The sequence below is a fragment of the Xenopus laevis genome, chromosome 3S, assembly GCF_017654675.1.
Source record: "Xenopus laevis strain J_2021 chromosome 3S, Xenopus_laevis_v10.1, whole genome shotgun sequence".
NCBI classification, from domain to species: Eukaryota; Metazoa; Chordata; class Amphibia; order Anura; family Pipidae; genus Xenopus; species Xenopus laevis.
The window spans coordinates 38,372,960-38,445,048 of NC_054376.1; the positions used below are offsets into that span (position 1 = coordinate 38,372,960).

The 72,089-nt window shown below is 40.7% G+C and overlaps 1 long non-coding RNA gene and 1 pseudogene across 1 annotated transcript; both read right to left on the reverse strand.

Moving 5' to 3' along the window:
• Positions 1 to 8,216: 8,216 nt before the first annotated feature.
• On the reverse strand, positions 8,217 to 29,095 carry LOC108712306 (annotated as a pseudogene).
• A 30,941-nt stretch (positions 29,096 to 60,036) lies between these two features.
• Positions 60,037 to 70,806, reverse strand: LOC121402142. The gene is made up of 8 exons (XR_005966606.1): positions 70,683 to 70,806; positions 68,782 to 68,874; positions 66,881 to 66,973; positions 64,980 to 65,072; positions 63,079 to 63,171; positions 62,497 to 62,589; positions 60,596 to 60,688; positions 60,037 to 60,111 (listed from the first exon to the last, which is right to left on the reverse strand). It is a non-coding gene; the product is annotated as an uncharacterized LOC121402142 (long non-coding RNA).
• Positions 70,807 to 72,089: the final 1,283 nt, after the last annotated feature.

Genomic DNA, 72,089 nt, shown 5'->3' on the forward strand with positions numbered 1-72,089 from the left:
AAGGGATCATGCACTGAGGCTTTGCTCACTTCTTGGCACATTCTGCCTTCCTGCCCCTCACAGTAACACGTTCTAAATTAATGTCGGCTGATAACAGGAGCGGTATTGCAGATTAAATTACAGGTTTGGAAAGGAGAAATCCAGACTGTCCTTGCACAACCTCAGCCACTGTGTCCTCCATGCGGCTCTGACCTCAAATTAAACTGGAAAAAAAAAACTGGCAAATAACAGGAACTTTACAAAAAAAAAAAAAGGCCAGAGTTATTAATGAGACTCATCAGGGCAGTATTTGTGTTGTCATACTGGACACATGTTCATGTAGGAACCCTTGATGCCTATTTAGGGTTAAACTTCATAGCATCAGTCAAAAATATAGCACACTGCTCTGACTATGTAGAAGCGTAACCGCACAATGGCTGCAGTATTCGTGCTAAGAAACAGGAGAGCTGCTCAGAATGCCCACTAGAACTCAGTCCCCAGGAACCTCCCGAACCATAACCAGTTATGAAGGATCCAATATAAATGACAAGAAATGTAGGACTCGGTTTCCAATAGGTCCCAGCCTGTGGTCATGCCTGAACACCTCCACGGGTCATGGGAAAAGCAAGTCTAACATTACACTGTAAACCTTCCAAATCAAAGGAAGAATTTGAAGTGACTTTTCCATTTTCACTTGTACAAATGACTCGGGGCTAAGTTACAACACAGCCTCCATTGCCTTCAAATACAAGAATTTCAAGCCTGTCACATTTCTGGTTCTTGTTGAGCTACAGTTTTTAGCGGAAAATGGATTCTGGGGTAGGAAACGTCAATGGTTTGTTTGGTGTATGCATTTGACTGTACATACGACCTTGCTTGGAGGGGGGGTCATTTACGTCTTCAAGGCCAATCTCGTATGCTAGGAATTTACATGTGCCCTGTAGCTTGCTGTGAACTGGACTGACACTCATCCTCCACTATACAACTGCTGGCCTACACAAGTATCTCCCTGTTAGCTCAGGCCCATCCTAGAACTTCCACCATGGAACTATAAAAACTCCTACACCATTGGGCACTATCTATATCAGTGATCCCCAATCAGTGGCTTGCGAGCAACATGTTGCTCACCAACCCCTTGGATGTTGCTCTCAGTGCCTCAAAGCAGTGCTTAATTTTAAATTCCAGGCTCGAAGGTAAACTTAAGTTGCACAAAAACCAGGTGTACTGCCAAACAGAGTCTCCTGAAGGCTGTCAAGTCCACCTAGGGCTACAAATAGCCAATAACAGGCCATTTTGGCACCAAGGAACATATTTTTAAGCTTATGTTGCTCTCCAACTTCTTTTACATATGAATGTGGTTCACGGGTAAAAAAAACGTTTGGGGCCCCCTATATTTAATTGCTTTCATAGTGGCCCTAGGTGGCAGGCTCTCTGAGGGACCCAACACATCCCAGCCTGATGCTCCTGCAAAAATTCTTCAAAATTATATATCTCAAGGGGAATTGCAAGTTTTAAAATTTAAAGCCAAGATTTTCTTCAGCTTTGTTCATCTTGCCCTCGAAATGCGATGCTTATTTAATTTAGTTCATCTTTTTTTTGTTCTTAGCTTAAAAATGTCTTTGGGCTATAGTTCTTTACAGAAAACAAATTGAATGAATATGGACCCATGTGCATGTGAATGAAACATTCAGCCCATAATAAGTCTCAGGGTAACGAAAGTTGAAATTAAAGAGGAATATTGTTTTCATTGTTCTTTAATATGGAGATGGTTTTCCACAGCTGGAAGCTGAGTAAGTGCCAGGCAAAAGACATTCTAGCCCAGCATTCTATTTGCTTTGGAGAAAAAGGTAGAAGCAGAAGATTTAACCGTGAGCGCCCTCTGGTGAAAAACAAAGCATGATGGTTGTGTCTATGCAGCGAAGAATGGAATTGGTCTTCCACATGCTGCTGAGCAGGTTTATAGAGGCACTTTTAATATCATTTGGAAAATTACAATAGTACTCATCAGAAAGGGGAAAGCCAAAGCACAGCAAAAGGAGCAGCTACAGAATTCTGCCAGCTGATGAAAGCACCGTATATACCAGCACATTTGAAAAATGATGGTTTGTATTTTGTTCCGAACAGTCAGAGATACTGCAGAACTGTAATTTGCTGTTTGGTGCCTTGCACATTATATATATATATATATATATATATATATATATATATATATATATATATATCTCCTGCACATTCTTTCAGCAAAACTCACTTGCAAAGCCTCAGGCCTGCATGATACCATATGATTCTCTTCCCCATACCAATCTCATATTCTGCTGCTTTATATAATGACAATGGTGCTGACCCTGAGAGATCATTTCAGTTACATTTTATTTAGAGCCTTCATCTAAATGTTATTGAGCAGGCAGTCTCCCAGAACTAGACAGTCTAGCACTACTACTAGCATCTGATCATCAGTCACCGCCAATACCATGACATTTAAACTACCATCTCAGAAATTCAAAATTGTCCAGTTTTGTACTTCAAGTTCCTGAAACCTTTTCTGCAGCCTTTCAGCCTATAACAGAACTGTCACTGTACTTATCACTTCTGATCACTCGTCTTCTCCTCTCACCGTAGTGTGTAACTGGCACCCCATACTTCTCATGTCCCCTTCTTCCTCTAGATCAGGGCAGTCCAACTTGCCTCATGGCAGAAACACCCCTGGCTCTGTCACTAGCAACTGTCAAAGTAAGTCCAAATATAAAGTATGAGAATCAAAGGGTGAGAGCAGAATAACTACTAATCAGTGTTTAATGTGCATCCACACGACATGTTTCGGGCGACAAGGGACCTTTTTCAAGTGTGTGGGTGCACATTAAACACTGATTAGCAGTTATTCTGCTCTCAGCCTTTGATTCTCATGCTCTATATTTTGTTTAAAAACAGGGAGTGGTCAACACTGACTTCCATTATCGACCCTCCATTATGTAGACCTGAAAAATTCCAGCTGTGTGTATTACAGAAGTTGGACAGCACTGCTCTAGATCATTCAGAATTCTTCAAGCTCAGACTCACTATTTGTGCCAGCATTTGTTTGGGCCCTTAACTCATGAGCTTGATAAAGGGCCGGGAGCAGTCCAGAAACATTGCAATTGTGACAGATCAATAGCCATATGTTGGAGTAAAGGGCTTTATAAACTTTCTTCCTGAACGGTGCTGTGTCGTTTACTAGAATTCTACAACACAGTTGGTGATTGGACCATGCGTCACATGCACCGGATTAAAAAAAGGATATTGAAGTTGGTGAGTACTGACTGAATAAAATTGTGGCCCTTAGCTCATAATAAGGTTAGAAATGCATATGTTTTTGTCCAGTTACTCTGCTAGATTATTATCACCCTAAATGTTATCCTGATTGACATCAGGCTGTGTCCCCTTTTTCTATGCTTTGGACTAGTTTTGCGTTTTTTTCACCAGTTTTGCGAATTTTGTGGGAAATTTGCGAAATTCATGATGAAGCGAAACGGGACAAATTCGCCCATTGCTACTTAGGACCCACCTGGGGACAATACTTTATGAACATTTTTACTGGTTTTAAACTTTGATGAATGGGCCTGAGCTGAGTATTGTCAGGGAAGTTTCTGGGGTCATTGCCGTCCTGACGCAGCCTTTCTGATGCCGCTCCCCTTTCACCCGGCGCATACCATTTCCAGCACTGGAGCAGGTGTAGGGGGGGCCACATCACTAGTATGGCGGGAAATTGGCATTTTGGCTTCTTTAAGTTACCAGGAGCGCCCCTGTATATTGTTATATACATGTACTACCCCTTTTATACAAAGCAACAACATATGTCGCCCATTGGAGCATAAACGTTGTAATTACACAGTGCTTTACTGTGAAACAGTTGCATTCATCTTTATCTCATGTTTATCTTTTTGCAGCCAAACCTCCACAGATTAGTACCATTTATTCTAAGTTTTTTTTAGGTACTGCTTAAATGCCCAGGGGCCTTAGGCAAGACTTTGCATAGGCTTTATGACATTGTTACTTTAATATAATAAGTAGTATATTAGATAACTGCCTGCAATGGACTAATGTAAATACAAGGAGTTGAATGCATAATAGGTTTTCACTTGCTTTATGCAAGGTGCAGGTGTTCAGCCAGTAGAGAAGCTAGTTCTACACCAGACTTTGGTTAATGTCTTCACTAGATGCCTCCTGTAGTTCATTATAGGGACATTTTAGGCCAGTAATCCCCAACCAGTGGCTCACGAGCAACATGTTGCTGGCCAACCCTTTAAATGTTGCTCCCACTGGCCATGCCAAGATACATTAAGATTTGCCAATAATCCTACTAAGCCTTACTGAGTGATGGTGGAGGTGGTGGTGGGGGGGGGGGTTTACAGGTTGTCTTAACTCAGAATCATCGGGTGAATGACAGTGCTACTAATGGAGCTTGGCTTATGTCACAAGAGACATGGCCCCTAAGTGGCAAGGAATGAAATACTCCAGTGATAAGATGCCATTCTTCACAAAAATAAAGTGGCCCTTTGATCACATGAATAAACCCTAAAGCAAGGCTATATAAAGGGGAACTCCGGCTTTCAAACCAAAAATTTAATAAAGAGGCCCACATAACAGAAACCCCCAAATATACCCATCAAAAAGTATGAATAAATGCCATTTTCTATGCTAAAATCCAGCTGTTTAACAGTTCTTCTCTTTCTGCATCATTTGAAATACTGGCAGGGAAGGAGGGACTAAACACTGATGTTAAAAATTGTAACAACTTCTCCACAGCTTAAAGACAGCATGCAGGAACTACATAATCCAAAATGCATTGCACTGTGATGTTCTGTTCCTTATTGAAATTCCAAGTGCAGGAAATTGTGAGCTTTGGAGGATACAGGCTGAGGACAGATGGCTACAGATGTTACAAAGTAACAGTAGTCAGGCAGCTCAGCAAAATAGTCAGACAGATCAGCAGAAGAGCAGGGGGGCTAGGCTTAAGGAACTGTTACAAACCATTAAAAATCATGAAAAGTCTGCATATGTTTTAATTGATGTATATTGCAAAGTTGCTTTAAATAATGTTTACTTTTCAAAAAGCTTAAGATATGTTTTTGTGGAATTCCACTTTAACATAGGGGCTGTTCACCATTGCATTACTTTTTAGTATGATGTCAAGAGTGATAGTCTGAGTAAACTTGAAGTTGGCTTTAATTTTTTATTAATTGTTGTTTTTTAGCTATTTGCCTTTTTATTCCAGATCCCTACAATTTGCAATTTCATAAATCTGGTTACTAGGGATTAAATTACCCTAGTAACCATGCATGAACTTGAATAAGAGACTGAAACATAAACTGGAGACGCTTGAAAAAATGAAAATAAAGACCGTGTGATCCTGGCTTTTTACTGTATGCATACCCAGTTATTTTCTGTGTATATATATATATATATATATATATATATATATATATATATATATATATATATATATATATATATATATATATATATGTAAGAGACAGTTTCAGTTATAGGGGAAAGTGCAGACAGGATAGACTTTTTGGCCTCGAAATCCCTTTGGAATATTCTCATAACAATTCTCCTTAAAAGAATATATTACCCATTTCCAGGAAAGCATTAAAGAAACACACGTTTTCTAGGAAATGATTCATCGCCTTCAGTCAATTTAATGCAGTGGGAGGGGGGTGCTGGGCAATTAATGAATGAGTGGAGCATTGATGCTGCTGAAGTGGGGTCTCCCTGCAAGCAAAGCCCATTAATATACACTGAGTAAGCTTTGTCAGAGCACAAGAATTGCTTTCAGATTCTCTTCTCATTTAGAGGAACTGCTTCTCACATGCCAACACAGACTGAAATATATAAGAACTTTGCAGGGGCCCTCCTCGAGTCCTGAAAAATAAAACTGATATCCTTACTGGGGAATGGGAGTATGGTGTCATGGAGCCTACATGTATGGAGCCCATTTGTATGGAGCTTATAAATTACCGAAAGGCAAGAAGAGGATCCGAAAGAAGCCTCGGCTGGTGAACATGGTGCCCCTGTGCTCCGCTGCGCTCTTCTGCAGGTGAAACACAACAACTATAGTTTATATAAAAAGTTGCTGTGTAGCCATGGGGGCAGCCATTCAAAGCTGAAAAAAGGCAAAGGATACATAGCAGAAAATAGATACGCACTGCAGTACACAATGGGATTACTCCGAATTTATTTTTTATCTACTGTGTATCCTGTGCTTGAATGGCTGCTCCCATGGCTACACAGCAGCTTGTTTATATAAACTATAATTGTTTTTCTGAAGCAAATACACCAATTTTGCCAGTGCAGGGCACCAGTACATTCTATTGTCATTCCTTAAAAACACTTTCATTTTTTGGTGTTACTGTTCCTTTAGTGGCATGTTAAGAGGTTACATTCAGATGATCTCAGAGAGATCCCAGGTGTCTTTCATTATGAAATAAAATGTATAATAGCTATGTAAGCCTTGAGTTGGGTTATGAGTGTTCCTTGTTTTACATCACCACCAGTTCACTCCGAAAAGAGAAACCATACTATAAAGCAGCGTGCCACTGTTTTATAGTATGCGTCTGTAGTGTTTTCACTGGAAGTGTTCCCAATATGTGACGATTAGGCAGAAATTTGCACACGCACACCTGGCCTCTCCAAACGATTAAGTACGGTGCCTGGGATATAGGAGGACGGCCCCTCCACAGTTAATGAATACAAAGTAACTCCAGCACACGTAACATGCTCAAGGGATTGCTCCCGTGTTTAATGTCAATCCAACAATACAACGTTTCGGGGGCGTGCCCCTTCGTCAGGTGCTCAAAACCACCCACCACCTTCCTTAAATTCGTTAATTGCAGGTAACCACCCCTCCAATTATGTAGATATACAATTAGTAACATAATTAGAACATAAGTCCAAAAAAATGCAAAAAGTTCGTTTTTAAAGTCCAGGCTTAAAATCCGTGTGGTATGAACATTGAATGCTGAAAAAAAATAGTAACTCAAAATGGTCAAATTACAAAGCAGTGATTTATAGTTCAGCAAATACATTAGACTGTCAAAGGCCTTATTTGAAAAAAGGAAGTAAATTTAGCCATACCTTCCCCTGCTACTAGAATCTGTAAAGAATAATGAAACAAGTTAGATACATGGAAATTGGATACTGTTACAAGTAGCTAGTCAAACTGAATTCCTCATTTAACCCTCTTGGGGTCTGTGTTTGTAACAACCATATCCAGTAACTTTCCCGCTGGCTTAATTTTAAATTATAATCAGTAGTTATTACCTTTTCCAGTATCTGCCACCTTAACTGGGAGGTTCTATGGCCTTTATCAAAAAAATGTTTGTATAGAAAGGTTTCTTGTTTATTCTTTTTCTTGTTCAGTGGTTTACCAAAAAGCCAACTAATGAGAGTTAGGAGAATCACTTCTGATGATACCCTATACGCCCAAGAATCAGAAAAAATGGTTAATAAATTTGCAGTAAAGGGTTACGATAAAAACATGCTTTTAAAAATTCGTGACGAGGTGGGAAAGATTCCGCGAGCCAATCTTCTCACAAAAAAGTGAAATAGAAGCTTTAAACTAGAGTGTGGAAACAAATCTGCACTGAATGGTATAACCCATTGGCCTGTGCAATACAGGGGTTCCCTTGGGTGGAAGAAAATACTCCACATTTCACCAACTATTCACTATGGGACCCAAAATTCAGTACAGAAAGGCAACAGTTCTCCACATCCATCCCATTAATTACCAATCTCCAGCACTCCCCCATCCCAAAGCAATGGATGGGTTATACCATTCAGTGCAGATTTGTTTCCACACTCTAGTTTAAATCTTCTATTTTCACCTGCTACCCTTGGGGGAGGGGGCTCAACCCCCATCCACTTGAAACGTTGCACGTCTGCACAAGAAATAAAAGCAAGGGGGAACCCTGCATTTCACTTGCCTCGAGTGCCAGAGTTTTTCTCGTTCTAATGCAGACGTGTAACAGAGCAATATGTTACCACTAATGGTGGCAGATTATAGAACGTGCTCTTCTACCTCAGAGTGAGCATGCAGGAGTGCTCCCCCAATGGTAGCATTAGGAACTGGACTTGCCAGTTAATGATCTTATGAGGGGCCCAGCCCATGTTTCTAGGATTTAATCAGTCTTTCGGAGGAAATGTTTTGGTATCACTAAAGAAGCAGCTTTAAGGAAGGGCTGGGTCCAGACCAGATATTAAAAGTGCATGTGCTGCTGATGCTACCTCCTCTTCTGCATGCAGTTTTTTAGCCTTCTAAGTTCATCAGAGGCATGATAGAAAATGTCAAATTCCTTAGATCCCCAGTTCCTCCAAACAGACAAGCAGCAACCTAGTGTCTCACTCTGCACGCAGCACACAACAGAATCCTTGCAAATCCTTGCTTGGAGATGAACCCTATGGAAAGCAGGACACAGGCAGCTGAGCTGTAATCTAGTAATTAAACAGTAGTAAACTTTAGAGGCACCATCCTTGTATGTATGTACAGTATAACTTTATTTGTAAAGTGATGTTTAAGGAGCTGCAGCTCCGTACAATGCATAAAAGTACAATATAAATAAAAGTACAATATATAAAAGTACGCAATAACAGAGCTCATAAAAGGACGCATAATCAAGTCTAATCCTTACTCTTGTTTTTCTACTAAGTCAGTTTGTAATACGGCAATGACATGACCTCTCTGTCCTTCGCACTCCTTCTCCAGCCATATAATTATGATGTCCCCACCGTGCATGTAAACTATTTCATGAAGCAGGCAGGTTTGTTGGAAAAAAAAATATATATTTGTAACAAAGTCTGACATACACAAATAGAGACTAAGACTTGGCTCCAAACCACACACATATATATATATATATATATATATATATATATATATCTATATATCTATATATATATATATATATACACTGACCATAGAATTCCTGATATTGATTCAACCTTGGAGGCAGAGGGCTTCACAGCCTTAGTCATCAAATGAAATGGCGAGTGAGGTATAGGTCTTGTTCATTTTGGCTACGTGAACGGGGGGGGCAATATTTAACTAATTAACTTTCCTCTTGGAGACATGGAGAGAAGTGGTTTAAATTGTCTTGGGGATGTTGCAATTTCCTAAACTCAGAGGGTCAATAAAGCTTTTCCTTATATCAACTCCACATGAGTCAGAGGCATGTGGTCCGGTTACTGAACCGAGTAACTGCAGAGGTCTGTGCACATGTTCCACGTCTTTTCTGGAGAATAATGTGCTTATCAGGGCAAAATAAGGTTTTAACAAAAAGAAGATTGTCTGAATTAACTTCAGGCTGCGTTCCCACTGGTGTGGTTTGATGACACACTATTAGTGAGAGAAAAAGCTATATACATGCTCATGACAACACCTGAAATACTTCAGCCAAAATGTACAACTTGAGAACAGGAGGCTTTTTGTCAATGAGCTAACCTGTATGTGGGATAAAAGCACATACAGTCTCTGCCCAGAGGTAAAGTGTTGCATGATGTGAATGGGACTTCATGTGGGTCTGAGCCAGCTCCTAACCTGACTAAGCTGCTATTTTCCCCACCATAAACTTTTAGCCAGGGCCAGCTGCTATACTCCATTCTATCAGCTGAAACATATCAGTGTTAATAGTCACTGCTGTGGATGCATAGAATTTGCTGCATCCATAGAAGCACTGATTGGTTCTGCTATGAATCCCATAAAAGACTTGGTATGGTTGTGGATGTCACAGTGTTTTGTATGTGGAACTATAATGTTCTATAATGCATTCTCACCTTGGAACCCAGAGTAAATCTTTGATGGCCAGAATCTCAACAGCCTGTACATTAAGTTTTTAATCCTCTGAAAGAGGTGTTCTGCCCCCCCCAGCTCTCACTAGGAATTTTGCATATCTGTTCTTGGGATGCGTCTGGACCGTCATTATCTGTGGAAAATGGGGTGCTACTGTAGCTTGGCAGACTGGAGGAGGACTTTGCAGTCCCTTGAGGAATAGAAGGAATAGAAGGATGATACAGAGCAGCAAGAGAGTCTTGGTGGCTGAGAAGTTGAATACCACGTTCTTGGCTGTAAATGATACTGACATTTGCTAGGTGGGGGCTATTACATTTTGTGTATGCAACAAGAGCCACATCTGAACAAGGCCTTATAGTGAACATATCCCTCAGATGACTGCTATCAGGCACAGAGTTGGTAGGCTGCAGCATTATACAAGACCAGAAAATTGGTAATATTGTCCAATAACCAAACAATCTCCTCTCCGTTAGTGTCAGTGCTAGTAACTATGGCGATGATGGATGATGGTGAGCTAAAGGGTTCCAGTCTTTTTGATATCTCCAGAGAGGTACAGTCCACCAGGCCTATTGCCATACCTCAGAACATTTATTGCAGATCTCCATGGTCAACACTGGGTATGGTTTCTGATGTGGATCATCATCTGTTATCTTTTCATGGAGCGATTAGCTGTGCGGGAACAGATGTAGGAACAATCACTGTGTGGGATACCGCCACTTACTGGGAACCATGAAATCAGGCTGTTTGAAAGGCCAGCAAATACCAATTGTTGGGGAAACAGAACCGACTGCTACTGCCCGGATCCGGAATACTAGGCATTGTTGGTCAGACAAAATCCAAAGGTTCCAGTAGCAGTCGGTTCGTTGTCCCCTTCACCAATCAGTTGCCCTGAGTGAGAGATGAAAAAATAACAATTTAGCAGCTTACACGTAAAAAGGTCCCTGATCTGTTCTCAATATATGGGCCTGCCATATATCTTATATCTTGCTGCCCACTGCTGGGAACAGAAGAGCCCTGTGGGGTAAAACTTCACCCACTTGTTCTCAGGAGGTTGAATCTAGAGGTCTCCAGGGCGATCCAACCTTCAGTCAGCATTTACTACTGACACCAGAGTCATGTTTACCTGTACCCTACACATGCTGCTTACAGGAGCTTTGGTGTGAATATAAATCTCAGCTGATAAAACAAGATCAACATGCTAAAGGCAGAATTGGCTATTATATTTTGACATTTTCCATATTCACTACAAGGAAGCAGGTCACAATGGCAAGGGTTGTCTATCACCTTCAGTGCGACACTTAGGGCTATTCCACACGGGGAGATAGCCACGCGTTTGCGGTCGCGGCGACAAAGCGCCGCGCCAGTCGCCGCGACCGGCGCAGGCGACAGTTTTGTATGGGCGCCTATGTAAAAACGCCTGTGCTAACCACACGAGGCAATGCGCTTTTCAACAGTCGCCTGAAAAAGCCTGGCGAGGCATTTTCAGGCGACTGTTGAAAAGCGCATCGCCTCGTGTGGTTAGCACAGGCGTTTTTACATAGGCGCCCATACAAAACTGTCGCCTGCGCCGGTCGCGGCGACTGGCGCGGCGCTTTGTTGCCGCGACCGCAAACGCGTGGCTATCTCCCCGTGTGGACTAGCCCTTAGGGGACACATGCTCTGCAGACTGAAGATGGATATTTTCTGATCGTGCAGATAAACAATCTTATATTCAATGAGTAAGTTAAATTATTTTTATACCTATATTTATTAGTTGCTGTGGGACTGGCTAGGTGTCCATCAAGTAACTTTAGTACAACAAGCACTGATAAATATACCAAATATACTATTTTGTATTCACATGTCTACTCCTATGTTAAAAAAGTTTCAAACACACTTTGCTATATTTGAACAAACAAAACTGCTCCTTCATATACAGAGTATCCAATCTTTTCTTGGCATATAAAATAGAACTGTATCCAGTTACCATTCTTGATCTCCTACATGCTTGGCTTGTACATGGCTGTTTCCCACAGTAAACTAGAGATAAGTTACATTAATCTGTTTGTTCTTCCTTTGCTGTTAAGGCATTTCAAGAATGAATGGGGACAATGAAACAGTAGCACCATTGTATGGTACCACTATCTCAGAAGACACTTTTGTGTACATCTGTCTTATGTTCAATAGGTTTTTCCTCCTACCTCTGTTGCAATACAAAGTGTATCCTGTACCCTCTGCTGGCAGGACTTTCTCATCCCAGGGCAGCTCAGAGTCTGCACATCCACTTGCCCTTTCTCAACAACAACCACTATATAATTCCTGAAAGAGAGGAGCAAGCTGGTGTCACCAAACAGAAAACTGTATTTGGAATGTTCTGCATTCTTGCATAGGGGTATAATATTCAATGAGCAGTTATAAGGCAATCATAATGAAAAAAAGGTTATTAATGGTGGTGGAGGATTGGCGAAAAAACAGCAGTCAAAATTACCAAAATATCAGGTACATTTTTGGTGTAAATCTGGGAAACCAAGATTATATAGAATAGCAGAAGAAGGGATGACACTTTAAAAGTTTTGTGTTTTTCTTGTTTGTAAGAGAAATATTAAAAATAAGTTATTTAACCCTAAAGTCACCAAGAGCCATGACTTAGCATTCAGTGGGGGTAAGGCATGGTATGAATGTGGCAAGCCAAACAGACCAACAGGATTTTTACTGTACAGACAAATATGAACACTATACCAGCATAGTTATTGCCCTGTGCAAAGTCCAGATCATTCTGGCATATGTATGCTCTTCAATCTCACTGGGAAAACTAATTATACTGGTGTGTGTACCTGAATAATCCTGTTCCTACCCAGAACACAACTGTGCTCTCTGGTTCTCTGGATGTGCAGAAGCATTCCTGTATCCCACAAGACAGCTGGTACTTGAAAACTGTAAAGCTGGTGCCATTCATACAATGGACGGCTGATGCAGCTAAAGGGCGCTATATGATGGAATAGAGAATGGAACATAGCTCACAAAGCAGCCTGAATGATTATCATGACAGGAATAAGGTATACATAAACACGAATATTTTAGTTCAAAGAATAGACCAGAGGTACAAATGTAAATTACTATGGTGACTATGGGCCTAATTATCTAATATCCAATCATAGATATAACATACCCATGCAACATCCCCAGTGAAACTTACTAATAAATATATATATATATATATATATATATATATATATATATATATATATATATATATATATATATATATATATATATATATATTTATTGTGAACCGGAGATATATTTCCCCTAGGTTCATGTCTTACTCCCATATGTACAGCAATCCTGAGTGGGTTAATTCCCCTAGAAAGTTTCACCTGGGGAATAATTAGCAGGCTAAGATCAGCCACGAATATTTTAGTTCAAAGAACAGACCAGAGGTACAAATGTAAATTACTATGGTGACTATGGGGCTAATTATCTAATATCCAATCATAGATATAACATAACCATGCAACATCCCCAGTGAAACTTATTAATAAATATATATATATATATATATATATATATATATATATATATATATATATATATATATATTTATTTATTGTGAACCGGAGATATATTTCCCCTAGGTTCATGTCTTACTCCCATATGTACAGCAATCCTGAGTGGGTTAATTCCCCTAGAAAGTTTGACCTGGGGAATAATTAGCAGGCTAGATCAGCTAGCTGCTAGATAGGGGATTTTCAGAGTAAGATTGAACGACACGCTGAGAGGGCTGGCTGGAGTGGCTGTTTGTTTGCCCAAAGGAAAAACGACATTGGAAAGGTACTGTGACTCTGTGGAGTTGTACTTTTGTGTTTGGCCGGGAATGCCAGAAGGGGACCAGTAATAGAGAGGAAAAATACCCTGTGTATTAGTTAGAGTCCAAGTGGGGCAAGGATTTTGTTTTGCTTGTTTATTTTTTTTATGCCGCTTGTGCTCACAGAATCTGTATTTGTGAACAATAAATGCACTTTGCCCTGTTAAAGAACTGTCTGTTCGCCTGATCCTGCTCGCAATATACATACATACATACATTGGAAGGGCACATTCTTCCCCATTGTTTATACTGAAAGTAAACAAAAAGTTGGCAGGTTCATTTTCAACACCAAGAGCTCCCTCATGGAATGACGAAATGCCATCATCTGAGAGTTTTATGATCACAGCTTCCTTGACATCCAGGGACCAAACCAGAATGTTATCAGATTTCAGGTCACAAAATATGATATTCTTTTTATGCATGTAAGAAAGACCAGAACATTTAACAGCATTTAAGCTGTTTTAAAGTAAAAAGCCCATTCATCCCTATTTCTCCTAATTATTCTAATGTGAGCTACCTTATTTGGTTAACGTTTGTTACAAAGGGTGATGCAAATGGCTAGGGCTGTACAGATATCTCGGGCTGGTTGATCTCCATGTGGGCTAATACATATATAATACACAAAAGCTATGAATATCTTGTAAATTATATCCTTATAAACGGTGAGTTCTGATGTCATCATGTATAAACGGTGAGTTCTGATGTCATTTCTGTCACATGACTCACTGAAACGTGTGTATTATAATAAATAAAGTACCCCCAGTTGCAAAATATGAGGATATTAGAAGTTACCTCGGAGTTCCATGACCTGTATAAAAACACTCGGCCTTCGGCCTCGTGTTTTTATATGGTCATGAAACTCCTCGGTAACTTATAATATCCTTATATTTTACAAGAGGGGGTACTTTATTCACTATATAATATAAATACATGCTGATGACACACAATCCTCAACTCCTACTCAGACTTATAGGGGCAAATTCACTAAGCGCCGAAGCACCTAACGCTAGCGTCAATTCGTTAGCGTTGGGCATTTTCGTTACTTCGCAAATTCACTAACGGACGCTGGCGTAACTTCGCACCCTTACGCCTGGCGAATTTGCGCAACGGACGTAACTACGCAAATTCACTAACGCGCGCATTGTTCTGAACGCTACCTTTTTACGCTAGACTTCCTTCGCCACCTCAGACCAGGTGAAGCGCAATAGAGTAGGTAGGGATTGCTTCAAAAAAAGTTAACATTTTTTCTAAGTCCCAAAAAACGCTGGCGTTTTTTCTATATTATGGGTGATAGGCTGAAAAAGATTGAAATTTTTTTGGGGCTCCCCTCCTTCCTCCCTACATTTCCTAACTCATGGCAACTTAACTATACAGTGGGCACATGTGTAGGCAAAATAAAAATTTTATTTGATGTTTTGAAGGTTTCCCAGGCATTTGTAGTGCTGCTACATATTCCTCCATTGAAATTTGAATTTGGTACTGTATGCAAATTAACCATCGCTAGCGTAACTTCGCTTTGCTTAGCGAATCAACGCTAGCACAACTTCGCAACCTTACGCTACCCCTGAGCGCAACTTCGGATTTTAGTGAATTTGCGCAGCGCTGGCGAAAATACGCCTGGCGAAGTGCAGCGAAGCAGGGCGAATCGGATGCCAGCGCAACTACGATTTTTAGTGAATCTCCCACATAGAGTTTCAAGTAGGGTTAATGTCAAAAATGTACATGGGTCTAATAAGTTAGACCCATGCCCTACTGGCAGATACACAACCTGCATGTTCATCTGCAATACAACCAGCAAATACTTTATCCACGTCCAATCCCCTACCACCTGGTGTCATCCTACCTAGACTAAAATTGAAATCATTATAAATCCAGAAAGTAATGTTTCTATCCTGGTTCCAAGTCAAATGTCATATAAAATATGTAATTCTTATTCTCAAAGCAGTGCACTCCGTTGAATCAATCTATATTTCTGCTTTCATCCCCTTTATGCTTCCTTCTCGGTAGTCCTGTGGTTCTGGAATGCTCCACCATGTTGCATCAAACAAGCTCTCACATTAAACTTGTTCTCAATCACTTTCTAAAGGAAGCATTTCCATTGTGCTCCGTTTGATTTGTTTCCCTCGCAACATTATTCCAGTTATGTACTGAAAATTCAATATAATTATTCTCATAAGTTTAATTGACATTAACTGTGCAGCTATCTGTATCCATGCCTTGCAAGGCACTGTGTATACATGTAGAGATTCATTAATTAAATATATACAATAAAATGATGTATGGCAAGGGGTTTGATTTTTCAACTAAGAAGAGTAAAGTCTATGGATAGTAATGTCCCAATATACATTACACCTGTCTGTGGACTTCAGTATTTTTTTTCAATTTGCTCCTCTCAAGTAATGACATGCCAGCTATGTGTTCCATTTCTCATGTATTTGAATTCTAGCACAGCAACACAACATTAAAACTTTAAAATGTTTTATATGGTCTCAACAGGACTTGATATATTTATTATCTGAGAATGTTGGTTTACTTATTTTGGCCCAATTTCAGTTTCCTGTTTTCTTCTTTTAAATAACACCATATGATTTGTGGGGATTGGTATGGAGCATTTTTTTCCACAATGCAGAACAATTGCACTGGTCTTTATTTAAAAATAAAACAGAAAAAGGCAAGATGTATACATATCTGCTGTAAATACATGTCAATGAGATCATTATTTGCAAGACCATACAAAACTAAACAAATCATGCAAAGCAAATTCCTACAAATCTCTGTTTGAAGCGTATCCTAAATCTTGTGTGCCTAGAGTGAGAGAAATTGCACAATTGCTCAAAGCCCATACATTTTATGGTTAGAAACAATTATCTTATCTGAAGAGTAAATGGATGCCTGATGCCTGAAGTAAAAGACTGTTACTGCTATCACTGTGTTAAGACTCCCAAGAGTTGCCAGCTCCAGGGGACAGCACAGTGGGTAGATGCTGATGCCAATCAGGGAAACAATGCAGGGGTGCTGCAGAGTATGGAGCATGCTGGCCTCCTGACGGAACTCTGAGAAGTTTCTCATGGCATCCATTGCCTGCGAGTGTGTGAACATTGTGTCTGGAGTAGGTAATCTTTCCATTAAGGTTTAGTAATCAAAGGTTCTACATATTCTCACCATCTGGAACACACAGCACTATGAGTTCAAGCCCAGTTTATGTGACTTATCATTTTATTGTATCCAGTGACATAACAGCCCATCTGCCAACATTTAAACATTTGGGTTATAATGGGTCTGGAAGCCATTAGCGCCTAAATGCAAGGTATAATTAAAGAATTACAATACTTAGTATTTAACAATACTCAGACCAACATGTGCAACATGCCTCAGAGGTTAGCAGTACATATGGCAGCTTTTCTGTATCAATACCGATATAAAAATAAGATCTTTATTATGGAATATAAGTGAATGCACTATACTAAAACCAGTAGGCAGGCTAGAGCTGAATTATGATAACCAAGACTGATAAATCCACAATGAACGTTTGTATGAATGTTTATGCAACATCTCAGTGTCGGACTGGGATGCCTGGGGCCCACCAGAAACCCTTAGAACGTCGGCCCACTTTACAACCTAATATTCCTCCTCTCCTCATTCAACTTTTTTTCTCAATAGTCTTTTATCTCTACATTCTATACTCTATTCTCAGCGCCGGATTTCACTTTTGGGCACCCCTAGGCCGCGCGGTCCGACCAGGCGGCCGCGCGGTCCTAGCGCCCGCCTTCCCAGCGTGCCGGCGAAAAAACGCCGGCGCAGCTGGTGCAGTTGAACGGCGGCTGGGCGGCATGCCGCCCCTATTTCTTTGCCGCCCTAGGCCCGGGCCTATGCGGCCTTGCCGCAAATCCGGGCCTGTCTATTCTTCCATTATTAAGCCCCATAAAGAAATAGGGAATGACCGAGAAATAGGCCAAATGGTTAGTTAGGTTAAACTGTAAGCTCCATCATGGCTTATCTGTATGGAATAAGTTGGCACTATATAAATAAAATATAAGAATGGATAAGAACTAGTAAACTGGGGCAAAATGATAAGTGAATACTGAATGAGAATACCTTGCAAGACCTCTGCAGATGCCTGGTACTTAGAAATCTGAAACATCTTCACAGCCACAGGCTTATTTTTAGCTTGGTATATAATTGTGCCACTCCCTCCCTGAACCAGAATGTTGGAGTTCTCCTGTGAGGATTCCAAGTCATTGATGTCAAGGAAGAGCCTGTAACATTCAGGTAGAAACCATGTGACTTGGGTTTACTATTGTTACTGTTGAAAGGAGAATTGAGGAAATAATCCAGGTCATCTACCTCTACCTAATATTTACATGGTTCTCCCTGACAAGACCAATGTGAAACTAAAAACAAAAAAACCCAAAAGACTTTTTTGTCATAATTTTTATGTGTTGATGTGTAAGGGTAGTTAACAGCCTCCTGCAGTCCAATTACATGTTACGCTAATCTGGGCTATCCAGACCAAAAGTAGTTAGTGAAAGAAGCATGGGTTACATTGTGACTCACACATCAGGATCAGGGCCTTCGCTAAGTGGAAGTTTCCCATAAGGGTGTAGTGGAACTACAACACTCAGGCTACTGTACATAAAAATATGAATGATTGGATGCCAGGAGGTTCTTAGGGTGAAACAAAAGGGATGTTTTTTTATATCAGAGACAAATGGCCACAGGTTTTACTCGCATATGAGGAGGTAGTAGCATATCAAAGATGAGAGTGGATAGAGGAGGATGATACAGCAATGAAGGATGTGACTCCCATAAGGCATAGTAGTCAAGCAGTACATAAATTCCCTCAGGCAAATATACCTCTAAGTGGTCCAGATCCCACCCAGTGGAGTGGTTAGGGACAAGAAGTCTAGCCTAACACCCTATCCACTAAGGGTCCCTTCACTAAAGGCATAAAAGGAAGCCTTTTGGGAAGCTACTCCCTGCTACTGATCCTCGGTGGAGCACACAACTGCTCTTGCAATATAACCTGTCTATCTCACTCTTTTAGAGAGTCTATGAAAGATCTATCCTGCTCTTACTAATCCTCATTCACGGGGTTTGCTGGTCCCCGACTAAACACTAGGGCAATGGCTTTACTGGGCCTTGGTGTACCCAGACTCATTGGGAACACCCTAGCTGGAAGGACACTAGGAGCCAAAGAGGAAGATCCACCCCTTTTCACACACTATATTGAAGTACACCCCTGATGCTGGATGTTCTTATTCTTGCTCCCCTCCTGATCACTAACGACTGTAGTACAGCAGTGGCAGGGCACACATTGCTCCATCAATAAAGTGCCATCACTTTCTGTGGCTGTGAGAGCTGTGGAAATCTGAATTACAAATTAGAAGAATGCAGACAGGAGGGCTCGGAATCCAACTAAATGAGGTCATATTTTTCTCTATAAGGACACTTGGATGCTGGATCTGAGCACCATTAAGATGGGACACAGTGAGCTACAACCTCCAAATGGGCATAAAGGGTATTTCCTGTAGGGTGCTTGCTTCTACTGCCCCCAGTACCTACTCATTTTAATCTCTAACAATATTCAGAGTTCTTCTCCTCTGCTAGTGTTCAGCTAGCATATTTACAGAAGTACCCCATGATTTCTGCTTTGCCCCCAAGGTGAATGTAATGGCTGCACATTACCCAAAGAACAAGAGAAAGTAAGGGAATGTTCCTAATACATAACTCTGAGTGAGGGATAATATGTAAATGTGCTTTCCAGCCACATTGACATTAAAATTCTTCATATATACTCCGAGACAAACATTTATTTGGAAGAAATGAATAAATTCCTCAGTTGTTTAATGAGTACAGTCAGCAGTACCTGGAAGCCACTGATCTATTAGAGAGTTCACAAGGTCTGTGATATATGCCATAGCAGAGAAATCTCTGAGCTCAGACTGGCAAATGATCTTAATCCCACTGCTATTCTTCTTCTTCCAGTTAATGTCAGATGATTGCATACTGTGGAAATAAAAAAAGCCTTGATTCATTTTTTTAATATCAAGCAGTGGTCTCTTACATTTTATTTAAAATTCCTGGTGCTTCACTGTCCATTAGCAGTAAAAACAGATTGGTGAGATGCCATTATTTCTTCTTTATTGTTAGTATTATTAGGCATTCTTGGTGACTGGTGCCATGTTCTTGGGTGAATCGGACAAGGGTGTTTTACTATTGAGTGCTATTCTCATATCTACCACTAGGGGGCATGGGAGCTTTTGTATCAATGCAGTTGTTAGGAAGCCCGTCTCATTTGGGGGCCCTTCTCATTTGAAGTATGCTCCTCACCTAGGGTACTGTCCACTCTCCCATGAAATACGCTCCTTCTCACCTATAGCATCCTCTCTCAAACATGAAGAAGCCCTCTTCAATCTCCTTTTAGGTATCTCCCTCCATACCTGAGGTTTTTCTCTTTCATCTGAGGTAGCCCCCCTTAAACGAGGCCTTCCTGCCAGTAAATGGTCTGATTCCTCTTCATTTGGAAGATGCTGCATCGGTTCCTCTGATAACCAGTGAAGCTTTAAATTGCAGATTTCCTGTTTTTTGTCTTGGTGTTTTTCTTGCTTTCAAACAGCTACAGGGATCCCCAACCTTTTCTACCTGTGAGCAACAATAGGATGTAAAAAGAGTTGGGGAGCAACACAAGCATGAAAAATGTTCCTGGAGGTACCAAATAAGTGCTGTGATTGACCATTTAGTAGCCTCCATGAAGACTGGCAGTCTACAGGGTCCTATGTTTGGCAGTACACCTGGTATTTATGTAACCAAAACTTGCCTCGAAGCCTCAAGTTCAAAAATGAGCTCCTGCTTTGAGGCCATGAGGAGCAACATCCAAGGGGGTCGGAGAGCAACATGTTGCTCACAAGCTACTGGTTGGGGACCACTGAGCTAGGGCATTATGGAAAAGCAAACGTTACAACCTGGAAGCTTTTACTCACTCATTCTGAAACTTGGAATTGATGAAAAATAAGAATGACACAGACTATCAACTGTAAAATCTGAAAGCAAATATGCTATATACTAACTGCACAGACAGGTAAGTAAAGATCTGATGCTTTGCAATATATCACCGGCAGTTCCTTTTTTAATGCAACAAAATATTGTACTTGCTTTGCCAGACATATAACATAAACCAACTGGTTTGATCAGAGCTTTAGGTTCTTTTTGTTGTTCATACAATATAATAAACCATCTAAGTCCTGTGTGGAAAATCTGAACTCAGCCAGCAGTGCATTATACAGTCTAAACTAGATGCAGTATCACCTTACAGAAAAACAAATAGTTTTGTTTCATGTGCTGCCATCAGGCTATTTATATTCACAGCCTGGATCATTGAAAAAAAAATATGCACAACAATTCGTTTTATTTGAGAATCCTTTCCTAATTCTGCATGGTAGCAATGCCAAGACATAACATTCTAGGTGTTTCATCCCTCATCTGTGAGCTCACCTGGAGATCCATTTCTGCAAGACTGATCAACATCCGAGCTATGAACCACTGCCAGAATCCAACAGGAACAAAGCTCATCTTAAACCTCTGAACTGTGCTCCCAGTAAGGTGCCTCAAGCTGTGGGCATCCATGCCAGGCTTTGTCGGCAGCAGATGTGGCAAAAGGTAACTACAAGCGGAGTCAGAAGAGAGGAAACAGGACCCCTAACTATAATCAATTAACAGGGTCTCTAACAAGGCTTGCATTAAATGTAAAAGTACTGAAACCAAATACTAAAATACTTACAAATTATGAAAACGACCCATAATTTGTTGAAACTTGGATGACTTTGGATAGTGCTCTAATTAACTGCTCATTGACAATTTCAGCAGTGTCAGTTGGGGAGTGAAAATGCAATTAAAATTTTTTTCATCTCTGATAACAACAATAATAATGACTTTGAAAAACAAATTCCACCAAAAACGAGTAGACTCCCTGATCTACCTGTTAACTTGGGGTTTATGCACTTGACCTCATTCCACTCTTCTCTTGGGTGGTGTTGGTGTATCCAGATGGAGAGCATGGGTGTAGCTTATCAAACAAGGGACCACTACCTTTTCTGAGCTCCTAAGGGTCTCCTTACTGTGACCCTGCCAATGGGCTCAGTACACATACCAGACTACCAGACTATAACCTTGAACTTCTAGTCCTATGCACAGTTCAAAGGCATGCAAGATCAATTTACCGATGACTATCTTTAAAGGAACAGTAACACCAAAAACTGAAAGTGTCTTAAATGAATGACAATATAAAGTAATGTTGTCCTGCACTGGTTTAACTATTGTGTTTGCTTCAGAAACTCTACTATAAGCTAGAGAGACACACAAGTAGATAACAGATACGTTCTGATGAATCCGATTGTATACTACAGAGCTTATCCTGTGCCTTTTCTCCTTTTTCAGCTTTGAATGGCTGCCCCCATGGCTACACAGCAGCTTGTTTATATAAACTATAGTAGAGTTTCTGAAGCAAATACACCAGTTTTACCAGTGCAGGGCAACAGTACATTATATTTTTATTACTTTAAAAGGCTTTCATTTTTTGGTGTTACTGTTCCTTTAAGTAGTTGTGTCCATCACAGTATCAATACATAGGAAACTCTGCCCAAAGCTTGCAGACTTTTTCTTTTGTTTTACAGTGATTGTCTTTCTCCTTTAAAGTGGACCCGTCACCCAGACATGAAAATCTGTATAATAAAAGTCCTTTTTAAATTAAACCTGAAATCCAATTTCTTTTTTTTAATAAAGCATTCATAGCTGTTGTAAACTCATTTAAAAATATCAGCTGTCAATCAAATATTGCCTACCCCACCTCTATGCCTAGGCATAGAGGCGGGGCAAGCAATTACTTTCACTTTCCATTCAGCACTTCCTAAATGTCACTGCTCTCCCCACATTCCCCCAGCTCTCTTAACGATTTAATTGTGTAACCAGGGCATGGTGATGGGCATTGGGTCCCTGTCCCCTGGTGCACAAACAAGATTCTGAGATTATGTAAGGATTGCCTTAATAACACTGTCCACAAAATGGCTCCTTCCTGGTTGCTATAATTTTGAATTCCCAGACTGATGGAAACAATATTCAAATAATTTACACAGTGTAATTAAAGTTCATTTTGCTTGACTAACATGATAAAATAGGATTTGGAATAATTTTGTTTGGGTGACGGGTCCACTTTAAAAACTCCAAAAGTTACTAAGCAAAGGTTCCAAAAATTATGACAAGGGGCTAAAAGGATTGGGGTGTCCTTAAAAAAAAAACAATTTTGAAATGTATACAAGAAAATTGGGACTTGATCCCCAACCATAAGCGCATGAATAAAGCTAAATAACTCAAAAGCCATAAATAATAAAAAATGAAACCCAATTGCAAATTGTCTCAGAATATCACTATCTACATCATACTAAAAGTTATCTCAAAGGTTAATAACCCCTTTAATATTATTGTACATGTCATATGTTGACTTGCTTCTTATTGTTCATAAATAGTATGGATAAGGTGGTTAGCCTGTATATCTAATCTTATATGTGAATCCGATGTGGGGGAAATGCATCAGATTGTGACGTGAAGCATTTATTTGAGAGGGATCCCTTCTCCCAAATGCAATACCCCATGTTTTAATCTGCTTTTAAATGTGCATAATGGCATGGTTGTGAATAAATATTGCCTTTTTATATTATATATTTTGACAATTTAAGGAATTGTGTTATTCATGGTCTTATGATTGTCTTTCTCCTTTTACCAAACAGGTTTCCAGACAGTTTTTATTTTCCCACTTTCACAGCTGGAAGTGAAAAAAACACCCTTGGATTGCTCATAGTCATAATGGACAGTTACAGTGAAATGTTGGGGTTGGTGCCACTCTTTTCTCACTTACTTTGCATTAGAGTTTCAGAATAGATGGGCTGATTTGCAATAATTAGTATTAGTATGAGACAGGATTGCAAACCAACATCTGGCTGCAAGAGCCTCAGAAATGATGAACTACTTAAAAAACTACAAAAAAAAATCAATAGGAAGAATCTGATTTCTGCTTTTAGAGAATTTCAAAAAAAGGTAAATTTTGTTTTCAAGATGTCACTAGACATTATTAAATGGCTGGAGACTGCAAAGTATGCTGAAGATTGAGAAAATTACTGTAAACGTTCCAGTAAAATGTATTAGTTTGAGATTAAACCATTTAAATACAGTCGTATTTCAGGAAATTCATGATTAGTTTAGTTTAGAGATTATTACATCTGGAGTAACAAACCAATGTGGGGGTAACAAACACAACCCTGTGATTTTATGAATGTGTCCTTAATGTGACCTTGAGTTTCTCAGGAAAAAATATTTCATGGATTTTTAAATTAAAAAAAAAAATAATAATAAATTGTAACAGGGAGAAGCATGAAGCCATAAGCTATGAAAGCTCTTGTCCATAAAGCTCACAATTCAGTTCCAAAAAGAGAGCTCCAGATGACTTTTGCAGCCCAATGAATAGAAGTGTCTTTCTGCCCGCACTTGATCTGATTTATAGCTCCAGCAAGGCCTGACAAAGCTGGCATTATACAACTTGGCAACGTTCCTACAGTTTGGGCCATGTTCCATTACTTAAAGGCTGCTCCTTTATAACCCGCTCAGTGAGGAAAAAAGGAAACCTAACTGGAGTCTCCTCTTTCCAAGAACTGGTGAATGCACTGTAACTCTCCCAAATAGGCCACATTTTAAGGACAATACGGCTTAATTCACAGATATTTCATAATAGTTTAACAGTAAATGGTCTCCTTCATTTCTAACATGACACGTGCAGTGGGTTATAAATTGAACTCATCATTGGGAACGTCTTCTTTACACAGCCATCCAATTACTTGTTTTATACCTAAACTGCAAAGCTCTGAGGAAGAAATTGCGGTAATGGTACTGATGGCAACAGTTGACAGAGAGACGTGTAAAGAAAATGGAATGGAACACTACAAAGCCTGTGCTGAGAAAGAGCATGTAGGATTCTATCCAAAGTTGTGAATCAGCATTATTTTCACACAGATTACATTATTATATAGGATGGACTAAGGCCAATTTAATCATATATTCTCATGAATAAAATTCAGACAACTAATTAGGAAAATATTTAGAAATGCATATACAACAAAAATTTTAACAAAACTGCAGAGCAGGTGTTAAAGGTACACAATGCGCAATTAAGATCTGCAATGCAATAAAAGCCTAATGAAGACAGGAGAATTTTTATTTGCAAAGTTTTGCTCTTTTGTTTTGCCATTGTTAACTGGTAATATGATTAGGAGTTAAAGTCTGCCGTTAGCATAAATGTCAATATATCATGGTTGCTTTGTGTATTTTGATACTTAGTTGCAAGTGCTGTGAGAAATGTCTGACTTTTTTACGTACAAACAAGCTGCATTTGAGAAATCAATCTGTAGGGTTAGAAAAAACGGTAAAATGAAGGCCTTATATAGGATATGTACATCATGTATTTTCTTACCTGTATTTTCTGTGTAGGGACACACCTTGATTTCATAGAAACTAAATTCCGTTTGGAAAGAATTGCTACTCTACGGGCATATGTTTTGGCATTGTGTTGCTCATCTTACAGAGTACATTTTAGTTTAAGGATGTTAAAGATGCAGTTTATTTGTAGATCCCAAGAATTACAGATAACAGATCCCATACCTGTATTGATCTTCTCGAAATTTAAACAGATAGTTTTCTCTCACCTCTATGTTTATTAGCCAGAACTGAAGAACTGAAGATTGGCAACAGCCTCCTCTCCAAGGGCAATTTTCCACACCACTATCAATGTCATTGAAGAAGCACTGGTTCACTATGGACTAGGACTCTAGTTCGAGGAATTAGAACCTCCAACTAGAGTCCTACATGGAAAAAATTTCTAAGACCCGGACCCACCCAAACCCGCGTCCCGAACCGCAACCCGCATATTTATCCACATTGATCCACTACCTGACCCGGACCCACAACCCACTGACCACCATCAAACAGGAACTGATGTTGCTGCAAACCAGAAGTGACGTCTTCAAAAGTGAGCAGGGACAGAGTCAGTTCAATACCTCCTGAGTCATAATTATTTCATGTATAATGGACGTTTCTATCTCCAAAGGTGTGGCGCTGCAATGGGGTGCGGTTTGCACCGTCATATGCAAATTTATTCATGGGATGGATTGAGAAGTGCCACATTTTTGGAGATGGATGTACATGGAATTGACATATTGTTCGTTATTATAGATTTATTGACAATCTAATTGTGATATGGAAAGGTACTGTTGACCAGGTATATAAGTTTGTTACCCCCTGTAATAGCAATGAATGTGGCATATAAAATCAATGAGAAATGTATAGAATTTCTGGATATATTGTTCATACAGGAAGATGGTTTATAGAAAACCAATCAGTAGAAATTCCCTTTTATTACGGAGTAGCTGTCATCCTGAGCTGCTTCTGGAGGATATTCCAATTGGACAATTTGTGAAAAGGCCACCTAGGCCCGGGCCTATGGCGGCAGGATTTAAGGGGGGCGGCATGCTGCCAAACCACTCCCACATTGGTTCAAAAACACTGGGGATGCACTGGAGATACAATCAAGGGGAGGGGACAGGGGCGACGAACGGTAGTGGGCCTAGGGGCGCCCTGGATAGAATCTTAGAACATATAGCATGTATTGGGAGAAAAGATAAATCATCCTCTATTGCTGAACATATCCCATCCGTACATAACGGTAATGACAGCTTTATATCATTTCAAGGCATAGAGCATGTCAGACTAGGTAAGAGAGAAGCAGATTTAGAGAAATTAATAAATAAGAGAGAAGCATGGTAGATGTTTACAGACCGAAAAGCCTAGAGGCCTTAATAAAGACTGTGAGATTAAAGATTATATAGAGTAGAAGAGACATAGTAAGAGGGGTAACCAATGATAAGTATGATGTTAATGTCTATATTTGATATATGATAGACTATTGGTATACTACTGTAAAGAAAATATAATGGCATACTTTGTCAACATCTTTATTTATAGCTCTTTTTGTTTTTAAAGTATTTTTAAAATGACACTAATAAATACAGCAGTATAGAAATGAGGGAATATCCCTTTAATGGCTAATAGAGAAAGTTTTGTCAGTAATTGTGGGTAGCTATAAAGTTTTGTGTGTGAAAAATAAATGTTATACTCTGAGGAAGTGCCAGTGGGCACGAAACGCGTCAGTAGTAAGGACATTATGCACTGCTAAACATTGGTAAATAAAGAAGCTTTTATTCATCTTCACTTGACCAATGTGACAGTCTTGAACCAATCAGCGCATCACTGGTGAGAGAGTTGTATTGGGGACAGAAACACATTTTGTAAAAATTTAAAAGGACTAAAATATAGACAAAATAACATAAGATAAGAAATTTAGATGAGACCTGCAGACCCACGACGCGCGTCTATACCCGCACCTGAAAATTCTACCCTCATTCCGCAGGGTACCCGACCTGCTGCAGGACTCTACGTCCAACATCCCACACATAGAACTGCACAGAATTAACCTACTTAGAAAAGTGTGGGAGACACAAAGAGCTGTGAGAAGGCAGATTTCCTTTATAACAAGAGTATGAAATACAGTAAGGCTTGTTATAATTGACTGATTTATCAACAGTCAAATACCGAGTCAAGAGTCAAGAGTGAGTTCATTGCCATTTCATCCATATACGTTTGTACAGTACACAGTGAAACGAAACAACGTTCCTCTAGGACCATGGTGCTACACACATGATTCAAGTAAATTAATAATATTACTGGGCTTAAGTGCACAGATATTTTGAGATTTCTTCTCTGGAGAAGAAGAGCTTGTAAGGTGATTTGGTAACTCTTTAAAAAATATATGTTAAGAGGACATTACATAGGAATCATGTGGCTCCATGTGTATGGTGACAAATCCTAAGATAATATCTTAAATTTGACATTTATCTAATGCTAATCTGGTACAGACTGCCCCACGTAAAGGAAAAGGCTCAGCTCCTGCTGCATATAGTATAGGATGCAACCCTTGATCTCTGCCAGATCCATGAGTAGTGGTGCCAACAACACATTTAATGGAAACAAGCTTTAGATTTAATACATGACATATGTCAAAGACTGTGGAGTCAGAAATGTTGCAAGACTGAATCTAGTGATCTCTAATTACCCAGGATGCACTACAAATGTAATGCAATGTAAAAGTTGACACCTGGGTAACAATGACCATAATAACTCAAATAACAGATTCAATTTCAATAAAAACATTATCTCCGACGAATTCCACATTTCCCCAAACACTTTCACTGAGTTTTTATGGGCTTTACACTGAAAAAGTAGTTCTTATAATAACTACTATGTATGATACACAGGCAGAATTTGTGATGATACAAAAGGAGGTTTCATATTAAGGAAAAGGATTGTGTTATTTCTTTCCCGAAGCTGTACTGAATCATATACAAGATAACTTCAAGGAAGTTATGAATGCTTTTCTGTGCAAAAAAAAAAAAATACAAGGTTACTGAAATGGATATTCCTATTGCAAAACTGATCTAGACATATGACCATTTCCTGGTTGCTGGGATGACAGAAAGCAATATGTTTTTATTACATAGATGTGTTTTAAATGTTTAAATGTTGGGATATTTGCATTGTTTTTTTAACCAAAATTTACTGGGCAAGTATGTAACACACACACACACACTGCAGCAAATATACAACTTTATCGCATTGCCCTGCATTACATTATACAGCTGTAAAATCAATCAAGTAAATTGTGTAATGACATAAGCAGCATATTCTCCACCATAAAATTAAGGTTTTTATTTATATATCTCAATACTTTTTAAAGGATTTGGCAACTGCTATAGATGCTACACAGGCTTGACAACAATATATTCTGTTTCCTGTTCCCTTTTTGCATTATAAGACACTGCATCTGATAACTTATTAATATTTTTTTTGTTATTGGCAAATATTAATTTAAGCTTTTTCAGCTCCCTGTATCCCACCAACGGACCAACAAAACTTGCGTTCATTTTTGCCATCATTTTGTTCTCCAATGTATGGTGCCCCCCGACGGGCTTCCCCGATTAAGATCTGGCCCGGAAGTCGGCCAGATCTTGATCGGATGGGACTAAAAATCCCATCGGATCGTGGCCGCATCTGTTCAATGATGCGGTCCCGTGATCTGACCGCCCGTTACCATTCGTTAGGATCCAATTGTTGGGCCCTAGGGCCCACGATTGGATCAGCCCGATATTGCCTCAAGGTGGAAATATCGGGGGGAGATCCGCTCGTTTGGCGACATTCAATTCATTCAATTAGATCTAAATGGCTGGCCTCAGAATGCACTGATCTATAACACACGTTAACTGCTATACCTGAAGCTGAATTTGTCCAGCATTGTACATGCTTCAGAGGGAGATAAATCTAAGAAAATGAGAAGCAACATTGAGTAATACCTAGAGAATGATCACTTGCATGAGGCAGAAGGAAACTGTTAGGTAATGATGCTAATTCCTCAAAGAAGTATTTATGCCCAGGTAAAATCCTCAGTGACATATTGGCACCCCTAAGTGAAACCAGGGTTTCCTTTGCCTTTTACTATGCACAAATAAAAAATGTTTTAAATAGAGAAAAAAGTATTTGGATAGCACATATTTTTGCTGTTAGTAATTTATATTACATACAGTCACAAATACTTTAAGAGAAAGGCAAACAACACTGTATTTAAAGTATTTCAGTAAACAGTAGGACATTGAAGAAGATAATAATCTGCACTGTTTCTAGCATAACTGCTGGAATTATTTTAACCTTAAACCCTTTATTCCAGCTCAGTCACGCAACTTGTTTAATGTCAAGCAGGTCACTGCCATAGCCAGCAGAAAGGAAACAGGTTTACAGCTTGGCAAAAAGCTACAGAATACATTCCATGCATGAGGAAATTATTGTTGTTATTTTTTTCAATATCAATAATGTTTTTACTCTATTTATCCATAATGACAAAATACTAAACAAAATCCAAAAATGAAATTTGGACATTAAAAACAAATATTTTGCATTTGCTAATTAAACCAACTTAAATGTTCAGATTCCAACTGGTTGTCATTTATTAGGTAGAGAACTGCCAGTGATTTCTTTAGAAACAATGGGAATGCCACTGCTAAGCCTGAAAACCATGAAAAGACAGAAATAATGCAAATAAAGGGCACTTATGTCCTTTAAAAGAACAAGGACATAACTCTAGGATAGAAGTAATGCAGTGTCTTAACCCTGGACTGTGCAACTGTAACTTTGGTCCCAAGAGGGACTAAATAGGGTAATTAGGAAAGATTGCTGGCTAGGGCCATTGCTGTTTGGGTTAAAATCAATGGAGCAGGGGCACTGAGTAGATCTGCTTCTCTCAGCCTGCAAAAATTTGCAGAGTGACAACAGCCGGAGCCAACAACCTGTGTGCCCTTAGCCTTACTGATGGCCATTTGGGCTGTTTTAAGTTGGGAACTGCTGGCTGCGACTTTTACCAGTTACAGATGGCCCTTAGGAAATGTTTCTGGGTTGCAGGAGCTGTAAGAACAAACTGTTTTTATTGGCTTTAACTCAGCTACAATCAGACATAAGAAACTGCTCAGGGTTAAATATACTTGAAGATACCGCTTGCATAAATTCTAGTTGGCACTGAAAAGGCTCATTGTAAGGACTGACTGTTAACTATAGTCTGCAGATGTTCTACAGCAGGGGTGTACGTTTTTTTTTTGTTTTTTTTTTACCCACGAGCCACATTCAGATGTATAAGTATTTGGGGATCAACAAAAGTCTGAAAAAAGTTCTTGCTGTGATTGGTCATTTGGTAGCACACCTTGTTTTTATGCAACCAAAACTTACCTCGAAGACTGGGATTCAAAAATAAGCACCTGCTTTGAGGCCACTGGGAGCAACATCCAATGTGTGAAAAACATGTTGCTTAGGAGCCACTGGTTGGGGACCACTGTTCTACAGAGAATGAAGAGACTACTTGGATAAACTGACTGTTTGGATGAGCTACAGCTTTTTACTTTAACCATCTCCAAAATATTATTAATAGTTATTAATCCGTTCATATACCTGAATCTATCCCTGTCTTTGTTCTGTTCTTAGTGGAAAAAAATGGCATCTGTCTGGTCCTGGTGCCTTCCTCATTTCTTCAAATCAGAGAAACAAAGAGAAACAGCCCCCGTCACTTCCTGCGCACAACACCCTATCACAGTGATGGGCAATTTATGGCACTATAAAAGTTGCTAAACTGCAACTCTCAGAATCCCATGTAAAGCCAAAGACTGGAATGTAGTTCAACAATGTCTGGACAGCATCCAGTTGTACATGCTCCCATGTGTGATGGCCATGCGAAATCATGCTAAATTATATCAGTTGGGAAGAACAATCATAATTCAACAAGGCAACTTGATATTTGTTAGCAAAATTTGTGCCAAACATCTAGATCTCACATCAATAAGCACAGGTCCTCAGTCCCAGCATGAGTACTAAGTTCAAGCCCCTTGAACTGGTGTTTTGTTTCTTCTGTGCTGAAATTTCGTCTCTTTGTGTTTATGAGGCTCCCTCAGACCCATGGGATGGCAGCAGCTGTGACCTCTGCACCCTCTCTGTTTAGACCCCAGCATAATGGAACATTAGTGGCAAAAGTCATTCACAGAACTATAAATCAGTCCATTGGTCCTTTATCATCAGCTTTATTTCTACAACCATGCCTTTTTTGTTTAAAAAAAAGTATAACTCTGTCAAAAAATATCTCAAAAAATACTTAAAGTACTTAAAAAGAATCAACATTGCGTGCAATTTAGCTATAAGAGATGATGCCTAAAACTATGGGACTCAACTAAAAATGCACATTTCACATTCAGTGAAAGTTAAAAAAATGAGCTGCATTAGCACAGGGGGTTAAATCAATGACCAGCCTAAGAGGTTGGAGACAGTAATCTGAGCACTCTTGCTGGCATATTCAGTTTCCTTGCACAGCAGTAACAAACTACATTAAAAAATACAAACTGTGAAAGAACCTTGGGAATGCTACTGTAAATATTTGCTCATTAACAGATAAAAGACATGTTTTCCCATACCACTTGCTGTTACTCTAATTGACCAAATTTCAGAGTTCAAACTCTCATAAAGTCCATCTGAGAATGCTGCAATCTGAGTTTAAGATATGGCAACTAACCTATGCCCAAGGTTTTATGGGAAGCAGCAGAGCATTTGTAGGAGCAAAAGGCTAATAAGGAACCACACATTTAGTGTAATGCAGACAGTGTAACAAGGCCTGTTATGTATTGACTATTAATGTAATGCCAATAGATGGTGCTGTTACATGTTAAACTGAGATATAAAAGGAAACTTAAGAGACTTTATTATTCCCATAATGGTGTCCCTGGGCCACATAGAGGAGTTTGTCATTGCCAGGCCATCCTCCTGGAATCTTATACAGAGAGACTGCAATTCTTTCTAGAGGCAAATAAGGTGACAGACCCTGTGCAGAAACGTGCAGTTCTGCTAGGTGTCATAGGCTCAAAGACTTATGAGATTGTTCGCTTTCTGTTATCCCCCACTAAACCCAGTGACTGTTCATTTGAGGAAATTATTAAGCAGCTTAGAAATCATTTTGCACCCACAACATCTGAAACTGTTAAGAGGAACTTTAACAGACGCAGCCAGCAGTCAGGTGAGAGTATTGCTGCTTATTTAGCAGAGCTACGCAGATTGGCAGAAAACTGTAATTTTGGCAGCAGCTTGGAATCCTTGCTAAGGGATCGTGTTGTGTGTGGGGTCAAGGATGCAGCACTGCAAAGAAGTCTACTAGCAAAGCACAACCTTTGCATTGGTCCAGGCAGCCCCGGATTTCTTCTCCGGCGGCCCCTAGGCCGCGCGGTCCGACCAGGCGGCCGCGCGGTCCTAGTGCCCGCCTTCCCAGCGCGCCGGCGAAAAACCGCCGGCGCAGCTGGTGTAGTTCAACGCGAACGTCCCCATAATGCGGCTGGGCGGCATGCCGCCCCTATTTTTTGCCGCCCTAGGCCCGGGCCTATGCGGCCTTGCCGCAAATCCGGGCCTGGGTCCAGGAGGAAGCACTTGCTTATGAAGCTGCATCTGCACATTCCAATGATATACAGGCCTCTTCCAGTTCAGTTATTGCACGAGAGCTGCATCAAGTGTATAAAATGCATACCTCCCAACATTTTGGAAGTAAAAAGAGGGACAAAAAATTTTTTTTCCGCACGTAGCGCAGCAATTTTTTGACCACACCCCTTTCTGTGGCCACACCTCCTAATTACCATGTTTGTTTTACAAAATTCGGCAGATTATGAAAGTTTGAAAATATTTCTCCTTATCTAAACTGTGTTTTTGTGTCTCAAAATTGTTACAAAGTATCTTATTTGCACCTGTTAGCTGTTCTGGGCTCTCTGCTAAAAGCCAATTAAGTGAGAAACTTTGTTTCTTTTTCTGGCTGTTCAGTGCAGAGAAAAGAGGGACTTTCCAGTACAAATGAGGGACTGCGGGTTGAGCTGTCAAAAGAGGGACTGTCCCTCCGAAAAAGGGACAGTTGGGAGGTATGAAAATGCCTGATGTTAAACTATAACCTGCATCAGCACAAGTATCAGATCCAGTAAAATTAAGGTGCCACATTTGTGGGGGAGGTCACCTGCGTAGAAACTGTCGTTTCCTAAATGCCGTGTGTCACAAATGCAATTGCCACGGCCACATACAGAGAGTCTGCCGTCAAGTAAATAATTCACAGAGACACAAGCAAAACTCCATCTGGGGATGCAACACATACAGTAAAAATCCAAAATGACACTACTGAGAAGGAAGCAGAAACAGATATTTTTTTTATAACTTTGTTTTTATTGAGTTTTCTCAAGAAAATATTTTTTTCCATACAAAACAGATCAAAATAAAAATAATACAAAAACAAGAGTAATCCAGTGTTCAGGAAGTAGGCATTTACAGTTACATCAGCTTTATACGGTTATCACTCAGCATACCTGGGATTGCATCCATACTTAAACATGTACAAAAGTAAACAGTGGGGCACTAAGTATTCATTACTAAGGTTGGACGTAGGGATAGCTCCATTGCTTTACCCCATCTCATAGTTATACAAGTTGTTATTACGTATAGTTAGATCTCATTACTCGTTTCAGTGGCTATTTCCCCTAATATTCCAATATTTTTTAGCCTTATAGATTCTCCCAACTCAAGCAGTCAGTTCAATGATCTGAATGCTAGGTATATTTATTATCCCAATTCTCTGAATTATATTATCTGCAACGGGCCACGCTAACTTGGCCCCACCGAGGTGCTGATCGGCAAGAGCAAACGCGCCCGATCCTGCAAAATCTTGCGAATACCGGTTAAGGGCACTAACCAGTTACACGTACCTGGCCTGCCCATCAACTATTATCTCTTTTTTTTTTTTTTGAAACCCACACATACTGTGCGCAAACTTCGAACACACAAACCGTAACACCACGCCACCGAGGTGTTGATCGGCAAACGTGAGCGCACCCGATCCCGCAAAATCTGGCGAATACCGGATACTAAATTTATGGCCCTGACAAAGGGCACACCGGAATACAATATAACCCAGAACAAGACGCTAATATTTATCTGGTGGTACCAAACCCACTGTATGGATATACCAACTGGGCTATCTCAAATGAGACTTCTCAACGTAGTTTGATGACCTGAACTGTAATTCCAAACTGCAATTCGAACTACAAATAATCATTCCATAAGCACCACAGTCAACATTGACACTTCTTGGTCTAACTACCGAACACTTTACCTGGCTCACCAAAAGCTCCATGAGCTACAACTCTATATATATAGCCTCAACCACTCACGGCTATATCTAAATTTCCACGACAGTACAACACTGTACAACAGTGCCACGTACTTTCGAAAATACGGACAACTAAGGAACTACACATTCCTCACCTCTTAAATGTAATGTGACCATGATGGACTAACATTTTCACCTTGCCCACAAAAAGGATATTAACATATCGAACAAAACAATCGAAGAGAATTCATTCCAACTTCAGACCACTCAAAAAATCCGATTGGAATTCTAACAATAAATCCCCACTCTACGACCATCCAATACTAGCCATGGACAAATATCTTGGCCATTCAACCACAAAATCACAAAAACAAACAAAGTCAAAAGTCAAAAAGACAACTCAAGAAGTTGACCCAACAGACTCGGAACCTGAATCGACCATGGACAAATACCTGGGCCATTCAAACACAAAATCACAAAAACAACCAAAATCAAAAGGCAAGAAAACAGCTCAAGAAGCCCATAGACTCAGAAATGGAACCAAACCAAGCAGAAGACCTGATGAAAATACTGGGCCCATGGCTGGATCAAAGGTTAGATACTATAAAGGAATCAGTGACAGAAGTGCTAGGTTAGAAGTTGTATAGGACCACGCACACCCTGTGGAAATTAAGAGACGCCTGGTGCACAAGGGTAGAGGCTCGACAACCTCACAATAGGATACAAATCGGCGACATCCGATGGCACACAGGTCTACAGGAATTCTTCCAAAAATTCTTTATTTACGGATTGCAAATATAAAGTATATATAAAGTATATATAAAGAATTTTTGGAAGAATTCCTGTAGACCTGTGTGCCATCGGATGTCGCTGATTAACAAATAACTAACCAGAATCAGAGAATAACAGATGCCGAACAGAGAATCGGTACATTGGAGGATGAATTGGAGAAAACACACAACAGAGGGAAATCACAATCCTAGCCGATAAAGTGGATGATCTCGAAAACAGGAGCAGGAGGAACAATCTCCGTATAATCGGCATCTCAGAATCAGTCAAAGGAACTGAGCTGGAAATATTTTTACATTCCACCCTCCCATCTCTCTTGAAAATGGAGGAAGACCAATCTCACTTCCTGATTGAAAGGTTCCACAGAATCGGCCCTCCACCAACCTCTGAAGCTAAAAAACCAAGACAAGTCATTTTCAAGCTCCTTAATTACACAGATAAAAAAAACATTCTCTCAGCCTACAGGAAATGAAAAATATTTTATTCGACACCAACCGCATACTAATATTTTAAGATTTCTCTGCTTCGGTCACTACGAAAAGGAAAGAATTCTCATCGATCTGTACAACCCTCTTCAATTCTGGTTACAGATTCTCCCTATTATTCTCAGCGAAGCTCAAAATCATAGACAAGGACAGTGGGAAACCTCTGTTTTTTGAAAACCCAAAACTCGCTAAGGAATACTATGAAGGGAAAACAAGAGACACGGAACACACTTGAGTTACCAACTGGAAGATTTATTTCTGTAACTTACAGTGAGGAACCACTTTTACTCCTCAAAGAAAAAGAGTTCTAATGGAGTATATTTCTTATGCCTTCAAAACTAATCTCCGTTCCTTAAGTGAAATATCACGATTGGACAATAATATGAAGGGCAAGAAGTGAAATGTTTGTTTTTCTATGTTCTTTTATTTTCTTTTAACTATAATGTTACTTTACAGGTTGAATAGTTATTGTTTATATCAGCTCAATACTGTTTTCGAAATGAAACAAATATATGCTTTATGGTTTCACTACAAATCCCATGTGACTTATAACCTAGGGACTGGGTCTGCTCGCTGGGACAGACCATTCCCAAACCACACTAATACCTTACAAATTGACCACTTGCACTCTACACATACAGCAGACCCCGAAACCATATCAGACAAGCCTATCACCCACTTTAAAATAATCTCCTGCAGTGGAGTAACTACATATCACTGGGCCCCACAGCAAATAGTTTTTTAGGCCCCCAAAATGTCCTGTTTTACCAATATTTATTGAAATTGTATATAAATGAAGGACTCATGGGGCTGCATGGTCTGCTTCCTCTGTAGTTACGCCCCTGATCTCCTGGAATGTGGGAGGCTTGAACTCTCCAATTAAGAGACGAAAGGGGCTAGATAAATTACAAAGAGAAAGAGCCCAAATAGTGGTTTTACAGGAAACACATTGGAAACATACAGATACCCGAAAATTACAAGATAAATGGATACAGACGGCACTAGATGCTTCTTATAAAACCAAATCGAGGGGGGTAGCAATATTAATTAGCAAAAATTTAATTTTAATTTAATAATCTCACGAACCTACAAAGACAAAAATGGCCGATACCTGATAATAGATTTACACATTGCACTTATCTCACTCACTTTGAAATTACCTACACCCCAACCTAACTCTTATAACTGGAGATTCTTCTTACAAAAACAATTAACCAACCATTACACGACCTTTAAAAAAAACAAACACACAAGAAGACAAAAAGAAATACAAAGACACAAAGGAACTCTTTGATACTTTATTAACAGAAAAAGCACATAAATCAATCAGTCATACTACAAACAAATTTTACAGATATGGTAATAAATCTGGAAAACTATTGGCACAAATAGCTAAAAGAAAAGTCCGCAACACATGTATACATAAACTTAAAACGCCAAATGGATGGACACATGATACAAAACAAATTAGAAATATAATGGCCGAGCACTTTAGGAAATTTTTCGAGTCCTCCTCTGACGATCCACAAGAAGGGGTTCAATTTCTACAGGGAAGCCGGTCTCCATAAATTGACAGTTCAAGACCGCGAGATATTAGATGCACCTATAACAGAGAAAGAAATATCATTTACAATTACACAATTAAAAATGGGAAAACACCGGGACCTGATGGCCTTTCAAGGAGAAGGAAAGGTTAAAACTAAGTAAGCCTTAACAGAAAGGTCCATCTAAATATACCAGTAAACCCCCAAAGTAATGTTGCTCTGAGTCCCCTGTCAAAAGAAACACTGCATTTCTTACCTTCTATTGTGTACACATGGGCTTCTGTATCAGACTTCCTGCCTTCAGCTTAAACCTCATTGCCCTGGGCAAGAGCATGCTCAGTTTGTTCCTCTTCCCCACCCCCCTCCCTTCTCTGCTGTAATCTGAGCCCAGAGCAGGGAGAGACTCAGGCAGGAAGTGATGTCACACCATGTTAATACTGCAGCTCCTATCCTAAACAAACAGAGAGTTTATAGAGCTATTTACTCAGGTATGGTAAAACATTCTACAGAATAAATATAGCATTCTAGCTTGCACTATTGCAGCTAATGTATTGGCAATAAAATGCCTCCGTAGCTTTCCTTCTCCTTTCAGCAGAATTTTACAAACACTTATTACCAGATATAACACCCATCCTATCTAAACTATATAACGATACCTTACAAGGCATGAAGCCAACGTAGCTAGAATAATACTGATTCCCAAAGAAGGGAGAGATTTAACAGACCCTATCTCATACAGACCAATATCATTACTTAATCAGGACCTCAAAATACTGACTAAAATAATGGCAGATAGACTACAACAAATTTTACCCTCAATACTTACCGAACACCAAGTAGGTTTCATCAAACACCGTCACCCGGTCCAAGCAATTAGGAAAATAATAACAGCAATCTATCATAGTAACCTGGAAAAAAGAAAACATGGTATGTTAATAAACTTAGACGCAGATAACGTTTTTGATAGGATATCACATGCACATTTACGTTGCTTACTTAAGTTCCAGCATTTTGGCATTCAAACCTTTAATCTATATAAAACGCAATATTCATCACCCACTACATTCCTAACAGTTAATAACACTAACTCAGATAGATTTGTAATTGGTAGAGGTACACACCTCTTTTCTTCAACATAGCAATTGACCCATTGTTAAGACATATATTGAAATGTCAACAATTACAGGGAATACAAATAGGCCAAACAAACCTTAAAGTGACAGCTTTTGCTGATGATATCCTGTTTTTTGTCAATCAACAAAAAAAAAACAACAAAATTAACCCATTAAACCAACTCTGGAAAAACAAAAATAAAAAACTGACATCACACATTTACCACACCATTAAACCGTTAATAGACAATGAAAACAAACCCAACTTTAATTGGACTACAGAGATACCTCATACCACAGAAGCAGATATTCTGAAACAACATACCAAAATTATGACACTGCTTCCGGCAAGCAGATATCAGGAAATGTCACTGCAGATTCTCCACTCAGAAGATTTCCTCAGATGAATGCCTAAAATGCCGCACTCCTAAAGCAAACCTAATACATACCATATGGTCATGTCCTTTAATGCAATCCTTTTGGGAAGAGGTCCTCCAATTCGGTGCACAGATGATTGGGAAACCCCTCCAACAATGGGCTTTATTCAGCAACACTACCTCCTTCACACAAATTACAAAAACAGGAAAACACCTCATGGGAAGATTGGCAGCAGCAGCAAGGAAAACTATTCTACAACAAATGGCTACATACCGAACCCCCACCATTGATATTGGTGAAACAAAAATTACACCACATATTCCATATGGACTGGCTGGAAACCATAAGCAAGAAAGAACACAATACATTGAAATTCTTTAATATTTGGTCAACCTACATAACACAACTCCCTCAACAAATCAAATGTCTCACGATTCACACCTTTCGACATACATAATGGTATGATATAGAATCTTTGAAGGATCACCCTTTGATCATGGAATCATCCCACTATCTGGCAAAGCTACAACGAGAACAACTGCAGCCTGATACTGTGCCTCCCAGAAGTCACCATGTTAACAGAATGCTAACCTCCTATTTAAGCTAATCCTCATAGGGCACGATAACTGAGCTGAATGTTTATAAAGTTGTTGAAATGTTTTATACTTCATGTCATAATCACTGCAATTTTTACTTTATGGAAACATGTACGATTATGTCATGTGATTTTGCTTTATCGTTTACAATAAAAACAAGTTTTTTTAAAAAAAAAAATTGAGTTAGCTAATTTTTGGGTTGGGTTTTTTATATTAGGGATTCTCTTTCCCAGTATGAATATTAAAGGGTCCAGTTGTATTTCGATCCATAACACCTTAAGCAAATATTATCTGACTCTCTCCCAAAATGGTTTGATTACTGGACAAGTCCAGAATATATTCAGTAATGTACCTTCATGACCACATCCCTTCCAGCATTGTGGAAACAACTTATGCAGTAACGAAGGAGTGTGATACCATCCCATTAATATTTTGTAGATGTTTTCTTTCAGGGTAACACATATAGGTGTTTTCGTGGTGTTTTCGTAGCGTTTTCCCATATATTATACCAAGTATCTAAGTTTATGGTTTGAACCAATGCCTCTTCCCATTTTTTCATATATACATGAGGAGCGGTATTGAGATCCTTATCATTAAGAAGACCATACCATTGGGATATCAGCTTCCTCTGGGAGAACCCTGCCTTGCAAATTCTCACTACAGCGTTGACTTCTGGGGCTTGGCCCCTTGGACAGTGAGAAAGTGCAAAGTGTAAGACTGTCTAGGTTCACTTCCTCTCGTAACTCCTGGAATAGTTTAAGTTTCCCCGATAGGGGATGAAATAATCTGCCTAGATGAAATAAATTCCCTTCTCTTGCCAAAATCATAAAATTATCTGAAAAACCTGGGGGAAAATATGGGTTCTTAACCAGAGGGGTTAGGTACGCCGGGGAGCTGTCATACTTCCATTTTTCATTGTCTTCCGCCAGAGGGTTATTGTATGGGGCAGAGCATCTTGTCTCTTCCTTCTAATGGAAGTGGCCTTTTTGACCATAACCATGATGCCAAATGTGAGGGGCTGTTAAAGTCAGATTCTAGGGTGGCCCATTTTGTAGAGGGGTGAGAGTCACCCAGTCCCCCACCTGCTTTATCTGAGCTGCCAGGAAGTAATGCCAAATGTTCTGGACCTCCATACCCCCCATAAGTTTTGAGCAGTAGGTCTCTTGTGCGCCCAAATGAAGACAAGAATAGCCACTTGCATTTTTGTAATATCTGTGGAGGGCATGAGAATTGGAAGTGTGTCACAAAGGTACAGCAGTCTAGGGAGTATGTTCATTTTAACCGATGCTATCCTGCCCATCCAAGATATAGGGCATTTATGCCAGGTCTGCAGCTCCTGCCGTAGTTTATGCAGAAGAGGCGGATAGTTATGTTTATAAAGCGATGCATAGTCCTTTGTCAATTGTATCCCCAGGAATATCGTGAAGAGTACCATGGACAATGATATAATGACCCTGTGGGTCTGCAACCATACGCCTAGTGGTAAATTGGATCTGTTTGTGAATTAGTATTGCGACTCCTGCTTTTTTCTGTGGGCCTGAGGCTCTCAAGATTGGATTCTCCAGGAATCCAATTATGGTGATGCGTCTCTTGGAGAAATATTATGCTAGGGGCCGCCGACCTGAGATCCTTATAAAGCAGAGCGAACGGAGAGTTTAATCCATTAACATTTAGAAAAATTATTTTAACCATTATAAATAAAGATAAATCGCAGCGTGTTGGGTTGACAACAGTTTGCGAAAATACAACATACACCATCTGTTGCCCGAGGGGGGATAACCACTCTATAGCCTTGTGCCACCACTGGAAATTACAAAGTGCCCCATAAGAAAACAAAACTGTCAAAACCAAGACAAACATCAGTAACCTTGAACTTAAGTTTGATTGGCTTCGTCTCTTTTTTCTTACGAATTGTAAGTGAGGGTGGCCGAGCCATTATCGGGTATGGGAGAGAAAAGAAGAAAAAGTCACACCATAGTCCTCCACGTGTATCATTCTCCAGGTAGCTGTAGCAGGCTGTAAAATAGCTCCAGAAAGAGAGGGAGAAAAAAAAAGGGGGGGGGGGAGGAAGTGCTTTCAGGATTGTACATTAAGATCATCGCTACATTGCTTCAATTAGCAGCTGCATTTATGGCAATCTGATGCTATGGTGGTCCTGAACAGAAACGCCTCCTGCGTAAGCTGCAAAAAAAAAATGGGGGGAGGGGTGGAAGGGGGAAGAAAGGGGAGATAAGACAATTTCTCAAAGCGGAATCCAACGAATCTTGCGCCCTTAGTTAAGGGTTTGCTATCCCAGGTGCCTTCATCTCCTCATCAGGTGGGTGCCCTCTGTGGTGGAAGCGGTGCAGGGGATAGCTGTGGGGATCGGTGTCCCGATGATTTTGTGCTCCACGCAGGGGAGAGCCTTTGTTGTTGTGAGGGCGACTGGGGTGCTGGAGCTGCTTCCTCCTCGGTAAGGCCCAGCTTTTGGAGGAACTGAGATGTTCTGGCTGGATATTGAATGGAGAACTGGGTCCCCTCCCGGTTCACTATCAGGCAGAAGGGAAAGCCCCAGCGGTATGGGATTCGGTTGTCCCTTAACTTCTGCGTTATAGGCCTCATTGCTCGCCTTTTCGAGAGTATAATTAAGGACAGATCATTAAACACTTGTATTTTAGTCCCTTTTTGGGGCTGATTTCGCAGCTTCAATGTGATGGATTCCTTGCTCTCAAAGTAGGGTAATCTCACCACTACGTCTTTTGGGAGGTTGACATTAGCTGGGGAATTACCCAGCGCCCTATGGGCTCTGTCCATTCTCCAGGCCTCTGGGGGGAGATCTGGATTTATTGCAGAGAAGAGACCCTGCAGATATGTTCTAAGGTCCTGATTTGTAATGGCGTTAGGCAGTGTCGGACTGGGACACCAGGGGCCCACCCAAAAACCTTAGACCAGAGGCCCACTCTCAGTACTATTATTCTTCCTCTCCTCACTCAACCTCTATTCTCCTAGTCTCTTTCTTTTACATACTATAATATATTATTCCATCTATTTAGCCTCTTTTTTCTCATAGAATTTGGGAATAGCCATGAAATATGCCAAATGTATATGAGGGCCCATTGACACCTTGGCCCACTGGAATTTTTCCTGGTATCCCGGTGGGCCAGTCCGACACTAGTGTTAGGGATCCCCCGTATCCTGAGGTTTTGCCACTTTTCCATGTTCTCCCAATCTTCCTGCTGCGCTTTTATGCGGGATACCTCCTCTCTCAGAATTATATTCTCATCCTCCAGGTCATTTAGTTTTTGAATCAGCTCATCTGAGATATATTCAAGTTTGTCTGTACGTTCCCCCAATATGGAGATTTCTGCCTTAAGTTCAGTGACTGCTCCCTTCAATGAGGCCGTAATGCTGCGGGTAAGTTTATCATGTAATGTCTCTAATTGAGCAGAGAGTATGGTCATTGTGATAACGGGTTGTGTTATAGCATGAGTCACCTGAGAATCTGGTGGATCCTCCATCTGCTCCAGTTGTTCAATCGATCTTAGTGTCACGGTGTCTGAGGCCCGAATGGGAGAGCTGGAGACGCTGGAGAGATCATCAGAGCCATCTTGGGTACTGCCGTTGCGGCGCGAGAATCTGCGGTTAAGATACGGTGATAGCGTCCTGCCTGCTTTTGTCCGCCTTCTACCCATCCTCCTGGGTTCTCTGGTAGACTTTCTTGTCGCCCGTTGTAGATGTAGGCTCTGCTGTTCGCTATTAGAGGGCTTTTTCTCAAGGATACATGCGGAGTTTAGTTAGTGTGTGGCCATTTTCTATTTCATTATTCTATTTCAGAGGAAACTTTCCATGCATTATGGCCCACCTATTTTACCATGTGAAGTTAGATTTGTGGATTACAATAAAAAGCCTGTAAATGTTGTGGGGATGATTGTTAAAGTCCACTATAGAAAAGACAGTGGAAAACGACACCTCATTATTACAAATGGACACGGAGCAAGCTTATTCGGAGTAGAGTGGTTTGAGCCCCTAGGCATTCAATTAACTGGAGTAAATTATGCAACAACAGACTCTTTGCAAAGTGTCCTCAAAGACTTTATGTATTTGAAGAAGGCCTTGGCAAATTTAAGGACTCACCAAAATCATTCCTGCTGGATTCCAAAGTTGTCCCAATACGCACAAAGCCACAACCTCTACCATTTGCTCTCTGTCCAAAAATAGATGCTGATATCGATTTTTTGGTGCAACAAGGAGCATTAATTCCAGTAACCAGTCCAACTTGGGCCTGTACTGAAGCCAAATGTGCTGACTATAAATGTACAATCAACAAGGCATTACAGGAACATCCATATAAAATTCCTGCTGTCAAATTCTCAGCACCTTGGCTAAAGGAAAGTTATTTGCCAAACTTGATTTAGCTCAAGCATACAAGCAGTTGCCAGTGGATGATGCAGCTGCTGATGCACAAACAATTATCACACAAAGGAGCATTCAAAGCTACACGATTGCAATGTAGAGTTTGCATTGCACCAGGTGTGTTACAGAAATTGATGGATGACCTCCTTTCCAGCCTGCCAGGGGTGGTGCCATATTTTGATGATGTCCTCATTGGAGCAGACTCTATGGAATCATTAACTGAAAGGGTAAGAGCAGTATTACAGCGATTTGCAGATGCTGGGTTTAAACTTAAGAAAGACAAATGTGTTTTAGGAGTATCAAGTGCTGATTTCCTGGGATACAAAGATGATGCAAATGGGATACATCCAACAGATGCAAAAGTAAAAGCCATTCATGAAGCTCCAGTTCCCAAAAATAAACAGGAGCTGCAAGCATTTCTCGGCCTATTAAATTTCTACCATTCCTTCTTGAAAGACAAAGCTACTGTTGCTGAGCTACTGCACAGACTACAAAAATTCTATGTGGAAGTGGTCAGCCCTACATCAAGGATGCCATCAGACAGTGTGCAAGTATATTATGATTTGTGTAAACCTCAACCTCACATGTGATGCTTCTCCTTATGGAATAGTGGCTGTTTTAAGTCATACTGTAAGTGGCGGTCGTGAGGCTCCCATTGCATTCTATTCATGGACCATGAGTACCACAGAAAGGGATTATGCTCAGATTGATAAGGAAGCTTTAGCCATTGTGGCAGGGTAATGAAATTCCACGAGTACTTGTATGGCAGAAGTTTTGCTATAATTACATTATCGGGTCTGTTTAAAAATAATGGACCTACTGCACAGATACTTTTTCCACGCATTCTGAGATGGTGTTTATTGCTAAATGCATATGACTATGAGTTGCAGTACCGACCATGAAAAGAGATAAGTAAAGCCGTTTACCTGTAAACACTCCTGATTTTCAAGTACCGGCCTTGTTGAAGGTCCTCATGCTAGACTAACTCCTCTAGCTTTTCCAGAGGAAGAGATTCCTGCAGCTGAACAGACAGTAGATGTACCTGATGAGACCAATCCACAAGGAGAGGTTATCAATGTCCCAATGAAGCCATCACCTATGTTATATACGAGGGGAGGGACTGTTAATGTAATGCCATGTTACATGTTAAACTGAGATGTGTCATTCTGCTCTGCTGATAATTGTTTCCCAAGCATCTGCCTCTCTATCTGTTCTTGATCCCAACTTGTTGGCAGTTCAGCCATGCTTTCCTCCTTAGTAAAGTTTGTTCTACTTCCAGCTGCTGTGAACGCTTTGTGCACTACTACAGGGTCCAGAATATAATAAGGCCTATAATAAAAGTGGTGTTGAAAGCCTCTGGGAAAGGACTGTCTGTGGGACAGCAAGTATAGCAAGGTGAGATGGTACGGTTTAGCTCAACAGGAGAAAGACCATAGACTGAGCAGTCCTACTTGATATCAATAAAAGGTGGCCATGCAACAAAAAGAGTTTCAGGGCCCCAGCTGACATGATGACTCTATCCCGACAACTTTGTTGAAATTTCTTCCTAAAACACAAGGTGGAATGTTAAGGCAAACTAAGGAAGTGAATAATCACCTAGTGACATTGATTATCTTTTATTTTGTGCTCTTTTATTTCTTGCTCTTATTTGTCACTTTCAATAAATTTGCCCTGTAATGTGCCAGGACACAACTTCCCAGCTGGTTCTTGGACAGACACTTGAGATTTGTGCAGTTCCAGGTGTCAGAAGGCGGCAGCTGATTCCCGGAATTCAGAAACTGCAAGCACTGGGCAGAGAACACATTTAAATGCAGAGCAGATCACATTCTGTCTGAGCCTCTGATCTTAGCTGCAGGGTAATACTTCTTAGTTTCAGATGCTGGAAAGATTCCTTGGCATCAGCACATGCACAAAAGGAGATGTGATCTTCATTCCCAACAAACTTTGCCATCTTGTGGTGAAATATAAGAACTACCATTTTTTTTCCAGTAAACTGTAAAAAGTACAATAGCACCTGGATTTCATGGCCAGCAATGAGTAAATAAGCTTAAGTGTGGAAGGCTGCAGAGAATAATGCAAATGCAGACAAAACTGTTGCAGTGTTATACAGACAGCTCATATCTCCTCGCATAAACTTCGAACAGTGCAACCAAGCATACATTAGGTTATATTGAAATGTAATATACATTGCACTCTGTAAATAAACACAACTGTGTCTGCATAAAGTAAAATTGCAATCACTTTCCATTCTTCTTCTTCAACTTTTATGTGCTCCCCGACACTGACATTATCAAAAGTGATCATGTTCACTATATTTCACTAAGTTCACAATTATAAAATATAAAGAAAAAAAGCTATGTTTTTTACACTGTACTGGCAACAGTATGATGGATTACCTGAAATGAGTTTATGCCATTTATTGGTATTAAGCAAATTGATTCATGTTTCTGTTTCTTAATGTGCATTAAGCAAGCAATAGCACGTTTCAATAACTAAGAAATCTCAGCATGTAAACTTCCTAGTCATAATCACTTACGTCAAAAGATTACAAAAAAAGCAAAACTCTCAGAATCTTCCTGTCTACATCATACTAAAATTTAATGTAAAAGTTAATAATATGTATAATTTCACATCATAAACAACCAGCCTATTAATATATTTTTATTTGGTATGAAACCTGATGCCACGGGACATGGAGTTCTGTCTAAAATTTGTTTGCAGGTAAATCTCTAAATCTGATAATGTTTCTTATTATTAAATAATGAAATTTGCTGCATACTTGTTTACTGTAAATAATTTAATTCCCACACTGAGCAATGAATTGCAAATGAATAAAGTAAATAAGCAATTCTAGGGATATAGCTATCGTTGCCTTCAATTTTCCTGTGTGTTGCATAGGTGCAGGGCCTTGAGGTCTTTATATAGTCTGGTGGGTAGAAAAGTGAAATGTCCCTGTAGAAAAGGTGAAATATTATTAGGGAATACATACAAGTGTCCATTTAGTACTGCAGAATAATTTAACTAGTCAAAATGCATGGTACAAACCTGATAGGGAATGAAAGTCTTCTTGTATGTTTACCATGCATTGAATAATCTGCTTGTCCAATTTGTGTTTAGATTTTATGCTTTAGTTTTTCACATGGTTATTCAAGGAATAATGTCTTGTGTTTGACTCTCTTACTCAGATCCCTGCAGTCTGAAGCCACTGTTGAACTGGATGCTGGTAACTGCCTGTGAGCAGTGTCATTTGATTTTAGTTAAGCTATTGGTTCTAAGATACAACGCTGACCCAGACTGCTATGCTACGAGAAACAATAAATTCCCCGTCCTCAGAAAAATACCTCTCTATGCCACCATTATGGCAGGTACCATATTGTTATGTTTATCCCTTTTGCTTCTTTGTATGCAAATTCTGACTTCTACAATAACTGGTCCTAATAACTGTATTTTTAATCCAAAACAACACCTCTTTTTTTGGCCCGGAAGTTTTTGTTCAGCTCCTTGAAATGGTCTGTGTTGCATTATTTGCATTCATACATTGAAGGTTTAATATCCATAAAGCAAAGGTTTTTTGGGGAAAGGGTAGAAACAATATAAAAATAAATTTCAGGTTCAAAAGTTGTTGATTGTGTTGATCAAATTAGTTGCAGTGAGCCCCTAATTTAATTTGATCTCTACTGTCAACTCTTTATGACCATATAAAGTCAATTATCTTCTGATATCCCATCATACTTGTAGTGTTTTGCATTATGAGCATTGAACATTTTTTATTTACAATATAATTATAGCACAGACGAGAATACATCCAGGAAACTATTTATTAAATACATATTAAATGTAGATAGACAAGAGGAAGAAGGCCCTTTTAGAGTTTAAAGTATATATAGACACATCTAGCACTAAACAGTCCTATGAAATATTTGGACCTCTTTCCTAAAATCACATATATTAAAGGAAAACTATACCCCCCAAACAATGTAGGTCTCTATTAAAAGATACTGAGTAAAACAGCTCATGTGTAAAACAGATCATGTGTAAAACCCTGCTTCATGTAAATGAACCATTATCATAATAATATACTTTTTTAGTAGTATGTGCCATTGGGTAATCATAAATAGAAAATTGCCATTTTAAAAAATAAGGGCCGCCCCCTGAGATTGTAAGATTCACTGTGTACACATACAAACCACATGTAAGGTCACATGAGCCAATTAACAGACAGAGTTCTGCCTTTTGCTTCCTCACTTCTTCCTGTTACAGTTAGTGTTGTAGTATTTCTGGTCAGGTGATCTCTGAGGCAGCACAGATAGAGTCACGAAATGGTGGTTCAAGGCAAGAGATGTAAAAGGGAAATATTTATGTAAATATATATTCCAGTTTGGTAAGATTCGTTAATATGTCATTCAATTTGATATAAATTATCTGTTGCTTAAGTATTCATTTTGGGGGTATAGTTTTCCTTTAAGGTTCAGATCACTAGAAAATGTTGCTAGAATCGACACACTGACTGCAGATTTATAAAAAAAAGCAATTACTGTAGCACTGCAACATGTATTTATAAGGCATGCCCCCAACTTTTCAAGTCATCTGGTAACGTCAACAAAGAAGAATGTTGAATGTGAACTCATAGTCCATTGGTCTCCATCGGTGCTGTATTTGTGTCTTAACATGAGGCTTTTGTTCCTCTCCTGATTCTCCATTCTATGAAAGGAGGAGGTTGTGCTGCAGAGAGAGCATTACTTGTGTTTTTGCTCCATGTATCCATGAAGAAATTGCTGCCTTTCTGCTTCAAAACGGAGCTGGCTTCTGTTCCTACATACTGATGGAATTTACTGGTCTGCTGTTTGGTAGCCGATACAGTAAAAAAAGAGCTACGTTTGTTTTAGCACTAGTAATACATGACAACCAAATAGTATCTATTGTAATAATAGACATCTATCAGCTCTTTGGAGGAAGTATTTCAACTATTTCCAGAGTCAGAGTTCATTATTTTTACCACACTTGGCAAAAGCACAAAGATTTCAAAGTGTTAAACCATGTACACCATTTGATTAATGTTCTTTATACTCAGGTAAGGACTGGACCCAATGGCAGTGCCCTCTGCAACTTGCACCATATTTTTTATCCAATGCAAAGTACAACATGATCTCTGCCAGAGTGTTTCCTGAATGGGGAGCCATTTTCTGCTCTTTTGTGTTCCAGTACTTGCACCCAGGGTTTTGTTGTGAAGGAGGACAGTTCTGATCAGTCAAGACAAACAGGGCTATGTGGAAAAACATTGGTTTGTTCCATTAACCAACAGCAACCCATCAGAGCTATGATTTTGTTTTTAACTGCACTAGACAAGTACTAGTCACAAGTAACTTCTTCTTGGTTGCTGTGTTACTGGGTCAGCTGAAACTTTACAAGTTAGATTGGTCTGGGAGTGGAACTTGTTTCTCAACTACAAAATAAGCCAGGTACATAAAGAATATGTACACAACTCATTTTGAAAGAGTATACACACTTTTTTTTTTTTTTAATTTTTCTAAATATTTGACAAATTTTCTCCCATATCAATTTTTCAGCATACCAGTGATTTTTTAAATTGTGAAAGTGTTGATTAGGTGTGGAAACTACTCCCCAACTGTTCATGCTTCTTCACTAGGTCCTGTGATCTCTCTTTGTCCCATTCACTATATGCTGCCTGTGTGTCTGCTATAACCAGGCTCTGATTTACTGGCAGCTCCCCCCCCCCCCACAGGGTTTGTTTGTTCCCCATACCTCTGGAGCCTACAAGGGACAAAAGGAACAAAATTAAGTTTAATAAAAAACATTCTGTAATAATAACACAGTACCTTGCACTTGATCCAAACTAAGATATAATTAATCCTTATTAGAAACAAAACTGTTGGGTTTATTTTGTGTTTACATGATTAGTAGACTTAAGGGATGAAGATCCAAATTATGAAAAGATTAATTATCCAGAAAACTCCAGGTTTCGAGCATTGAATAAAACAGGTCCCATACTTGTATAAACATTTTAGCTTTTTTAGCAGATTATTATGCTATATTTTTATAGCAATGACATATCCCACAGAAATTTACAGATTTTACATTATACAACTTTTGTATCAGTTCCTGGTCAGAAGATCTTATAACCTAAGGTTCCTATCACATTCATGCACACGAGCCAATTCTGTCTTTTGGAGTAAGAACTAAGTCATACAATTTGAGTCAAATCCAGCCCATTTTTCTTGTTTTTTCTTCCATTAGGCCATTGATCTTTATTCTGCATAAAAATACTGTAGGCTTGGGTGCAGAATGTGGTACCCATGAATGCCAGGTGCAGATAATAGAAAGGTCTATATAAATAAAATTTATCAAAGTGCTGTCTATGCTGCAGATAAACTGGGGTAGCAACCAACTATAATTTTTTTTAACATGGCCAAAAAAGTGCAATGCAAATATAACCGGCTCTATTTCTTTAAGAATAGGACTGTCACAAAAGTCTAAAATTGGGACTCGAATTTGGTTCCCTTACTGACATAACGCAGAGAAAACTGCACCAGCCAGGGGATATACCAGTGAGCCCCACGGAGAGATCTTCTTCCGTCTTGCTCTTTCGTTGCGCATGCGCAGTAGAACGAAATGCAGAACTTTAACTAAAAAGTCGGCTATTTCATTCTACTGCGCATGCATTTGCCCGGGGAAATTTGAAGAAAGAAGAAGCCGGAAGAGGATAGTTCCATGGTGCTCACTGGTATAACCCCGGGCCGGTGCTGTTTTCCTCTGATAGGAGCACCAACCGGGGATTTCAGGTAAGTCAATACAATCACTTGGGGGTGCTTAACATTTGGTACCCCCAAGTGCAAACAGGCTTTCCTTCTCCTTAGTGTTAAGTGTTTTTCATTAGACTTCAGGTATGGTGATGCCCCAGGGTCTAGAATATTTCGGATAACAAACCACACCTGTATATCGCTTTCTGGAGAATTATTATTATTATTAACATGTATTTATATAGCCACAACATATTTTGCAGCGGTTCATTGTTTCATTGTTTCATTGTATCATTCAAGCACAACAAATGTTTTCTGCCATTGTGTTATTATTTGATTATTTTTTTTTACCTTGCAATTCTCTATGCACCAATCTAGGTGCACTTACCTTTCTAGAAATGCATTTAATAATTCATATAACTCAGAAATGATAGTCATGTTGCCAATGATCATACACATGCATTGTTTCCTGCTGCAGAGGTGAACAAAGTAAATACCCTTCTAGATGATAAAAGGGTGTCTATGTTTGTACTTTACATCTTAAACACTACAGACTAAAAATCAGTACACTCTTTGCATTTGAGCAGTGGTTTCAAGAGAGGCTTGCAGAGACCCCTAGTTTGCATATCTGGCTACAATTCCAAGAATATCCAGCAGGCCAAATAAGATCCTAGCTGGTCTTGGACTTGGACTACTTTCACAGCTTTGGGTAGTCCTAGCAGCCTCACAGTTTGGCAACCTGTGTGTTAAAGCAATTATGTGGCCCTCTAGATTTTGCAGATTTGCAGCACCCAGCCACAGTGTAAACGTTGTGGGGTAAGGTAAGTTTGGTGTAGATAATTTAGTTGTGTCATAGTACCTTTGCTAGTAATTAGCCCTTCAAAAACAGTGTCTCACTTGTGATCTCCAGAATATTCTGTTGCCATGTGGCTTTCAGTTTATTCAGTTTAGTGCACCCTACTTTGGTCAATTGTGCATAGAAATGTGAGAAGGGTTTAATTAATTCCGCTTTGTGCGTCCCAGCTTCCGGGCTATTTGGAGTTGTCTATAATACCCAGTTGGAATTGAGCTTCCATTGCATGCCTTAGTTGCAGGTACCTAAAGAATGGCATTAGGGAGTGAAAATTTTGCTTCAGTTCTTGAAACAGCTTGATCTCTAGCATAACATCTGCAACATATTTTATATTATGCCTTGCCCAAATTTGTGGGTCCGGGATACCAGTCAGGTGCTTTAGGTCTGGATTGCACAATAGTGGCGTGAACATTGAGAAGTGTTGTGGTGATTTATGATTTGCCAGGCCTTCTTCAGAGGGGGAGGCCTTTGTAGTCTATGTGATGCCTCGGTATGGTAAGTTCTTAAGCTGTGCAAATGACCCCAATACTTGTGCTTGCAGAACTGTGGCTGTTTGTATGGGATGATAATGCCCAGTTTCTAACCACTGTCATTTGTGTTGCTAAATAATATAAAAATAGGTTGGGTGCTGCAAGGCTGCCTTGTTTAGTTGCAGGGTATTGAAGGCAAACTTAGGAGTGACCCCAGCCTATCACAGAGTTAACATGTGGCTCTTTAGTTTTGCAGAGATTGAAGATTGTATCAGTAGCGGGGACTGTCTAAAGATGTATGTTAACTTGGGTAGAATCATCATTTTAAATAGGTTTATCGTTCCTAGCAAGGTAAGTGGCAGGTTGGCACACATTTCTCTTTTTGTCTCTATGTATTTTAACATGGGCTGTATGTTGAGGTCCTCAAACTTGGTCAGGTCGGAGTGTATCCATATGCATATTTGAAGGAATCCACTCATACAAGGCCATGGGTGTGGTGGAGGACAATGGTAGGGAGGGGATCAATTGGAAAAGCTCTGATTTTGACCACTTTATCTTCAGTCTTGAGTACTTTGTATGAGTGTTAAGTATGTGTAGTGCATGTATAATTTTCTTGTTGCAGGTTAGACAGGTATACATGCATAAATGTTTATAACCTCATTCAGGGCCCCGAACTTTAAGCTGTTATCTCTGGTGAAGATCATGGGTTCCATGGCTATTGCAAATAGTATTGGGGATGTCTTGTACCTCTAGTGACTATAAAAGTGTCTGACAGGTTTTGTATTAGTGTAGATCCTGGCTACCGGGAGGTGAAACACTGCTTTAAACCCACTTAACAAACGTTGGATGTATTCCCACTCTATTTATGGCGGCCCAGAGGTACTCCCATTCCATTGAATCAAATGCTTTTCATTACCCAGTGAGGCTACCATCCTTGTACCTGATTATCATGAGTTATGGCAATGTTAGTGAATAGTGGTGCGTCCTGGCATAAAACCAGTTTGATCCGGGGAAATAATATTGGGACGGTGGGGTGCTAATCGCAGAGCCAATACTTTCGCCAATATCTTGGCGTCTGCATTAATAAGTGAAATCAGTCTGTATGAGGAGCATTCAAGAGGATCTTTCCCTTGTTTTGGGATCAGAATTATTAGAGCCTCCCGCATAGAAGTTGGCAAAGGTTTCTCCTGTTACCCGATTGTTAAATTGATAGCACCAATCCTTACACAACTATACATTCTGCTTATACCATACTATACCTGGTGTATTCCTTGCTGCTTTCTACTTTTGCATTTGTTATAGCTTGCCCTAGTTCCACAGTGGTCTGATTCTCCAGTAGAAACATCTGTGTAAATAACTGTTTATCTCCATAGGGGAGATGGCTAGCTTGGAGCGGTAGAGTTCAGAATAATAGCTTGCAAACCTCTCATTTACTCACTCTGGTACAGAAACCATCTCTCCATCTGGCATGTCTGCTGCTTTGTCTTTGGATATCATTGCCAGCAGTTTCCCATTTTTATTACCTGTTGGTATAATATATGTTTTTTGGTACGTTCTATTTGGGCTAGTGTTAGTTCCCGTTGGCTGTGTTGCCAAGCCTGGTGGGTTTGATGTGTTCAATTTACATAGTCAGCCTCCAGGTCCTGTACCTTTTGTGTTTTTTGAGATATGTCTGCTTGTTGGTTTTTTGTTATTGCTGCAATGTTACTAATGTTACTAATGAATTCCCCTCTTAAATGCATCCCAGGTAAGATTGATAGGGCTAACTTCTCGATTAGTATCCCAGAAGTCTTTGATGTTGTTCTGTATCATTTCCTGTACATGTTTGGCCCAAAAGGGGCTTAGTCTCCAGATTCTGTCCGAAGATGCGGATGAGGGTATTAAAGGAAAACTATACCCCCAAAATGAACACTTAAGCAACAGATAGTTCATATCATATTAAGTGGCATATAAAATATATATTCCAGTTTTGGTAATGTTCTTTAAGTAAATCTTGCCCTTTTACATCTCTTGCCTTGAGCCACCATTTCGTGATGGTCTGTGTGCTGTCTCAGAGATCACCTGACCAGAAATATTTCACTATAACATATAAAATGTTATTTATAACCAAACAAGTTTTTTTGGTGTGTAGGGGCCATCTACAGTCATTTTGCTTGGTCATGTGCTTTCAGAGAGAGAGAGCCAGTGCTGAACTAGAGAACTAGTTAGGGCAGTTGCACAAGGTAAGTTTAGTCTTCCTCAGATTATTTTATGATGCTGCAGGCAACAATTCTCCAGAACAATCCTCTCCATTGCCAGTGATATTGCTGGCTGTATGTCCAGACGTTGGCTAAATCAGGAGTTGCCTCAAGACTAAACTGGCCAATTTAGTGATCACTATTACTGACACCATATTTCACCATATTTGTTGATCGCATCCGCATATAAAAAATCATCCCAGTACTTACTATATACCAGGGAACAGTTATCTGGTTACCTTCTCATTGTTCTGGGGTAGAATGGAGTGGAGTGACATCACTCAAACTTGTATTGCAGCAGTAAAGAGTCATTCAATTTTATCATAGTTGTATTAAAGGAGAAGGAAAGTCATCTTGAACTTGGGGGTGCCAAATGTTAGGCACCCCCCAAGCGATTGTATTTACTTAGATGAAACCGCGGGCCAGTGCTCCTTTCAGCAGAAAACTGCACCAGCCTGGGGTTCTTCAAGTGAGCACTACGGAGCGATCTTCTTCTTTCTTCAAATTGCCCAGGGCATGTGCAGTTGAACGAAATTGCCGACTTTTTAGAAAAAGTTTGGCTTTTCTTTCTACTGCACATGCATAGCCGCGAGAAGAAAGAGGAAGTCGGAAGAGGATTACGTCAATAACAAACCAGCTGTGGTGGTCAGCACAGACCTGTAATCAAAATCCAGATGTGCTTATTGACAAATGGAAGTCATTGCTTTCCCACATTGCTAATAAGCATAGATTTCCATCTTTGATACACTATGAGAAATGTCAGCACAAGAGGATAAATGCAGCTTGACGAAAAGATTGCAAATGGATAAACTCTACCCATCCAGCTCATTCTGCACTCATTACAGACCATTACAAAGATCATTACAGATCAGTGACCTTGCAAAAGTGAATACATTTTGTCATACAGGGGAGCTTGAGATTTTCCACAGCCAGGTACTGAAATATAAACCAAAGCGTATTTTTTTTCAAGCGGATTCAACGATAGCCCGAACAGCTCTTGGTGCTTTATCGCATAATTGCAACATTCACAGACAGCAAGTTACTGTCAAAATACCGAGGAAAGAATCTGCTGCTATTGTAGAAAAAAGGTACAAGATTGTTTTTTTCCAAACAAAAGAAAGACTGAGTTCCAAAACCAATTAACGAATCAGTAGTTGATGACCACCTATTTGACATACTTTCTGATTCCATCAAGATTATCAAGGGGATCATTAGACATTAGTCTTCACAGTCACGACTACAGCCCAAAAATATTGCTAGAGAAAAGTGAAATCATTTCAAAACAGGTGTCTCGTTTCTCCAGGTCTTAAAATATTGTAATTGAGATTACATGAAAGACATTTTTAAATTTCCCTTGGGACATATAATATTTGAGATTAGAAATTTAAATATATTGTTGTATTTTTAAATTAATTTCATAATGTTTGCTACATATATTCTGTGCAATGTAAAATTATCCATATGGATATGTTTTTTCAACTTTTTTCAATAAAAGAAAAGATTTTGATTTAAATTGATGAAATTTGATTATTTGTGTTTTATATAATGTTATTCTATAATATATTTGTTTTTATTAACTTAGACGTATGAAATCTACTTCCATGGGCCAATATTTTCCTTTACAGTTATAATTCTTCTGGGATTAGGATCAAATGCACTTTTTTTTTACTGATATTTATTGTTTTTTCATGACTAATAGTCAACTTCCTTACAGATGAGATGAAGTGGCCATTATAGTAATAAAATTTTTTTAATTTGTAAACAATAATTAGTAGTAAACATTGCTGATCACTAATTTAAATTAGTGTTAGTGTGCACTCATACACTGCCAGATACATATAATACATAATACTAAAGATTACTTTTGATAATCTAGAAAAGTATTTTTGATACATAAATATTGTTATATAAGAAAATAAATATCAACAAATTGTAAAAATGATTTTATTAAAATAGTAACAACTTTAAAATAAATAAATGAACAAATTAAATGTACACTGGCTGAAATACAGGGTGCACCTTCTTCAGATCCGATGCAATGAGAGGAAGTATGCGACTAGATGGATGCGCCGAATATATTACATGCGTGCATACGACACAACTGTCGGATGAAGACACAATGTGCGGCATTCGCATCCAACAGTTGTGTTGGATACACGCAGCTTGTAGGTCCAATATTTCTATTACTTACATTATATTCGGCACATCTATCTAGTCGCATCCGCTTCCTCTCATCTGAAGAAGGTGCACCGTGTATTTCATATTTGAAAAACAGATACAAATATGATTAATAGAATCAAATATAATGTATAAGTAATCATTCTGATACGTGCAAAACATTACAATAATTGTCATAACAGCTGTGGCCACAGCTCAACAGGAGATAAATTACCTAGTAAATGTGGTCAGCAATATTGCAATCTAGAACACTAAATTTATTATATAAAATACTTAAATACAGATGAATAAAGATCTTAACAAGATCACTATTTCTTGTTATGAAAGAAGCTGCCATAGTGGCTTGATGTGTCAAAACGTAACCATTCTAGCTATTAGCACTTTGCTCGAATAACAGATAGAGATAACAAATGAATGAGAGGAGTAAACTAAGCCTATTCAATCCAGTGCCCTGGAGTTTGATGCAGAAAGAAGTGTAAATACTGAAACAATTGTACAAAATTTGTGGAAATACAATTGGTGTTTCTTTAAACAGATGACTCAGTGCAGCAATAATGTATATTTTCTGTCTTCTTGAGAAAGTTTACTTGTTAACATAATTTTATATGTAAACATAATAACACTAACAAACTAAAAAACAATTACTTTATTCAAGTTGCTGATGGACCATCAGATGAGCAACAAGAATCAGATGGTAATAAGAACCCGACCGTGTTCTTGAGGATCAGGGAAAGTTCTTCTGATTTCATTCACAGCACAAGACAGGATTGGTTTTCTATTTTGAAATCCCCAAAAAAAATGTAGATCCAGACTATAAAGGCTCTGTAAGCACGTTTCCTTAGTGCCCTGCAAAAAAAATAAACAAACAAGATTAACAATTAATTTCATTATGTAACAGATTACCAAAAAAGTTTTGTTCTATCCAACACAATGTTAATGATCTGGCTATAAGAGCTATGGTAAGGCTTTTGTGCGTGGCTTTTTATAAAACAAAATCGTTATGATTTATAATACAAGCGTTATAATTCTGCGCTCACTGTACAATGAAATTAACTTTGACATCCTTTGTTTATCATTCACATTGTAACTTGTGATGTGTCAGTTGTTATGCACATATGTATGCCCAACCAGGTTAAACCACAACAGGAAATGTCAAATGTAAACTTTTATATAAAAAGTTGACCTGTAAAAGTAAGATACAAGCAGTCATTGCAGTTTTTTAAAATTTAAGATTTGTACCTCATGTACTCTGGCCATCTTGACTGTGCGATAATCTTAAATTTAGATTTTAAACTGTATTATCCGTGATACAAAAAGCATCCTCCAGACTTTCCATGGCAGTTTCCATGGGTCCACACATTGACACCATTTATTAATTCCAATATTCTTTGGATCTACAATCATTGTAGAAGCCTGTAAGATTTCTCCAATAAGTTTTGAAACTGTTAAAAAAACATAACAATTATGACTAGCTATACAATCTATATACATTTCATAGCGATATATCATTATATATCTTGAATGGCCAGATGTTTTTAAAGGAGAAGGAAAGCTAGCAAGATTGGCAATAGGTTAGTCACAATCGTGCAAGCTGTAACACTATATTTATTCTGCAGAATGTTTTACCATACCCGAGTAAACAGCATAGAACAGGAGACTGATTGCTCAGTGGTATGCCTATAAATGTTTTGTTGAAGCGTAGATGCTTTAGTAAAGGATCTAAAGCGATATTAAAAAATAAAGGTGAAAGTCCCTTGTTGAATTTCAAATGATTCCGAATTGTATCCATTTACTGTTAGGAAAGTCTGGGGTGTGTCATATAAGGCTTTAAATAGGTTAAGTATATGGATCCCAAAGTGTTGGAATTTTAAGAGTCTACGTATATGTGCATGTGAAATCCTATCGAAAGCCTTATCTGCATCCAAATTAATTAATAAACCTTGTCCTCTTTTTTCTAGGTTGCAGTGATAAATTGTGGCTATGGCTTTTGCACCGGATGTCTATCTGTGAGGGAACCCATCTGATTGGAGGCGAGTATGGAAGGAAGAATTCTTTGTAATCTATTTGCCATTATTTTAGTAATAATTTTAAGGTCCTGGTTTAATAGCGATATTGGTCTATATGAGGCTGGGTATGTAGGATTTTTTCCACACCCACGTTACCGCAAGACCATGTCCACATTAATAGCACACCAAAAAACCAAATGGTTGGTGCTCACTGCAGGGATCAGGGCCGGAACAAGGGGTAGGCAGAGTAGGCGGCTGTCTAGGGCGCCATCATTGAGGGGCGCACTTTTTTCAAGCGTTTATTTAAATAATTTGTTTCCGTACTCATGGTCAGTGGCGTAACTACCGGGGGAGCAAGGGGTGCGATTGGCCCTGGGCCCGCACCCCCTCAGGGCCCCCCCCGGCAGCTCACGTGCCACGATTCCCGGGCGGTTCCGGGTGTACGGAGGGGGGCGGGGGCCCAGCAGTGCGTCCCCCACCAGGGCCCACCCCCCTCTAGTTACGTCACTGCTCATGGTCACCCAGTTGGGTGGAATCCATCCCCTTCTCCCTCTTGCCGGCAAGTAATAGCTCCTTCTGTGCGGTGCACCGCGATGTGCATACATGCGCCAATGACATCACTGATGTGTTGGGTGACCGAGAGAGGCAGAGAGCTGGGGGGGGCCTACTTGGTGTGGCTCTCGCTGCTCTCAGCCTTGCACAGTTGCACTGAACTGAAGACATTCTTTCTATTACTGTAAAGTGTGAAGCTTCCTGCTGGCACAGCCAGATACAGATTTGGGGGCCATATGTTTGCTGTTGCTGCTGGGCGCTGGCGCAGGTACATAAATACTTGGGGGCAATATAATGTGATCAGATTTATTTGTGGCTGCTGCTGACACAGGTAAAGATTGGGGGCAATATGATGGCTGCAGGAGGGCTGTATGATGGATGGCTGCTGAGCTTGCTGGTACAGGTACAGGGGGCAGTAATAAAGAAATTGTAATAGAACAGCACCACTCAATCTTTGTAAGATAAAAATGCCTTCTGGGCATCACAGCGACATTTCCGGATTCAAATGGCCTTTTATCAAGCTAAACTGACAATCCAAACATAGTCTTTTAAACCCTTGTGAGCCATCTAGTGGCCAATTAGTATCAAATAACAAACATGTGTTACATCTTATCACATATGTCAAACAGTGTAACCATTTACAAAAACGAGTGTTACAGTTTCCACAAAGTATCCATCCGTAGTGAAGCCAATAGTATAGGTGAATCAAATTCAAAATGGTACAGTTCTGTAAAAAGATTTAAAATAACAACAATATAAAATCTTTTAAAATAATGAATTTATCTAAAAATTGGTTTAAGGTCATATTCTTTATTTAGGCCAAATGGGGTAAGTGTCTCCAACCTTCTTATCCAATACGCTTCTCTATATAGTAAAGCTTTCAATCTATTTCCCCCTCGTCGTTTCTGCTGAACTGTTTCAATGACCTGAAACCTAAGTTGGTTAACATTATGGCCCATCTCAAGAAAAAGCCGACAAGTGTCCATGTGTAAATCCTACGGATAGGATCCACAAGTGCCCGGCCTAAAGCCAAGCACTTCAAAAAAGGAGCTCGATAAAAGATGGCTTAAGGCCTGCATATTCCATTTTCTAAAAATGCCACGAAGCCAAAGCTCTAAGAAATGTTAAGATTTAGGTGAAAGTTTGGACGGACTCCAACCTGATTCAGCAAGCAGTCTTTATCTCATAACTCTTGCCGCCTGGTCTTGTTCCAATAAGGCTTCTTTAATGCATTCTTCACCGAGCGATGCTTCTGAAAGATAGGCAAGGGAGAAAGAGGTTATTTCTGAAGAGAACCTTTTTTTTGGGGGGGGGGAGGTTTTATTTTGATTTTGTTTATATAAAGAATGAGGGGCAGGAATATGCATTTGCTAGGCATGGGGGGGGGATTGTAAAATGGACACCGCCTTTCAGAAAATCCACTGGGTATACCTTCACGGGAATTAGTACAGCGTGGCAGATGACCTGCAGGCGCCATACAGATCAAATACCACAAAGGAAGCGCCCAAACGACTTGCAGCTGTACCGCTCGCAACTTGGATTCTCTTGCCGACATGTGTCCATGTGTAAATCCTACGGATAGGATCCACAAGTGCCCGGCCTAAAGCCAAGCACTTCAAAAAAGGAGCTCGATAAAAGATGGCTTAAGGCCTGCATATTCCATTTTCTAAAAATGCCACGAAGCCAAAGCTCTAAGAAATGTTAAGATTTAGGTGAAAGTTTGGACGGACGCCAACCTGATTCAGCAAGCAGTCTTTATCTCATAACTCTTGCCGCCTGGTCTTGTTCCAATAAGGCTTCTTTAATGCATTCTTCACCGAGCGATGCTTCTGAAAGATAGGCAAGGGAGAAAGAGGTTATTTCTGAAGAGAACCTTTTTTTTGGGGGGGGGGGGGGAGGTTTTATTTTGATTTTGTTTATTTAAAGAATGAGGGGCAGGAATATGCATTTGCTAGGCATGGGGGGGGGGGATTGTAAAATGGACACCGCCTTTCAGAAAATCCACTGGGGTACCTTCACGGGAATTAGTACAGCGTGGCAGATGACCTGCAGGCGCCATACAGATCAAATACCACAAAGGAAGCGCCCAAACGACTTGCAGCTGTACCGCTCGCAACGTGGATTCTCTTGCCGACAAGTGTCCATGTGTAAATCCTACGGATAGGATCCACAAGTGCCCGGCCTAAAGCCAAGCACTTCAAAAAGGAGCTCGATAAAAGATGGCTTAAGGCCTGCATATTCCATTTGATGAAAATGGCACAAAGCCAAACCTATAAGTGGGGTGGTCTAAATATGGAGGCACAAGGCACAACCATTTATTTGAGGCCTATTTGAAGGAGGGGCAGGAATATGCATTTGCCGGGCATAAAGCCAAGCAATCAAAGGGCATAGGGGTTGGACACCATCTTTCCGAAAATCCACTGGGGTTACCTTCAATGGAATTAGCACACCAGATCATCAAAGTTAAAAGCCCCAACTTCAGCGACAGATGAACTGCAGGGCCCTTGCAGCTCAAATCCCACCAATGAAGCAGCTTAAAAACCTCTAGCCGCTGTACCGCTCGCAACGTGGATTCTCTTGCCGACAAGTGTCCGTGTGTAAATCCTACGGATAGGATCCACAAGTGCCCGGCGTAAAGCCAAGCACTTCAAAAAAGAGCTCCATAAAAGATGGCTTAAGGCCTGCATATTCCTTTGTTTTTGTAAAGAGGCACCTAGGCCCCTTTCTATTTGAATGCTAGGCAAGATTCTGGATTTGTAGGGCATGAAGAAATGCATTCAAGGGGATAAGCCTAATAAAGAGCTTCGGGCATACATTAGCTATTTGAAACCTATTGGAATCCTATTTGAAACCTATTTGAAGGAGGGGCAGGAATATGCAGTTGCTAGGCATAGGGGTTTCTAAGATGGACATAACCTTTCAGAGAATCCATCAGGGGGACCTTCACTGGAATTCGTACAGCTGGCTTTCCGATCAAATGCCACAGAGAAAGATACCGAAACCGCTACTGCCACAGAGAAAGATGCCGAAACCGCTAGCCACTGTACCGCTCGCAACATGGATTCTCTTAGTCAGAAGTGTCCAAGTGCCCGGCGTAAAGCCAAGCACTTAAAAAAGAGCTCCATCAACGTTGGCTTAAGGCCTGCTGCATATTCCATTTTATAAAAATGGCACGTAGCCAAACCTATAAGTGGGATGGTAGAAACGGAGGCACAAGGCACAACATCATTTCTTGGAAGCCTATTTGAAGGAGGGGCAGGAATATGCATTTGCTAGGCATGGGGGGGGATTGTAAAATGGACACCGCCTTTCAGAAAATCCACTGGGTATACCTTCACGGGAATTAGTACAGCGTGGCAGATGACCTGCAGGCGCCATACAGATCAAATACCACAAAGGAAGCGCCCAAACGACTTGCAGCTGTACCGCTCGCAACTTGGATCCTCTTGCCGACATGTGTCCATGTGTAAATCCTACGGATAGGATCCACAAGTGCCCGGCCTAAAGCCAAGCACTTCAAAAAAGGAGCTCGATAAAAGATGGCTTAAGGCCTGCATATTCCATTTTCTAAAAATGCCACGAAGCCAAAGCTCTAAGAAATGTTAAGATTTAGGTGAAAGTTTGGACGGACGCCAACCTGATTCAGCAAGCAGTCTTTATCTCATAACTCTTGCCGCCTGGTCTTGTTCCAATAAGGCTTCTTTAATGCATTCTTCACCGAGCGATGCTTCTGAAAGATAGGCAAGGGAGAAAGAGGTTATTTCTGAAGAGAACCTTTTTTTTGGGGGGGGGGGGGGAGGTTTTATTTTGATTTTGTTTATTTAAAGAATGAGGGGCAGGAATATGCATTTGCTAGGCATGGGGGGGGGGGATTGTAAAATGGACACCGCCTTTCAGAAAATCCACTGGGGTACCTTCACGGGAATTAGTACAGCGTGGCAGATGACCTGCAGGCGCCATACAGATCAAATACCACAAAGGAAGCGCCCAAACGACTTGCAGCTGTACCGCTCGCAACGTGGATTCTCTTGCCGACAAGTGTCCATGTGTAAATCCTACGGATAGGATCCACAAGTGCCCGGCCTAAAGCCAAGCACTTCAAAAAAGGAGCTCGATAAAAGATGGCTTAAGGCCTGCATATTCCATTTTCTAAAAATGCCACGAAGCCAAAGCTCTAAGAAATGTTAAGATTTAGGTGAAAGTTTGGACGGACGCCAACCTGATTCAGCAAGCAGTCTTTATCTCATAACTCTTGCCGCCTGGTCTTGTTCCAATAAGGCTTCTTTAATGCATTCTTCACCGAGCGATGCTTCTGAAAGATAGGCAAGGGAGAAAGAGGTTATTTCTGAAGAGAACCTTTTTTTTGGGGGGGGGGGGGGAGGTTTTATTTTGATTTTGTTTATTTAAAGAATGAGGGGCAGGAATATGCATTTGCTAGGCATGGGGGGGGGGGATTGTAAAATGGACACCGCCTTTCAGAAAATCCACTGGGGTACCTTCACGGGAATTAGTACAGCGTGGCAGATGACCTGCAGGCGCCATACAGATCAAATACCACAAAGGAAGCGCCCAAACGACTTGCAGCTGTACCGCTCGCAACGTGGATTCTCTTGCCGACAAGTGTCCATGTGTAAATCCTACGGATAGGATCCACAAGTGCCCGGCCTAAAGCCAAGCACTTCAAAAAGGAGCTCGATAAAAGATGGCTTAAGGCCTGCATATTCCATTTGATGAAAATGGCACAAAGCCAAACCTATAAGTGGGGTGGTCTAAATATGGAGGCACAAGGCACAACCATTTATTTGAGGCCTATTTGAAGGAGGGGCAGGAATATGCATTTGCCGGGCATAAAGCCAAGCAATCAAAGGGCATAGGGGTTGGACACCATCTTTCCGAAAATCCACTGGGGTTACCTTCAATGGAATTAGCACACCAGATCATCAAAGTTAAAAGCCCCAACTTCAGCGACAGATGAACTGCAGGGCCCTTGCAGCTCAAATCCCACCAATGAAGCAGCTTAAAAACCTCTAGCCGCTGTACCGCTCGCAACGTGGATTCTCTTGCCGACAAGTGTCCGTGTGTAAATCCTACGGATAGGATCCACAAGTGCCCGGCGTAAAGCCAAGCACTTCAAAAAAGAGCTCCATAAAAGATGGCTTAAGGCCTGCATATTCCTTTGTTTTTGTAAAGAGGCACCTAGGCCCCTTTCTATTTGAATGCTAGGCAAGATTCTGGATTTGTAGGGCATGAAGAAATGCATTCAAGGGGATAAGCCTAATAAAGAGCTTCGGGCATACATTAGCTATTTGAAACCTATTGGAATCCTATTTGAAACCTATTTGAAGGAGGGGCAGGAATATGCAGTTGCTAGGCATAGGGGTTTCTAAGATGGACATAACCTTTCAGAGAATCCATCAGGGGGACCTTCACTGGAATTCGTACAGCTGGCTTTCCGATCAAATGCCACAGAGAAAGATACCGAAACCGCTACTGCCACAGAGAAAGATGCCGAAACCGCTAGCCACTGTACCGCTCGCAACATGGATTCTCTTAGTCAGAAGTGTCCAAGTGCCCGGCGTAAAGCCAAGCACTTAAAAAAGAGCTCCATCAACGTTGGCTTAAGGCCTGCTGCATATTCCATTTTATAAAAATGGCACGTAGCCAAACCTATAAGTGGGATGGTAGAAACGGAGGCACAAGGCACAACATCATTTCTTGGAAGCCTATTTGAAGGAGGGGCAGGAATATGCATTTGCTAGGCATGGGGGGGGATTGTAAAATGGACACCGCCTTTCAGAAAATCCACTGGGTATACCTTCACGGGAATGAGTACAGCGTGGCAGATGACCTGCAGGCGCCATACAGATCAAATACCACAAAGGAAGCGCCCAAACGACTTGCAGCTGTACCGCTCGCAACTTGGATCCTCTTGCCGACATGTGTCCATGTGTAAATCCTACGGATAGGATCCACAAGTGCCCGGCCTAAAGCCAAGCACTTCAAAAAAGGAGCTCGATAAAAGATGGCTTAAGGCCTGCATATTCCATTTTCTAAAAATGCCACGAAGCCAAAGCTCTAAGAAATGTTAAGATTTAGGTGAAAGTTTGGACGGACGCCAACCTGATTCAGCAAGCAGTCTTTATCTCATAACTCTTGCCGCCTGGTCTTGTTCCAATAAGGCTTCTTTAATGCATTCTTCACCGAGCGATGCTTCTGAAAGATAGGCAAGGGAGAAAGAGGTTATTTCTGAAGAGAACCTTTTTTTTGGGGGGGGGGGGGGAGGTTTTATTTTGATTTTGTTTATTTAAAGAATGAGGGGCAGGAATATGCATTTGCTAGGCATGGGGGGGGGGGATTGTAAAATGGACACCGCCTTTCAGAAAATCCACTGGGGTACCTTCACGGGAATTAGTACAGCGTGGCAGATGACCTGCAGGCGCCATACAGATCAAATACCACAAAGGAAGCGCCCAAACGACTTGCAGCTGTACCGCTCGCAACGTGGATTCTCTTGCCGACAAGTGTCCATGTGTAAATCCTACGGATAGGATCCACAAGTGCCCGGCCTAAAGCCAAGCACTTCAAAAAGGAGCTCGATAAAAGATGGCTTAAGGCCTGCATATTCCATTTGATGAAAATGGCACAAAGCCAAACCTATAAGTGGGGTGGTCTAAATATGGAGGCACAAGGCACAACCATTTATTTGAGGCCTATTTGAAGGAGGGGCAGGAATATGCATTTGCCGGGCATAAAGCCAAGCAATCAAAGGGCATAGGGGTTGGACACCATCTTTCCGAAAATCCACTGGGGTTACCTTCAATGGAATTAGCACACCAGATCATCAAAGTTAAAAGCCCCAACTTCAGCGACAGATGAACTGCAGGGCCCTTGCAGCTCAAATCCCACCAATGAAGCAGCTTAAAAACCTCTAGCCGCTGTACCGCTCGCAACGTGGATTCTCTTGCCGACAAGTGTCCGTGTGTAAATCCTACGGATAGGATCCACAAGTGCCCGGCGTAAAGCCAAGCACTTCAAAAAAGAGCTCCATAAAAGATGGCTTAAGGCCTGCATATTCCTTTGTTTTTGTAAAGAGGCACCTAGGCCCCTTTCTATTTGAATGCTAGGCAAGATTCTGGATTTGTAGGGCATGAAGAAATGCATTCAAGGGGATAAGCCTAATAAAGAGCTTCGGGCATACATTAGCTATTTGAAACCTATTGGAATCCTATTTGAAACCTATTTGAAGGAGGGGCAGGAATATGCAGTTGCTAGGCATAGGGGTTTCTAAGATGGACATAACCTTTCAGAGAATCCATCAGGGGGACCTTCACTGGAATTCGTACAGCTGGCTTTCCGATCAAATGCCACAGAGAAAGATACCGAAACCGCTACTGCCACAGAGAAAGATGCCGAAACCGCTAGCCACTGTACCGCTCGCAACATGGATTCTCTTAGTCAGAAGTGTCCAAGTGCCCGGCGTAAAGCCAAGCACTTAAAAAAGAGCTCCATCAACGTTGGCTTAAGGCCTGCTGCATATTCCATTTTATAAAAATGGCACGTAGCCAAACCTATAAGTGGGATGGTAGAAACGGAGGCACAAGGCACAACATCATTTCTTGGAAGCCTATTTGAAGGAGGGGCAGGAATATGCATTTGCTAGGCATGGGGGGGGATTGTAAAATGGACACCGCCTTTCAGAAAATCCACTGGGTATACCTTCACGGGAATGAGTACAGCGTGGCAGATGACCTGCAGGCGCCATACAGATCAAATACCACAAAGGAAGCGCCCAAACGACTTGCAGCTGTACCGCTCGCAACTTGGATCCTCTTGCCGACATGTGTCCATGTGTAAATCCTACGGATAGGATCCACAAGTGCCCGGCCTAAAGCCAAGCACTTCAAAAAAGGAGCTCGATAAAAGATGGCTTAAGGCCTGCATATTCCATTTTCTAAAAATGCCACGAAGCCAAAGCTCTAAGAAATGTTAAGATTTAGGTGAAAGTTTGGACGGACGCCAACCTGATTCAGCAAGCAGTCTTTATCTCATAACTCTTGCCGCCTGGTCTTGTTCCAATAAGGCTTCTTTAATGCATTCTTCACCGAGCGATGCTTCTGAAAGATAGGCAAGGGAGAAAGAGGTTATTTCTGAAGAGAACCTTTTTTTTGGGGGGGGGGGGGGAGGTTTTATTTTGATTTTGTTTATTTAAAGAATGAGGGGCAGGAATATGCATTTGCTAGGCATGGGGGGGGGGGATTGTAAAATGGACACCGCCTTTCAGAAAATCCACTGGGGTACCTTCACGGGAATTAGTACAGCGTGGCAGATGACCTGCAGGCGCCATACAGATCAAATACCACAAAGGAAGCGCCCAAACGACTTGCAGCTGTACCGCTCGCAACGTGGATTCTCTTGCCGACAAGTGTCCATGTGTAAATCCTACGGATAGGATCCACAAGTGCCCGGCCTAAAGCCAAGCACTTCAAAAAGGAGCTCGATAAAAGATGGCTTAAGGCCTGCATATTCCATTTGATGAAAATGGCACAAAGCCAAACCTATAAGTGGGGTGGTCTAAATATGGAGGCACAAGGCACAACCATTTATTTGAGGCCTATTTGAAGGAGGGGCAGGAATATGCATTTGCCGGGCATAAAGCCAAGCAATCAAAGGGCATAGGGGTTGGACACCATCTTTCCGAAAATCCACTGGGGTTACCTTCAATGGAATTAGCACACCAGATCATCAAAGTTAAAAGCCCCAACTTCAGCGACAGATGAACTGCAGGGCCCTTGCAGCTCAAATCCCACCAATGAAGCAGCTTAAAAACCTCTAGCCGCTGTACCGCTCGCAACGTGGATTCTCTTGCCGACAAGTGTCCGTGTGTAAATCCTACGGATAGGATCCACAAGTGCCCGGCGTAAAGCCAAGCACTTCAAAAAAGAGCTCCATAAAAGATGGCTTAAGGCCTGCATATTCCTTTGTTTTTGTAAAGAGGCACCTAGGCCCCTTTCTATTTGAATGCTAGGCAAGATTCTGGATTTGTAGGGCATGAAGAAATGCATTCAAGGGGATAAGCCTAATAAAGAGCTTCGGGCATACATTAGCTATTTGAAACCTATTGGAATCCTATTTGAAACCTATTTGAAGGAGGGGCAGGAATATGCAGTTGCTAGGCATAGGGGTTTCTAAGATGGACATAACCTTTCAGAGAATCCATCAGGGGGACCTTCACTGGAATTCGTACAGCTGGCTTTCCGATCAAATGCCACAGAGAAAGATACCGAAACCGCTACTGCCACAGAGAAAGATGCCGAAACCGCTAGCCACTGTACCGCTCGCAACATGGATTCTCTTAGTCAGAAGTGTCCAAGTGCCCGGCGTAAAGCCAAGCACTTAAAAAAGAGCTCCATCAACGTTGGCTTAAGGCCTGCTGCATATTCCATTTTATAAAAATGGCACGTAGCCAAACCTATAAGTGGGATGGTAGAAACGGAGGCACAAGGCACAACATCATTTCTTGGAAGCCTATTTGAAGGAGGGGCAGGAATATGCATTTGCTAGGCATGGGGGGGGATTGTAAAATGGACACCGCCTTTCAGAAAATCCACTGGGTATACCTTCACGGGAATTAGTACAGCGTGGCAGATGACCTGCAGGCGCCATACAGATCAAATACCACAAAGGAAGCGCCCAAACGACTTGCAGCTGTACCGCTCGCAACTTGGATCCTCTTGCCGACATGTGTCCATGTGTAAATCCTACGGATAGGATCCACAAGTGCCCGGCCTAAAGCCAAGCACTTCAAAAAAGGAGCTCGATAAAAGATGGCTTAAGGCCTGCATATTCCATTTTCTAAAAATGCCACGAAGCCAAAGCTCTAAGAAATGTTAAGATTTAGGTGAAAGTTTGGACGGACGCCAACCTGATTCAGCAAGCAGTCTTTATCTCATAACTCTTGCCGCCTGGTCTTGTTCCAATAAGGCTTCTTTAATGCATTCTTCACCGAGCGATGCTTCTGAAAGATAGGCAAGGGAGAAAGAGGTTATTTCTGAAGAGAACCTTTTTTTTGGGGGGGGGGGGGGAGGTTTTATTTTGATTTTGTTTATTTAAAGAATGAGGGGCAGGAATATGCATTTGCTAGGCATGGGGGGGGGGGATTGTAAAATGGACACCGCCTTTCAGAAAATCCACTGGGGTACCTTCACGGGAATTAGTACAGCGTGGCAGATGACCTGCAGGCGCCATACAGATCAAATACCACAAAGGAAGCGCCCAAACGACTTGCAGCTGTACCGCTCGCAACGTGGATTCTCTTGCCGACAAGTGTCCATGTGTAAATCCTACGGATAGGATCCACAAGTGCCCGGCCTAAAGCCAAGCACTTCAAAAAGGAGCTCGATAAAAGATGGCTTAAGGCCTGCATATTCCATTTGATGAAAATGGCACAAAGCCAAACCTATAAGTGGGGTGGTCTAAATATGGAGGCACAAGGCACAACCATTTATTTGAGGCCTATTTGAAGGAGGGGCAGGAATATGCATTTGCCGGGCATAAAGCCAAGCAATCAAAGGGCATAGGGGTTGGACACCATCTTTCCGAAAATCCACTGGGGTTACCTTCAATGGAATTAGCACACCAGATCATCAAAGTTAAAAGCCCCAACTTCAGCGACAGATGAACTGCAGGGCCCTTGCAGCTCAAATCCCACCAATGAAGCAGCTTAAAAACCTCTAGCCGCTGTACCGCTCGCAACGTGGATTCTCTTGCCGACAAGTGTCCGTGTGTAAATCCTACGGATAGGATCCACAAGTGCCCGGCGTAAAGCCAAGCACTTCAAAAAAGAGCTCCATAAAAGATGGCTTAAGGCCTGCATATTCCTTTGTTTTTGTAAAGAGGCACCTAGGCCCCTTTCTATTTGAATGCTAGGCAAGATTCTGGATTTGTAGGGCATGAAGAAATGCATTCAAGGGGATAAGCCTAATAAAGAGCTTCGGGCATACATTAGCTATTTGAAACCTATTGGAATCCTATTTGAAACCTATTTGAAGGAGGGGCAGGAATATGCAGTTGCTAGGCATAGGGGTTTCTAAGATGGACATAACCTTTCAGAGAATCCATCAGGGGGACCTTCACTGGAATTCGTACAGCTGGCTTTCCGATCAAATGCCACAGAGAAAGATACCGAAACCGCTACTGCCACAGAGAAAGATGCCGAAACCGCTAGCCACTGTACCGCTCGCAACATGGATTCTCTTAGTCAGAAGTGTCCAAGTGCCCGGCGTAAAGCCAAGCACTTAAAAAAGAGCTCCATCAACGTTGGCTTAAGGCCTGCTGCATATTCCATTTTATAAAAATGGCACGTAGCCAAACCTATAAGTGGGATGGTAGAAACGGAGGCACAAGGCACAACATCATTTCTTGGAAGCCTATTTGAAGGAGGGGCAGGAATATGCATTTGCTAGGCATGGGGGGGGATTGTAAAATGGACACCGCCTTTCAGAAAATCCACTGGGTATACCTTCACGGGAATGAGTACAGCGTGGCAGATGACCTGCAGGCGCCATACAGATCAAATACCACAAAGGAAGCGCCCAAACGACTTGCAGCTGTACCGCTCGCAACTTGGATCCTCTTGCCGACATGTGTCCATGTGTAAATCCTACGGATAGGATCCACAAGTGCCCGGCCTAAAGCCAAGCACTTCAAAAAAGGAGCTCGATAAAAGATGGCTTAAGGCCTGCATATTCCATTTTCTAAAAATGCCACGAAGCCAAAGCTCTAAGAAATGTTAAGATTTAGGTGAAAGTTTGGACGGACGCCAACCTGATTCAGCAAGCAGTCTTTATCTCATAACTCTTGCCGCCTGGTCTTGTTCCAATAAGGCTTCTTTAATGCATTCTTCACCGAGCGATGCTTCTGAAAGATAGGCAAGGGAGAAAGAGGTTATTTCTGAAGAGAACCTTTTTTTTGGGGGGGGGGGGGGAGGTTTTATTTTGATTTTGTTTATTTAAAGAATGAGGGGCAGGAATATGCATTTGCTAGGCATGGGGGGGGGGGATTGTAAAATGGACACCGCCTTTCAGAAAATCCACTGGGGTACCTTCACGGGAATTAGTACAGCGTGGCAGATGACCTGCAGGCGCCATACAGATCAAATACCACAAAGGAAGCGCCCAAACGACTTGCAGCTGTACCGCTCGCAACGTGGATTCTCTTGCCGACAAGTGTCCATGTGTAAATCCTACGGATAGGATCCACAAGTGCCCGGCCTAAAGCCAAGCACTTCAAAAAGGAGCTCGATAAAAGATGGCTTAAGGCCTGCATATTCCATTTGATGAAAATGGCACAAAGCCAAACCTATAAGTGGGGTGGTCTAAATATGGAGGCACAAGGCACAACCATTTATTTGAGGCCTATTTGAAGGAGGGGCAGGAATATGCATTTGCCGGGCATAAAGCCAAGCAATCAAAGGGCATAGGGGTTGGACACCATCTTTCCGAAAATCCACTGGGGTTACCTTCAATGGAATTAGCACACCAGATCATCAAAGTTAAAAGCCCCAACTTCAGCGACAGATGAACTGCAGGGCCCTTGCAGCTCAAATCCCACCAATGAAGCAGCTTAAAAACCTCTAGCCGCTGTACCGCTCGCAACGTGGATTCTCTTGCCGACAAGTGTCCGTGTGTAAATCCTACGGATAGGATCCACAAGTGCCCGGCGTAAAGCCAAGCACTTCAAAAAAGAGCTCCATAAAAGATGGCTTAAGGCCTGCATATTCCTTTGTTTTTGTAAAGAGGCACCTAGGCCCCTTTCTATTTGAATGCTAGGCAAGATTCTGGATTTGTAGGGCATGAAGAAATGCATTCAAGGGGATAAGCCTAATAAAGAGCTTCGGGCATACATTAGCTATTTGAAACCTATTGGAATCCTATTTGAAACCTATTTGAAGGAGGGGCAGGAATATGCAGTTGCTAGGCATAGGGGTTTCTAAGATGGACATAACCTTTCAGAGAATCCATCAGGGGGACCTTCACTGGAATTCGTACAGCTGGCTTTCCGATCAAATGCCACAGAGGAAGCTGCCCAAACTTCTTATTAATATCACCATATATTTTTACAGCACAAACATATAGTGCAGTGCTGTAAAATAAATGTGGTTATTCAAAGAAATCACATAAATGACATACATATAACTCAGAGTTACACATATAATGAGGAGTACCAGTACAA